Here is a 72089-nt window from a genome sequence, read left to right on the forward strand (position 1 = left end):
CACCCTTCTCTCTCTTGCTCCACTCCAGCCATGTGATGTGTGTGCTTCCCGTTCCCCTTCCGCCATGATCGTAAGTTTCCTGAGGCATCCCCAGGAGCCAAGCAGATGCCATATAGCTTGAAAAACCATGAGCCAATTAAACCCTTTTCTTTAGAAATTACCATCTCAGGTATTTCTTTATAGCAGTGCAAGAATGGACAAATACAACCACAGAAGGAGCAGGTTTGGGTTAGGGTTTATCAACTATAACTTCTTTTTCTATTTCAGTTGAAATCTCTTCAACATTTGAAACTGATGGCCATTTCCTTCTTAAATTGTCTCTTTTGTTGTCTATGTCTATCATACTGCACTGTTTTTCTTATTTAATCTATCACTTATCCAGCTCCTTCTGCTAAATCTGCCTCCATGAATCTTCTTCCTGTCTTTACCAGTTAGAAGTGTTCTGACTTATATTTTCCTAGTAGCTAAGTGGTCCTGAGGCCTCATCCATATATAATGTTTCACTATCATGATTTTCCTGAAAACTATATATTTCTATCTCCAACCCATTGTACCTTGGACACCTATTCCCAGAAGTCCCACAGACACCTCAAACAAGATGTTTTCCTAACCAAACTCACCATGTAAATAGCTTCTCTTATTTTGTCTCTCTTCACAAAAGACATGGTTGCCCTTCATGTTGCCTCACTAAAAGCCTGAAACCATCCTACATTCCCCCTTCTCAATTACTTTGCCCCCACATTCAAATAGTTAGAAATCCTACAGATTCCACTTTCTTGATACATGTAAAATCTGTCTTTTGTTTTCTTTCTGCTATTTCTGCCTTGCTAGACTTCTCAATAATCTTGTCTACAGTATTGCCTACTTCCATATCTCCACACTGTTGTCAGAATGACACTTTAAAGACACAGATCTGAGCATGACATTTTTTTTACCCAAAACTGTTGATTGATTCTTGCACAGCTTTTGAAACCAAGTTCAAACTCAAGGCTCTTCATGATGTGTTATTTCTGAGCACAAGCATCTCAACTCAACTCTTACCTGGCGTTAAAGGGATTAATATCTGGCCTTTGTATTTCAACTCTTTCTTCCCCCTATAGAATTTTTCTTTTTGTGAGTTTGCTGAAAACTAAATGATGGTTTCCTACCTCTAACTTGAATATAAAGGATTTATATTTTTAATTTAATTAACATAATGTCACAACACAAATGCTACAGGCAGCACCTGAAGATGAAGTCTAGGCTCTCTTGCCTATCACAGTGGCCCTGAGCAGTGTCTCTCCTTTGCCCTTGATGGTGCTACCTCTAAAATGGAGCTAAGAAAGGGATAGCAAATTCTGGTGCTCTTGTAAACAAGGTGAAATGTGACTCTCTAACCCCTGATCTAAATAATTCCTATTAATTTTTAGATTAATATTAATTCTATTAATTCTTCGGCCAGTTTCATATCATTTGTAGAACTAGGAGACTACCATTCAATAAAGCCATTAGTCAATCTACACTTAAGGTATAATTCCAACCATTGCTATCAAGAAAGAGATGGTGAAGTTAGCTACTGGCAGCAGAGAAAGTTCAATATTGGCTTACACCATTTAAAACATAGATCACTGTTATAGTCAAGTGTGAAAAATAATAGTAAATTAAAATTATCGTTATTAACTAAATATCCTGTAATGTTGGAGAACATACAATAAAACATCTTTCTTCTATCCAGTGGTGAGACTTTCCCTCCAATATTTTGAATGTTAAATTTCCCTTTTTATAAGAGTGACTGATTAAGCCAAAGTTTCATCCTTGCCTTCAAAGGACGAAGACCAAGATTTTGTGTCTAGTAATATCTGTGGACTAAAGATGTAGAAAAGTCTTACAGATAACCATGTGCACACACACATGAGGTAATTGGGAGTGGCACTTTAAGCATTGTTTATAAGGGCTAAAATTGGGTGAACTTTAACTTTCCTTTTGCTCCTGATAATTTATTTCTCATGAACCTAAATTTCATTTTATCTCCCAACTCAGTAATAAATGCCTAGAGGCAAACCTATCCAACTGAATACTGTTTTTTTCCATGGGCAGAGGGTCAGAATATGGCACTATTTTTAACGGATATTGAAAGGATGAATGGCAATGCCTGTGACAGAGGGAATTACCATGGCCTTTTGCAGATGCCAAATGTCACTGTGTCCTTTAGGCTCTCTCTAACATCTGTGGGAGAAAGTGAGCATGTCATTTGAGGGAGCAGAGCCAGATCGAGGCTCCTGCTCTGTCAAATGGCACGCCCAGTGGACCGCCTTGTCTCATCGTCTCAGGAGGCAATACAGGAGCTTCCAAGTATTATCTGACCTTCATGTACAGTGGAAAATAGATAACAATGATGGGAACAATAAACTATTCAGAGTTAAGAAACTACTCAAAGAGGCAATGAAGTAGTTAAGAGAGCATGGACTCTGTAGTCAAATAGGCCACGGGTTCATGCCAGCCTTTCTATTCATTATCTGTGTGTCCTTCAACAAGCTACTCTCTCTCAATTAGAGTCTACATTTATAAAAGAAGGTGTTCATTTGTTCAACAATATTTACCAAGTATCTACTGTTTGTCAGAAATGATACTAGGTTCTGAACATTCAATGATGAATAAAACAGAGATCAGAGGCATAATCTATATCCCCATAACATAGATATCATACATATCACAGTCCTGGAGAGCACCGACTGCCTATTGTGTACAGAATGGTTTTACATACAACATAAAATTCCTCTAATGCAGGAATGTTTTTGTTTGTTTTGTTTTGTTTTGTTTTGTTTTGTTTTGTTTTGAGATGGAGTCTCACTCTGTCACCCAGGCTGTAGTGCAGTGGTGTGATCTTGGCTCACTGGAACCTCCGCCTCCTGGGTTCAAGCGATTTTCAGCTAATTTTTGTATATTTAGTAGAGACATAGTTTCACCATATTGGCCAGGCTGGTCTTCAACTCCTGACCTCAAGTGATCCACCTGCCTCGGCCTCTGAATATAGTGTTTCTCATCTTGACACTCTCAGCTCTTTGCCTGGAACTTGTTTGTTGATTTCTGTGCCTTTCTGGCATTGTTGTGCTCCACTCACCCGCCAGATTTCTACTATGTTCATGATAAGTTACTCACTTCTCCTCTGATTATATCCTGTTCCTCCCTTCTGGGAATTTTGCTTACATAATGGTGTGGATTGAATTACGTTCCCCTCAAAATATGTTCAAATCCTAACTCCCAGTACCTGTGAATGTGACCTTACATAGGAATAGAGTCTTCGTAGATATAATCAAATTACAATGAGGTCAGGCTGGAATAGGGTGGGCCCCAATCCAGTGACTGATGTTTTTATAAGATGAGTGAAATTTGGACTCAGACACACAGGGGAATGCCATGTGACAGCAGAGGAAAAGATGAGGGTGATGCATCTGTAACTCAAGGATCACCCAGGATTGCCAGAAACCACCAGAAGCTAGGATATGTCTGCCTTAGATCCAGAGTGCACGGTTCTGCCAGTCCCTTGGTTTTAGATATCTAGCCTCCTCACTGTGAAAGAATAAGTTACTATTGTTTAAGCAACAGACCTATATTTTCCTAGTTGCTAAGTGGTCCTGAGACCTCATCCATATATAATGTTTCACTATCATGATTTTTCTGGAAACTATATATCTCCAACCTATTGTACCTTGGACACCTATTCCCAGAATTCCCACAGACACCTCAAACGAAATGCTTTCCTAAGCAAACTCACCATGTAAATAGTTTGAGGTACATCTCTTACACCAGCCTTAGGAAACTAAAGCAGATGATTGCTCTCATTTGAACTGCACTGATCTCTTATCTCTACCTGATGGAAGCCCACCTCTTCTTCAAAGCCCAGCTCAAATACCACCCCAGCAGCTCACTTCAGAGTTACCTACCCATTAGGTTTCCATGTATTTTTATATGTTTATGCCTAAAAATAATAGAAGAGAAACTAACATTTATGTACCACTTTCAAAATTATCTAATGTTGTCTTCCCAACCTGGAAATGCAGATATTATCCTCATTCTAAAAGTGAAGAAAGTGATGGTCAGAGGAGGTAGTAACTCACTTAAGGACCCACAGCCATTTTATGTCCACAGAGAAATCACAAACAGGAGGAGGGTACCTATGCTCTATGAATGCATGTTTGGTGTTCTTCTTACTATCTTTGTCGGTCTTTCTTATCAAGAAAACCTAAACTCCTGGAGATCCTTCTCAGCTGATGGTGGACTCAGGGTAAGCAGTCAAAATACTTTTTCACTATATGGATTTTAACTGGAAGAGAAAGATTTTCTTTTATGTCCCTACTTCATTTCAAGTCCAGAAAGCATCACCAGCATAGATTACAAAAGAGGATAGAGAATCTGTATCTGGGCGGTAATCTGCCTCCCCAGAAAGCCCCATCACCTCTTAAAGATCATGAGGTAAGTAATGAGGAAGGCTGGCTTCCACATTTCAGAGGGAAAAGGATCCCAGAGCTCTAGAATTATTCATAACCTCTCCTGTTTCCACTCCCTATTATAGAACAGATGGAAAAGGATTAGGGCCCACAACAACTTTGTTTGTTGGCATAAATCACCAAAGACACCTGCTATTAGCAATCTCATGGATGAATCAGTGCCTTTTGCCCAGTCAGAAGCATCGCAGATTGAAGTTAATCTCTCTCCCTTTTGCTCTCATTTTTTAAAGTGTCATAGCTTTATCCATAGAATTGCTGGGGTTTTAGCAAAATGTCCTCAGTTTGAGTCTGCTTTTTGAATCATCAGATGCTCTTAGCTCACCTATTTGTCTGAGGGGCCCCTAAACAAAATCAAATGGCAACACCCTGCAAGAACAATACATTTGTTTCCTCTTTCAGGCCAGTTCAATCTGTATCTTTTGCTTTGTGCCTCATACATATCTTTACAAACTGCTGAAAGCTTGGTTTGGAGCTGTTCCCAGCACATGCTGATATTAATCTATGCATTTGTGGTGTGCTCTTCTTGGGCCCTGCTGAAGGAGTATTAACATGAACAGTGTCTGGATGCCTGCCTGGGAAGAAATAAACTTCACTCAAGATCCACCACGTCAAACCTTGGTTTATCATGCTACACCTTAATAATGATGCTCAGAAGGCAAGTTCTTGCTTTCTCCTGATAGAAACCACCAACTGTCTCCCTGTCAGGTAGGACTATGAAACAGGCAGTCTATTTTGGATGATGGCCTTGGTCAGAGCCTTCCTGTCAAGGACCATGTTTGACATGTGATTTTGCTTTGCCACCTCCTACTTAACCTCCAAAGCTCTATTCACTTCCATCATCCTCCAGAAAGCCTCTCTTCACCCTTGGTTAGCACCCAGGGCTGTAAACACCCATGCTCATGCTTACCTCTGTCAATTCCACTGATCTGTAATTACCCATTGCCTTCTCTGTCTCCATTGTAAGATTATTATCACAAATGATATTGCTGGACTCTCAAGTCCCCTGGAATCCCTTTTACCTGAAGGATTGGTGTACCTATTCCTCAATTGCTTGGGGTGTTTCAGCTCAGAACTTTCACTTGCAACTTTCTCCAGAGGATTCCTCTTGATCTTTTGAAAATGCTTCTCCTTGGAGTTTCTGGGGTTGTAATACACCATGACTCCCTCCACTACCACTGACCTTGCCTCAAGTCAGGGCAGATTCTTTGGTGCATCTTATGTTCCAGAAAGCCCCAGAAAATCAGACTTATTTAGACCTTATCTGAGACTACATTCTTATATATCTCCTTCCTCTTTATTTTGTTTCCTCATTCGTTTACCAGCTTCTCCTGAGGGTACTCCTTCAGTTAGTTACATGTGCATGAATCCCCATATCAGGCTCTGCTTCAAGGAAACTAAACCTAAGATAACTTTATAATCTCATGTAATTTTTATAACCCAAGAGACAGGTATTATTATTCCAGCTAAATAAACTGAAGTTTAGGGAGAATAAATAACTGCACAAAGCTATGTAGCAAACACTTGCCTGCCACGCATCAGGTGTTCAGTAAATAGATGTTCAATGAAATAATAATCCCAAACTGCATTGAACATACCCAGTGATCTTGATTCCTGAGACTGGGTATTGGTTCATAATAGAATGAAACAATCTGAGGAAGGTCATGATTTGGAAGCTAGATGGGTCCCTAGGGATAAATGTAAAAAGAGGAAATCCAGATTGGTTTATAGAGAGAAACATCAATAAATGGGTGAAATGTAGTATCAGTGGGGTCAGGAACAGGAAATGAACTTAGAACTTTAGAAGAGGGTAATAGAAATATGACCATAAGATCCACAGTTCTAGAACGGCATTTGAAACCTCCTCATGGCCTCAGCAGGACCTGGAAATGTCCCAACGACAGAGAAGCTTCCTAAGAAACTAAGATAGGGTATTGGGCTCAGATGAATAAAGCAGATACTGTGCTTCTTTAAATGACAGGAACAAAACTTAGTTATCACTGTAGCAATAGTGCTTAGTAGAGCGCCTGACATAGTTGGTGACACTAAATATTTATGCAATAAGCAATTGAATTAATAAAAGTTACACTATAAGGCTGAAGTATATTTGGGGCTTAAGGTAAGAATCTAGTTATGAAAGCTCAGTGACTCTACTACCCAGGACCATCAGTCAAGTTGACTTATTTCAGAGCTTCCTGGTACCTGTGCTAAGTCCTAAAGTTATCCCTGCATAGGAAGTGAATCCAGATCATTTCACTTGTTTGATTCTGCTGAAGAAAGTAAAATAATTTGTGCTCAGGAGACTGGGCTTGGAAGCTAAGTGAGGCATTTCCATGGACAAATCAGTTTCCTTCTCCAGGACTTACCATGGTTCATCTGTTAAGCTAAGCACATGAACCAGATGAACTTTCATAAGATTGTTACTTCTCTATGATGGGTGATGAGTCACTTTTTCGTCCTTTGGAAATGGGAAGTAGAATAAGCACTCCTCAATTACTTGAAGATCCCAATGAACTGCTTCTCACACATGATTCATCTTGTGTGCAGCTTTGCTCTGTTGGTGTGGACTGGTCCTACCCATGTGCTTGAGTACTCAGCTCCTATCAGCTCCACCGAGAAGCTTTCTGTATTCTATGGCACCCTAATCTTACTTTGACTCAAAGTTGGATTCATTGTCCCCTCTTCTGAACCTCTGAATTCATACCAACTCCCTACATTTTTCTCTATCATAGCATTTATTTTCGTACATTAAAATTTTCTCTCTAGTTCTCTCTCTCTCTGTCTGCATGCATGTATCTGTCTCTCCAGCTAGATTTTGAAATTCTTAAAGAGTGATAAGCGATTTTTCCCCAAATTGATGCACCTTAAGTCTGGCATATAGTAGATTTTCACTGTCCATCAGATGAGTAAATGACATAAAGTTGCAAAAAGTTGCAGATACATGGTAATAAGACAGACCCATAAAACTTTTTAAATTTATTCTCACTGTTGATCAGGTCTTGATTCTAGAGATATCAATGCCTTGGAATTAAAAGGAAAGCTTAGTAAAGGTTCAGAGATGGGACAGAAGTGTTAAAGCTAGAAGAGATAACCACTAATTTGAAAGCCTAGAAGTGATTCAGCTTATATAATAAAACACAATTGTCTTATGGTAATTATTTCAGCATTTCAATTCAGTTCAATACAACTTTATTGGGGAGATTCCCATGATCTGGAAACACTACCTCCTGAAGACAATTGAATTGCACAGGCCATAAGGGGAGAAGTGAAGAGAGGTGAGAGTAGAAAGGTAGTTAAGGGTCAGATTTGTGGTGTCCTTGGCCAACCTAGTCAAAGCAACTGAAAATTTACTGGAAAATTATAAAAGGAATTATTTACCACAAAGTATGCAACCACAATTAGTCCTCAAGTATTGCTGGCATTATGAAGAAATATCCTGAGCCTGGGAAAAACAGATACAAGAGATTTAGTCAAGTTGCTTAAAATCTTATGTGAACTAGGAGTGAAGTTGACCAACTCTTTGTGACCACAAAGGTCAAAGCCAATGTCTTGAAGCTAATAAGCGAAGAGTTTTTATTGCTGACACATACATGCTGTTTTCTCTGTTCTGGGCAGAACTCTAAGCGCTGTACATGCAGGAGATCTTTCATTTTCCCAACATTCTTGTTGAGAATCATCCATTTTGCACAGAGAGATTAAGGAACTTGCCTAAGGTCACAACAGCTACTGATTAGCAGGACCATGACTAAACCCAGAAAGTTAGGTCAAAGAGACTGCGCAACACTAACTTTGAAATACTGCAGTTAGCTTTTAGAAAGAACTTACTGAACTTGAAAGTTACAATATAATGGCTCTAATTTTTCCAAATGTAGGACCTCTTACTGCTCTTTTACAAAGTTTTGAAGATGTAATTAACTGTCTTTCTTAGATGACTTGGATGCAAGTATGGCTTAGAGATGGAAAGATTCAGTTGGAAAACACACTTTTTTTTCACTTTTATGTCTGTGCTTTTGTAGAGATCAAGGGCCAGAAGTTTTACAACATAGAGTTCTTCTTTGAGGGAAACCTTTGTATTTCATATAAAAGTTTATTAACTTCTCAAGGTTTATTAAACAACAAACAATAAAATAAGTGCTATGACAGAGAAAAATGTAGGGAGTTGATATGAGTTCAGAGATTCAGAGGAGGGATAACTAAACCAACTTTGAGTTAAAGTAAGATTAGGGTGCCATAGAATACAGAAAGCTTCTCAGTAGAGCTGATATGAGCTGACTACTCAAGTACATGAGTAGGACCAGCCCACACCAATAGAGTAAAACTGCAGACAAGATGAATCACATGTGATTAAACATTGAGAAATACAAGTAACAGGAGGTATGTCCTCTGGAGATAAAGTGGGTGAATGGTCTGGGCATCAGGTAATTTTCTAATGAGTGTTTCTCACCTTTCAAAGGTGAGAGGAAAATGTGCACATCTCAACTGGGAACTGAGAATGGCCAAGTTTGAATGCCTTCTAAAATTTACATACAAAAATTAGCAGAAGTAAAGTGACTTATGTAAGACCTCTGTGCTAATACATAGCAAACTAGGACATAAACTTTTAAAAATGTAAAATAATATGGTGTTTCAATTGTCTTAACATGAAAGTAACACTAACAACTTAATAATATTAGGTTGTATTTTTTTCCCAGTAGTTTTCTAGTGTATGTTCATTTCTATAGCAGCTCAACACACACTTGTTGTCTGTCTTCAATGGATGAGACCTCTTCCAGGTACTGGGGGCCAGTAGGGAGCAAACAGATAAGGTCTCCACTCCCCTGGAGCTCCAACACTAGACATGGCAGGGTGGGAGTGTCTCAAACAAGAAGAAATCAATGAGTCTATTCAATTATGAATAAATGAATACATTATGAGAAGAAGTAAGTCTAAGTGAGGGCAAAGTAATAAGAATGGCAGCAAATACTTCAGTTTGGGCATTCATGGGAGGGTGTTTGAGAGAGTGACATTTATACTGAGTTCTAATTGGTAAGGCATTGGTCGAACAAGGGAAAGCACACTCAAAGGCAGAACTAAGCTTGGCCTAAGAGAGGATCTTGATGAACTGGCATGAGAAGAGTGGTGTGATATTTGATCTGAGAGGTAGGCAGAGGTCATAGAATGTGTGCTTTGTTAATCAGAAGAAGGAATCTGGTGGGAAGCTACTAGAGGGGTGTGTGTCTGTTATGTTTGTCTTTTGTGCACACGTGTGAATGTGCTTTTATAAGCTCGGAGCTACAGTTTTGATTTTTTCTATTTTTTCGTATGTACAAAATGTATAAGAAATAATTTAATAACAATATATATGCCATTGCCCTTTAAGAAGAGAAATATTAAAAATAACCTATTTTATTTTCCTCATGATTCCATTACTATATTCTCTTCATCACTTTTTTGCTCCCATCATCTTTCCAAGACATAACCTCTAACATGAATTTGATGACTTTCATTACTCTTCCTGTCTTCATATTTTTAGAGCACATGTAAGCATCCTTGAATAATTACAATATTGTTTGGCAAATTTGTAACATTTACATATATAACATCATATTGAATGTTTTCTGCAACTTTTTTCTTCAATATTATATTTGTGAGATGTATCCATATTGATTTTGTTGTATGTAATGCAACAATTTTGTTTTCCATTCTATTGCAAATCAGTATTTTGATTTTTTTTTCAAAATGTTTACTATCACAAAACACTGCCACAATGAACATTCTGGTATGCCTTATTGTTTGAGAGGTAGTCTGAGGCAGTGATTCCCAATCTTTTTCAATATGCATAAAATATGCATAAACATAATAATTCAGATGAGACTGCTTAAGGCGAGAGACAGACCATGGGCTGAGGGGAGGAGTGCCTCAGCCCGCCAGTAATCCATTAAGATACACGGCATTAACATTCTTCCTCTGCCTGATCTATCAATTTCTGAGAAGGTTATGAAAAAAGTCTCCATTTATGAGTGTGGAATTATCAAATCAATTTTGTCAGTTTTTGCTTTGCATATTTTGTCCTTGTGATATTAGATTCATTGACATTTAGAATTTTTATATCTTTCTGGTGAATTACTCCACTTTATCACTAGGCTGTGATCCACTTTGTCATTGGAGGTTTTGTTAAGCAGGGAAGGCTATCATCTGAGTTATGCTTTAAAATGATTATCCTAATTGTCATATGGAGAATGGAGTGTAGGGACAAAAGAACAGAGAAGATGGTAATCAATTAGGAGGTTCCTGAAGCCAACTAGGAGAGAGAGGATGTCACCCAGGATGAGGATGGTTGTCCTAAACATGAGGAAGAAAAACACATGTTTGTGGTATGTTTTGAGTTGATGGGATTTTCTGATTAAACAGACGTGAGTGTAAAATAAAAGGAGGCATATTCAGGATAATACTTTGATATTTGGTTTGAGCAATTGACTGAAAGTTATGACAGTGTCCTCGTCTTCTGACACGTTAAGGTGTGGCACAGTATAATTTCCAAAAATGGCTGAAGTCATATGTCCATATTCTATCAGAACCCAGCCAGTCCCACAAGTAGAGTCTATGGTTCCCTCCCTTGAAGGAAGGGAGTCAGATCTCTGTGACTTCCTTAGCTAAGAGTAGGGAATGGTGTTCTATATGACTTCTGATGTTAGATCTTGCAGGTGGATACAGTTTCTCCCTGGTTCTCTCTTGGGATGATTCCCCTTGGAACCCAGGCGCCACGCTGTGAAGAGACCTAGACAACATGGAGATACTCATTTGGAGAAGAATGGAGATCCGTGGCCCTCAGCCCCAGGTGAGCTTCAGAGCCAGCACCAACTTACCAACCAAGTGATTGAGCCACCTTGGAAACTGACCATTCAGCCTCTATTTCAGCTGTCCACCTAAGGCTACATGAGGGAAGCACAAGCCTTTCCTGCTAACTTCTTCCCAAATTGCAGATTTGTTTTTTTAAAAAGAGGTGAAAAGATTTGGGGATAGTTATTGTTTTCTTAAGTCACCAACTCTTGGTTTTTTTTAATGCATCAATAGATAACTGGAACAAATACATGGAAGAATATCTTGCAGAAGAGGGTAGGACGTCGAAAGACAGCTCTCTTTTGGTTGTGTTGAGATTCATATTGACACTTTTTTAAATATTTTGAATGAACAATTAGACACAAATGTCAGACATTCATTGGAGGGATCAGAACTACAAATGACAATTTTGGAATCATTGATATATAGATAATATTTAAACCTACAGGGCTAGGTAAGTTTATTAAAAGAGATCGTGTTTATAAGGAGGAAAATAATGTCATTGATTCTAACATATAATTATTGCTTCATTGGGTCATTGATTTCTCTACTTATTCAACAAATATTCTAGGACATCCTAAATATATTATTAACTGTAAAGTGTGTTAAGCATGAATCTGCCTATATAGAGTTTATATTTATCAGGGTTACTTTGGACTTTGGTTTTATTTAAAATTAATTTTATATAATACATTTGGTACCTATAGACTTTCTTGAGTAATCATTCTAGTTTCCATACCATTTTTTTATTTTCTTTAATTTTATTATGACTAACAAGTTAGGCACAACAAACTACTTTTTAAAAAATTATTATTATACTTTAAGTTCTAGGGTACATGTGCACAATGTGCAGGTCTGATACATAGGTATGCATGTGCCATGCTGGTGTGCTGCACCCATCAACTCATCATTTACATTAGGTATTTCTCCTAATGCTATCCCTCCCCCAGACTCCCACCCCCGATAGGCCTCCGTGTGTGATGTTCCCCACCCTGTTTCCAAGTGATCTCCTTATTCAATTCCCACCTATAAGTGAGAACATGAGGTGTTTGGTTTTCTGTCCTTGTGATAATTTGCTGAGAATGATGATTTCCAGGTTCATCTATGTCCCTGCAAAGGACAGGAACTTATCCTTTTTTACAGTTGCATAGTATTCCATGGTGTATATGTGCCACATTTTATTAATCCAGTCTATCCTTGATGGACATTTGGGCTGGTTCCAAGTCTTTGCTATTGTGAATAGTACCACAGTAAACATACATGTGCATGTGTATTTATAGTAGCATGATTTATAATCCTTTGGGTATATACCCAGTAATGGGATTGCTGGGTCAAATGGTAATTCTAGTTCTAGATCCCTGAGGAATTGCCACACTGTCTTCCACAATGGTTGAACTAATTTAAACTCCCACCAACAGTGTAAAAGCATTTCTACTTCTCCACATCCTCTCCAGCATCTGTTGTTTCCTGACTTTTAATGATTGCCATTCTAACTGGCATGAGATGGTATCTCATTGTGGTTTTGATTTGCATTTCTCTGATGACCAGTGACAATGAGCATTTTTTCATGTGTCTGTTGGCTGCATAGATGTCTTCTTTTGAGAAGTGTCTGTTCATGTCCTTTGCCCACTTTTTCATGGGGTTGTTTGTTTTCTTTTCTTGTAAATTTGTTTGAGTTATTTGTAGATTCTGGATATTAGCCCTTTGTCAGATGGGTAGATTGCAAAAATTTTCTCCCATTCTGTAGGTTGCCTGTTCACTCTGATGGTAGTTTCTTTTGCTGTGCAAAAGCTCTTTAGTTTAATTAGATCCCATTTGTCTATTTTGGCTTTTGTTGCCATTGCTTTTGGTGTTTTAATCATGAAGTCCTTGCCCATGCCTATGTCCTGAATGGTATTGCCTAGGTTTTCTTCTAGGGCTTTTATGGTTTTAGGTCTGACATTTAAGTCTTTAATCCATCTTGAATTAATTTTTATATAAGGTGTAAGGAAGGGATCCAGTTTCAGCTTTCTACCTATGGCTAGCCAGTTTTCCCAGCACCATTTATTAAATAGGGAATCATTTCCCCATTTCTTGTTTTTGTCAGGTTTGTCAAAGATCAGATGGTTGTAGATGTGTGCTGTTATTTCTGAGGCCTCTGTTCTGCTCCGTTGGTCTATATACCTGAACAAACATTTTTATATAGAGAGGTCTTCATTTTATTTTTACACAAAGTGGTCTATATATCTTATACAAATCATGAGTTTCTCCACTAAATTCAGGATTAAGATTTTCTGGATGAATCTACTCACCTGAGGAATAAATTTTGCTTTTGAGTGATATGATATCAACCTGGTAGATGTTTATCTCGCAGTTTCATAGAGCTTAGGGCATCCTTGTCATTGCTAGAGGAGGGAGAATATGAGGAAGTTGGGGAACCAGAAACTTCCAAAGAGCATCTCCACTTCTAACTGTTTTATGCATTTATATTTCTCATGAGTGTTCTATTTAAAAACATAAAAATCATGGACTTTATTCAAACGTCCCCTTTCAATTAATAGTTGTGAACTCAAGTCCTATTTGAAAGGAATAAATTGAATAACATAGATAAAATTCCTCAGTAAGCTTGATTACTCCTATCTGATCTACTATCATTATTCTTTCTGACCTGGATGCAGCTTTTGGTTGTATGCCATGCACAGATATTTTATAACATAATTCAGTTTATCTTCAGATTTGGAAGACCCAACATTACTTTGAAGGATAAATGTTGGAAATGATAGGTGAAAATAGCCCCTGCTATACTTAAAGCCCTAGAAATTATTAGATAAGCAAACCCTAATTTGTCTTGTTTTAGCATTTGCCCTAATAGATAAATACACTAAATTTCATAATTTGACAATTATTTAATAAAATTTAACAGCAATTCTTTGGGTCTTTTAAAATGAAATTTACTTAGTGCTTATCATACAAAATTCTTCATGTGTAGTCTCTCAGTAGCTACCCCAAATTCACCTGTAAAATAGATATCAACCCTATTTTGCAAATGCAAAACCTGACTTTTGGTGAACATTAGAGCCATTACTAAACAAATGTAGGTACTGGCCAGGTGTGGGGGCTCACACCTGTAATCCCAGCACTTTGGGAGGCCTAGGCAGGCAGATGGATTGCTTGAACCCAGGAGTTCAGGGGAAATCCCACTTCTACAAAAATACAAAAATTAGCCAGACATGGTGGCAGGTGCCTGTAGTCCCAGCTACTTGGGAGGCTAAGGCAGGAGGATTGCTTGAGCCCTGGAGATGGAGGTTGCAGTGAGCCAAGATAGCATTACTGCACTCCAACCTGGGCAACAGAGTGAGACCCTGTCTCAAAAAAAAAAAAAAAAAAAAAAAAAAGGAGGTCCTTCTGGTTCCAGAGCCAAGACTCTCATCCACACAACCTCTCAGTCTATTGCTCTGCAGGAAACCTTGGAGTCTCAGCACCCTCATTCTGTTGGAAAGAAAACTGAGGCATTCACAGATGAAGAGATTTGTCTATATCTGGTAAACAGTTGACCCAGGATTCAAACTTAGTTGCATCTGGCTCCAAATCCAGGGCTTTTCCTACTCTCCTATCTCACCCCAGCCATTTTGTTTAAGCCTGGTCACTGTAAGGAGTTGTGTATTTTCTTTCCCAACAGTACTGCTGGCCTATAAAATAGGAGCTTCTACCCTTTTGCAAATACTGAGTTGATATTTTCTGCTCTTCTCTTTACCTCTGATGAATTTTCCTCCAAAAGAGAAATTAGAGATTTTAAAAACAGTCACTTTATGACTTCTCTTGGCTCTCTTTTATGGGATCTGGTTGCCTGCAGACAAGACACTCTCCTCCATAAGCTAAGCTGACCAGTGTAGACTACATTGTAGACCAATGTAGACATCAGTTTCATCAGAAAAACCCTGTAGTGTTACTACTGTGCCTGTGACTGGGCTGGTGAGTTTAATTCAGCAGAAAAGCAGAAGAAAGGTTTATTTTGAACCCAGTTCCAAAATACTCTAGTCTTACTTAGTAACAAGGCTATTTTTTCCTATATTATTTCTGTTTCTGTGTTTTAGATAATTCAATATGCAAAGAGAGAAAAGTAGCTCCAGTTGTAAAGTAAGGATCTGGGTGGCCATCACCTGCTCAGCATCCTTAGAAATGCATGTCTCTCAATATTTTGTAAAACCCATAGGAAACTCATTTTCAAGATGCTACCTCTCCCTTTTTATGTGTGTTGCAGCTTCTAAACCCTTTCTATATAGAAATTCTGGAGCTGCAACTGAAAGAAAGGGTTAATTATTTAGACTGCTCTAGAAGCTTCAATATAGATGATCATTTGGTTCCTGTAAAAACTCCAATAGTCATAGATTACTTTAACAAATTACATAAGTATCAGCTAGGATCAAGAGTTTCTTGACTTGTGGAACTAATTTTCATCTACAAAGCCACTGGTCAGTTCTGGAATTGACATAACCACCTGGATCTTAAATTAAGAAACCATGGTAACAAAGCTGCATATGCTAGAAAAAATTGTCAGGGATCTAAACAGGCACTGTGTCAATGCCACCACCACTCATTTTAATATCCGTGAAATGGTTGATGTCCTTCAAGCCCAACACAGTTCTTTCTAAGTTTCCTGAGCCTGAATGCATGTGCATGACCACTCCACTGCAAACATCCATCTGTCAAAGAGAAGATGAGGAGTAAGTGAAATTAGACCGTGGCTCTCTGGTTTCCCCTCAAAACTGCCAATGAATGAGAGCATCAGCTGCACCAGATTGGGCTCGCCAGGCCTCCCATCCTTTACTGAACACGCTCCACCCAAGCTGTGAGGCACATCCTGTGAATAGGGATGACTCAGCCTCAACAGGTGTCTGATGGCTTTGCCAACCAACCGCCTGTTTCAATGGATGGAAGCAGCAGCACATTCTTGGCGGCATGCAAAGACTGTGATGAATAGGATGCTGTGTCTCTTCACAGAGGGCAGGGATTGGGTTGGGGGCAGGTGTGAATGGCAGACCCAAGTGCATAAATGCATATTCTCAGTCCCAGTATGATGTCCTGCCAACTGGCACATCAGCAGCCTTTTGGTTTCTGAAACATCCATAGGTAGTTCTCTTCCATGGAACCTCTGAGTCAACATCATCTCTCAGTGAAACTATAGAAATACCTTACAAATTTTCTAAATTTTAACTTTTGAAGATACTTACATACCTATTACTGTATAAACAACTTTTTATGCTACAGAAGTGTTGATGTTATGATGTGTATCATATAGAGAAATAAACTAAAGTGCATACAAAGTGAATTTTCATAGGCACATAGTTTACCCAAGAAGGAACAGGGCAAAATCCAGCTCCCTTAATTCTCAGCCCTGTGTTTTTTCTAACACTCCTTATTGCTAAAATATACATGATTTACACTTAATTCTGAGAAACTCCTGGGAGAAAGTTAAATTGTATTGTTCTGAAATAGATGGGATTGGAGGGCCGTGAGTTCATTCATATATTTTTTCTAATATTCATCTACTTATTCAGTTATTGGTTGTAATTAAATAAAAAGGGATAAGGATAGTCTTGTACCCGTGCAAATAGATTATCATCCTGGGCTATTTATTATCCAAGGGCATCTCTTAGCCAGTACTGTGGAAATCACTTGATTCCATGGTGCCAAGATGATAACTATTAATATGATTATGTGAATTTTCCTCATCTTCAATTAATGGTGACTTCAACAAGACCTGAGTATTTTCCTTGTTCTTGCATATAAACCCTGTTAGATGATCCACAACTGCCTTGGTGACTTCACAGTCCCAGAATCCTTATATCTTTCTGCTCTACCATCCTCTACTCCCATCTTCCAACTTATGTTTTAAGCTGTTCAACTTTATTTTCAAGTTTATCATTCAATTCTATTAAAAATATTTACATTATATCTTACCTAAAGGAGAAAGGAGACAGAAAAAAAAATACTTCCTTTCCTTATAGATATTTCTTGGGAGTTACTTGTAGCAAATCTTACAATCTATTGGGTAGCACTTACCCAAATGACCAGATCTATCTTTTCAGGGAAGACTTAGAAATGAGGTCTATAATTTGGAAACCATAAGCCCAGCTAATGCTGGGGAGTTTTATAACTGAGGGAGGCTTGGACATTGGATTTTGGTGGACAACCAGCAGTGACCATCTCATACAGCATGAAAGCTCAGCATTTGTGAAATAAAATGGAAACTATAAGTCTGGGAAACATAGGCAGAAATAGCTAATGAACGGCATTTCAAAAAACAAGAATAGTAAAGCTAATTTTTACTGAGTGCTTTCAAAGTAAATGCTCTGTTGGTTTTCAACCTGACTGTGTTAGTTTATTTTCATACTGCCATAATGAACTGCCCAAGACTGGGTAATTTATAAAGGAAAGAGGTTTAATTGAGTCACGGTTCAGCATGACTGGGGAGGCCTCAGGAAACTTAGAATCATGGCAGAAGGTGAAGGGGAAGCAAGGCACTTACTTCTTCACAAGGCGACAGGAAGGAAAAGTGCTGAGTGAAGCAGGAAGCACCCGTTATAAAACTATAAGAACTCCTGAGAACTCGCTCACTATTATGAGAACAGCATGGTGGAAACTGCTCCATCAATGAATTGCTGCCACCTGGTCTCTCCCTTGACATGTGAGGATTATAGGGATTACAATTCAAGATGAGATTTGGATGGGGATACAAAGCCTAACCATATCACTAACTCTCATGCATAAAGGCCCTGTGAGATAGCTACTGTTTCCATAGCAATTTTACAGGTAAGGAAACTAAGATACAAGCAAGTTGAGTCAATTGCCTAAGGTTTCACAGCTAGAAAATTACAGTTAGAATTCATGTCAATGTCATTTGATCCCCAAACTTCTATTAACTATTGCCTCGCAGTTGTTCCCACATGATCACATTTTAGCCTCTCATTGAAGAGACTTCATATGATTTGTGTTTTATGGATAAAAACACTAGTGATGAAGAAACATGTTTGTGCTCACACAGACAAGTGGCCCAAAGGAAGTTTTGAACCAACTTTTTCCCACTATGCCAAAGTATATATAGATTTATGTATTAACAACCCTAAAATCAATTTATAAAAGAACAGCAATAATTAAGGAGGAGAGAGAGAAAATGGCTGCACAGGGTCCTTTATTTGACCATTTCTCAATGCAATGATGGTTTTCATCACCTTCATTATATTTGAACAGAGCTCAATGGGTAAATCAATATGTTGCTGACATGCCTGGAGTAGATCAATTGTTTTTGATTTGATTGATTATTCAATTACGGAGCCATGAGTTTGATTGACCTTGTGAAACTGGGTAAAAAAAAAAAAATTCCTTGGGACCACCTAAGCATTCTGGCAGTATTTAAAGTGTGTTTCTCAATGATGCATGAGGAGAAACACAAAAAACATGTCTGAGGTAGGATTAGGGAGGATTATGGGCAATTTGGAAAGATAAGAGCTTATAGAGGAGTTACAACACAACACCAACTTGGCTGTAGCATTTAAATTGTTTTCAAATTTCAACTAACACTAGTTGGCTGTGACAGTATTTTCTGCTTTTAAACGATGTCATGGATATAAAAATATGAGAAACACCGGTTGATAACGCTGATAAAATTTGGCTTTGCTATTTGGTGGCTGTAGACTCAAAGCTCTTGCCGTGATACCATAGTGCCTCTCAGTAAATCAAATCATGCACATATTCACTATTGCTTCCCACAACAAGACTAAAAGAAAACTTGATTCTGAGTGAAACTGGAGCATTTTACAAAGTGATCATCTTTTTGAAAGATAGTGAATAAAAATTACTACACCTCGCTGAGTACCAGTGGTGTGTATTGCATTTGAGATAATATTGTCTCTTTTGATTGTCTGAACAACCATATAGTGTAAGTGTTATAATCCCCCATTTTTTTCAGATAAGCACCTGGGGCTTTAGAGGCATTGCCTAATCTCACAAAACTTTTCACAAGTTAACACTTTTTCTCAAGGTCTCTCCAGGATAAGGACAAACAGTCTCTTTTTTGATATTCTGGGACTGACAATTCAAAAAGGAAATTAAGTAGCACTGAACCAGAGACAGTAATACAAACTGCAGAATAAGGGGATATAAGTACAAAAAAAACCACTATACCTTCAAGATGTTTATTTTTGGAGTCATTGTAACTTTTATAATCTTTAAAAATTACATATGTGATGGTTTGGTACATGGGTGTGGCAATGGGCTAGAGCCTGTCATAGAAAACAAATGTTTCTCTGACAAATATTTCCAGATAGGATGTTTGCAACAAAAGTTACGTATTTATAATGTACTGATTGCAAATTAGTCTATTCACTTTTTTAACTCACTAACAAAAATCCGGCTAGTAATACAAGCTAGCTTCCTCTGTCTTTATTGGCATGTGTTTGTGCATTTCAATTCAATTCAGTAGGCTCTGTCAAACACCTATTATGTGCTAGGTCCTGCCTTTTGTAGATGGGATTTGATCTCTTACTTCATGGGGCTTGCAGGAGTAATATTACCCGTTGTTGTTGTTGTTTATAATATTGATGTTGAAAATGTTACTTTTATTTTTTTCATAGTCAACTAATCCATATTAATCACAGACAATAATACAAAATAAAGTTAAGCCCAATGAAAACACACATACAGAATCCCATCATCTAAGATCTTCATTATCAGCTTGTCGATAAATAAGAGCAACCACATACATTTATCAAGTGCTTATTAATGCCTAAATCAGTTTTCCAACCTCAGCACCAGTGATATTTTTGACCAGACAATTCTTTGGTGGGGTAGCTGTTCTGTGTACGGTAGGACATGTAAGAGGATTCCTGATTTCTACCCACTAAATGCCAATAGCATCACCACCTCTCACCTCCAGCTGTAACAACCAAAAAATATCTCTAGACATGCCAAGTGTCCCCTGGGGACTAAAATCACCCTAGCTGAGAGCCACACTGGGCCAAAATGTAACAAATGCGGCATTTCATTATAACAGCATCAGGAGATAACTATTATTGTTACCTTATTTAACAGCCAAGGAAACTGCTGATCAGAAACACTAAATAACCTGGGCTGATCTCTTCAGCATTTAAAGGGAAGAACGAAGATTTAAACATAGCTGTGACTGTCCACAAGTCTCACTCTCTCTCTTCCCCATCCCCATTTCTCTCTTCACCTCCCTCTCCCTGACCCTCGCTCTCTTTTAGAAGAATGAAATAATAATAAAACATATTATCATGAAACCTGTCTTTCTTGCTGTTTAACAAAATATAATGTGTGTCTTTCCCTGTAGGTATATATAGATCTAAATCACTATTTTATATTATTTTATTTTAGTTTTTTGAGACAGGGTCTCGCTTTGTCGCCCAGGCTGGAGTGCAGTGGCACCATCTTGGCTCACTGCAACCTGTGCCTCCTGGGCTCAAGCGATTCTCCTGCTTCAGCTTCCCAAGAAGCTGGGTTACAAGCTTGCACCATCACACATGGCTCAGTTTTGTATTTTTAGTAGAGTGGGAGTTTCACCATGTTGGCCAGGCTGGTCTCAAAACTCCTGAGCTCAAGTGATCCACCCGCCGTGGCTTCCCAAAGTGCTGGGATTATAGGCGTAAGCCACCGCGCCCAGCCTTAAACCATTATTTTAAATGATGATCCAACATTCACATATAAGGATGTCCATTATTAATTTAGCTAATTCTTCATTGTTGAACATTTGTCATTTCTTGTTTTCAGTATTACAAGCAACACTCCAAAAAGCATCCTTCTACCTTTATCTGTGCATACTGAATTTTTAAAAATGTTCCATTAATTGGAATTTCAGCAAGAAATTTAATCCAAAGGTGACATTTCTGAGAGAGAATTGTGGTAATACTAATGCTTATGCCAGAACAGATAACAGCCATAAACTGGATTATCCCAGGAAACTCTTATGTATTTTTATCCAAGTTTCAGTCACTTTTCCAAAATTAGCACACATTAGCATAATAATTTTTTGTTATTTAGATTTGTTTTCTTTTTCCAAGAAGATCACAAAGTTTTCTATAAATTCATCAGATCTTCCCAAGAAACAGAACAATTTCTGCTCAAATAAAGAGTGTGAGAATCTAAACTATAATTTTCAGACTCCAGGCACACAGTTATCTCATAATCGAATACTGCTTCCTATCAGAAGTATCCAGTGTTTCTGTCTGAGACTGGCTGATTTTACATAATCTATTTACCTTTCACAGTTTCCTCAATTTGTTGGAACACAGAACTACATTTCTACTTTTCATAATCATTTATTCTATTCAATAATGATTGAATATTCCATGCCAGGCAGCATGCCAGACACTGAAGGTACAAATATGTTCAACATTCATCAGCTCTTAGCAGTATGTATATAATATAGAGACTTTTGAAACATAAAACATTGTTTTCCAGTTCTTATACCAGTCTGTTTACCCAGGACCTCAGTTCTCTGAGCTTTTGTGCCTCCATTGCTCTTCTTCATGGAATGTCCTATCTGTCTATGCTATACCTACTATTGTCTATCTGAAGGACAACATCTCTTTATTCAAAATCTAGGGTTAAGTATTGTCTTTTTGGTGAAGACTTCAGTGTCCCCTAAGCACTACATTTCTGTGCTCTAACTTGGGCAATATCTCCATTAAGGCACTTTTCATTGCTTTTGCAATTATTTACTTACTTGTCTTCCTTGAGAAGCAGACACAGTAATCTTTATCTTTGTGTCTTAAAAGCCTAGGTGTTTAGCACATGATAGGTACTAAATAAACTCTCACTGAATAAATGAAGGGAGGAAAAGAAGGGCAATGTGTAAGTATTCTTGGTCTTGCTCTTACAATGTGCGAAGTTTCCCCAGGGGCCAGGGAAGAGATTGTAATTCATCCAGAAGTTATAGGGCCCATACTATTAATAAGAGAACTCGCCTGATGGTAGCAGCTTCCCTGTTTTTCTCCTGGAGAGTTACTAAATCCTAATGCCCCAGGGGGAATACAGAGGAATGCAATTCTATCCAAAGACATAAACTGGAAAATTAAAAGTGAGCATGAAAGCCGAAAACAATCTCCCTGCTGGTCATCAAACAAGTTCTAGACAGTTCTAGGCTTCCAAACGGGTCTATTTGAATAATTCCTGAGAAGCCAAGTAATCTTGTGTGGTTAATAGAAAAAGAGCAAGCAGAAACCAGGTAAGCAAATGCTGATCAAAAAGCCTCACCTTCACACTGCTGTGCTCATCGCCTTCCTTGTTGATTTTACCTACAAGAATGAAAGAATCTCAAGAGTCAGGACCATGCAATTGATTTCTTTTTATAACCTCAGTGTTTTTCCCAGTGCCTGATATAGAGTAGGTCCCTATTTCATGGTTGTTGAGTTGCAGGGCAGCCTCCATTTCCCCACAGGAATTTTTCATAGACACACAGGAACTGAAGCAAAATCTACCTTGGGTACTCTAGATGCTTTCAAGAGAGAAAGGCCTGGCCGGGCGCGGTGGCTCACGCCTGTAATCTCAGCACTTTGGGAGGCTCAGACGGGCGGATCACGAGGTCAGGAGATCGAGACCATCCTACTAACACGGTGAAACCCCGTCTCTACTAAAAATACAAAAAATTAGCCGGCCTGGTGGCGGGCACCTGTAGTCCCAGCTACTTGGGAGGCTGAGGTGGGAGAATGGCGTGAACCCGGGAGGGGAGCTTGCAGTGAGTCTAGATCGCGCCACTGCACTCCAGCCTGGGTGACAGAGCGAGACTCCGTCTCAAAAAAAAAAAAAAAAAAAAAAAAAAGGCCCTACCTGCAGTCATCTTAGACTTTTGAAAAATGACCTAGTTCCAGCAGTGGACTGGAACGACCTCATATTGACTTGTTAAGAGCCACTTGTTACATTAATTTCAAGGAATTTTGTGAGCTGCTTCCAAAAACCTGGCAGTTTGAAATTGGCATGGAGAGGGCATTTACACCACAGAAACTGGCAAACACTACAGATCAGAGTCTTCCCCTCCCCTTCCCAGAAAGCCATATTCCCATCACACCACTTTCTAGTTCTAAGTCTTGGGATCTAGCTTTTGTTTTTAAATAACCCTCTACTGGATTCAGACCCTTAGTAGCTTCAGCTAAAAACAATCTTTACTTATACAGGTAATGACTAACAGTACAGGGAAAGAGAAAAGAAATACATTTATGTCTAAAATTAGGTTTAATATAGTGCCTCTTAATGACATTTTTCAAATTAAAAGTTACAGGTATAGAACGTATACTTTGAACTAAGAATTGATTCTTAGGATAAGTTTTTTTAGTAGTCTGAGCTCCGATGCCCACATCTGCAGTTGAGGCTGAATAACTAATTACCACAAGTGGTAAACAAAATAATGTACAAAAGATTAATAACAACAATTTCTTGACATGTACCACATAAGCACTTTGAACAGATGTTGTTTCAGCCCTCAACTCCTTAACTGAAGTTCATAGAGATAGCTTTATTTTGAATTCAGAGGTCTTAGATTTTCAGAAAGATAATGTATTAGTCTGTTCTCATGCTGCTATAAGGACATACCTAAGACTGGGTAATTTATAAAGGAAAGAGGTTTAATTGACTCACAGTTCCACTGTGCTGGAGAGGACTCAGGAAACTTACAATCATGGTGGAAGGGGAAGCAAACACGTCTTTCTTCACATGTTGGCAGCAAGAAGCGCACAGCAAAACGGGGAACAGCCCCTTATAAAACCACCAGCTATCATGAGACCTTATTCACTATCATGAGAACAGCAGCATAGGGGCAACCACCCCCATGATTCAATTACCTCCCACTAGGTCACTCTCATGACACGTGGGGATTATGGGAACTAAAAATCAAGATGAGATTTGGATGGGGATATAGCCAAACCATATCAGGTAATATAATTTACATATCATATGTAGATGAGGTGTGTGTGTGTGTGCGTGTGTGTGTATGTGTGTGTGTGTTAACTATCTAAGAAGGGTCTTGAGTAGCTCTCTGTAACCAAACATATTAACTCCTCTGCAGTGAAATGCATGAAGATACACCTCAAACAAGGCTAAGAGTCAAAATAGTCTCAAGTGAATTCAGGTCAGACTTAGTCATCAAACGAATCTGCATGGAATTGCAAAAAGATTTAACAGTTTTTAGAGCCACTTATAATTTGAATTGTGATTGGGGATTTCTGTCTGTATTGTCAATATTGTTAATTGGATATGTCCAGTGGGATTGTTTTATAACCAATATTTTCTGGTAAATTCTAACTTCAGAGCCCAACATATTCTCCCTTAAATCATCAACATGTTTTAGATACTTTAGTTTTATCTCCCATCCTGGCTTTCACATCTTGAAGTGATATAAATATTCTTTGTGGGATTCAGGAAACAAAAACAGTCACTCAGTAGAAATCATCTTTATCTCCTAAAGAGCCGCTGCTGTAAAACACATCACCAGCCTTTGCCATAGGGTATTTGGAAAAGCTATCACCAGCCTAAACTCTCTCATGAGAAATTCCTCTTCCCTTTCAGATATTTTCTCTTCAAGGAACAGGTCTTTACCATTATGGGTTCCCCACATCCTCCAAAAATGTATAAAAGTATGGGTCTGAATTTATATTTCATTTGCTCCACAAGTTGAGATAACTTTTTTGCTACATGTTTTGATGACAGAATGTTTCAATGCTAGTCATGAACTTAAATAAACAATCCTTTCACTAAAGAGACAGCAACCCAAATTTCTACAGTCTAACTCTGTGAAGCATGACATTCTATTTTATGGTTTCCTAACAGGATAATGGCTTGGCCATTTCTAGAGTGGACATGATTATATTTGCTGATTGGGTTTGTTAAAAATGCACTCAAATTTGACCTCTGCTAACATGAACATAAAGTACATTGCAGACATTAATGATTCCAGATAGTCTACCCATTAGGACATTAAGAAACAGATCTGATTAAAAAGACATGTAATCTGTACCTTACAGGCAAACTCATTCATACTTCTTTGGATTAACCAAATGTTAAGGACTACAGACATTAAGCTCTTCTGGGAAGACAGCTTTCTCTTCTATTTCTCTATAGTAATAACTAGAACAGTAAGGGCAAAATGAAAGCTGAGTATCTAACCAGTATTTCTACATGGACTATTTTTGCTCTCTATTGATGTGCCAGGCACTTAGCTAGGCACTTTACACATTCCTCTTTTTAATTGGTTTGATGACTCTTATATCTATTATTAGTTTTTACATAAATGAGGAAACTTTGAGGCTTAGCTCTTTTAAAAAGGAAATCCCTAAAAGTTAGTGTTTATTGACATGGATTAGTAAGAGCAAAAGGGAATAGCACTTGATTAGCACTTGCTATGTTCCAGACATTTAATAGAGATGGTTTCAATTGATGTTCAAAGCAGTTCAGAAAAAAAGATATACTTATTTGACAGGCAAGTAACCTGAGTTTAGAGAGATTAAGTCAACCAAGATCACAAATGTAATAAATGGCAAAGATCAGATTCAAACCCTTGAGTCTGACTCCAGAGCCCAGTGCTTTCTATTATGTAAATCTGTCTGCCAGTCAGGTACCAAGCCAGGTACAGTGGGCAATTAATAATCTCTACCTTCCAGTAGCTTATGATCTATGTTGGGAAACAATTTGTGTACATGTGACTAACATTGGAGGGAAGACGGGGTCACTTACAGAATGTTCAAAATGTGTATTTGAGACTTCTGGAGAGAGATGTTTCTCCCCATTTATTTCCATTTTCAGGGAGACCAGGTGAAATAATGCTTCTGGCTCTCTCTACCTTCTTACATCTGATTGGTGAGCTTGGAAGGAAAAACTGGGCAAGTGTAGCCCAGGCCAGTAGTCTTTTTCTCTTCAGGATGCTACCTGCCCATGGAGAGCCTTATCATGCACCTCCATCCTGTGGTTTTTACCCACCATTGCCTATGAGTAGGCTGGTCTGGGTAAATTTAATCCTAAAGCGCAGAGTTTGTATGTTCACTTGCTCACAAATAACAGGCCCATTCTCCAAAGGTGATATTTTAGACTTATATCTGCTTAACTCTCTTGTCTTAATGTCCTTAATTTGACATTAGAAGCACTAATTATTGGGTTCCCTTGATTCCAACAGAGACCATAAAAGTCACAGAAGCCACAAAAAAATAAGTTCAACATTGAATAAAGTAATTGGAAAAAGCTTCATGGAAATTGAGAACTCCGAATTGAACCTTGATAAATGAAGTGATATAGAGAAACACATGGTCTTTGCATTCCACAACATAGCAAAGCATAGCCCCTCATCAGAAAAAAAAAGAACACGGCTCTGTGGTGGTATTGGTACAGTCATGCTTTTAAATGTTGGCTCGGATATGGCAATTCTGTTATGCGTGTCAGAAATGTGTCTCCCTTTCCTAATCTGTAAAATTAAATAATTCAGTCTTTCAAAAGAAACGCTGCATATGCAGCATATTTTATATGCATATATGGCATATTTTATATGCATATACCGCATATTTTATATTTAAAATAATGCACATAAACATAAAAATGTATTTTTTATAGACACAAATAAACTTCCTAGATGAACAGTACCTCATGAACTATTCTCCTTTTCCAACATAGCCTCCTTTTTATCATAACATTTTTATTTTAGGAGAGTTTAACAATTACAAAACAATTTGCCGACATTGCTGAGTGTTCCCTGATACCCCTCACCTAGTTTCCCCCACTATAAATATTTTACCTCACCATGACACACTTGTTCAAACTAAGAAATTGACATTGGTACATCGCTCTGAACTAAACTCCACGCTTTATATGAATTTTTTCTTTAACGTCATCTCTCTGTCCAAGGATCCAATCCAGGGTGCCATATTACATTTAGTTGTCATGTTTCTCCATTCTCCTGTAGTCTGTAGAGGTTTCTCAGTCTCTCCTTGGTTTTCATGACCTTGTTAGTCTTCCTTCTTTTGAAGAGTCAGTACATCATATCACAAGTGGAGAGCTTGGAGTTAGACTAAGACATTCATTATGATTCTGTCAAGTATGATTCATGTGACCAAAAAAAAAAAAAAAAAGTGACTTAACTCATCTTGGCCTTCACCTCCTCAGCTGTGAAATAGGAACAATAATATTAAGTTGGTGCAAAAGTAATTACGGTTTCTTGCCATTACTTTCGATGCCAAAAGCCTCAATTATTTTTACACCAACCTAATACCTACCATACAGAGTTGTTATAAGGATGCAAAACACTGAAATACTCTAGAGAAACTAAACTAATGGAATATATGTAAAGAGAGAGAGAAGAGAGATTTACTATAAGGAACAGGCTCATGCACATATGGAGTCTGGCAAGTCCCAAAATGTGTAAGGTAAGTCAGCAAGCTGGAGACCCAGGGGAGCTTATCAGAATCAAGTCCCAGGAAGAGCCAATGTTAAGTTCAAGTCTGAAGGCAAGAAAAAAAAAAGCCAATTGTCCCAGTTCAAAGACAGTCAGGCAGGGAGATTCCGCTATTACTTGGGGATGGGTCAGTCTCTTTGTTCTATTCGGGACTTCAACTGATTGGACAAGGCCCACCCACATTGGAGAGGAATATCGGTTTCACTTAGCAGTTTGATTTAAATGTTAGTTTTATCCAAAACACCCTCACAGAAATGCCCAGAATAATGTTTGATCAAATATCTATGCACGTTGTGGCCCAGTCAAGTTGACATGTAAAATTAACCATCACACTAAGCAAAAAGCCCCATGTCCACAGGGCATTCCGGAAACAGTAGCTATTATAATTATTATGTTTAGATGACTGTCAAAAGGCACTCAGGGGTTTTCTGTCCATGAATCCATCTCCAGTCACAGGAAGAAGACTTTGGACACTGTTGAACAGGCTGCCATTTTCAAAAAAGAGCAGAAATCATCATTATAGGGGGAAAAATAAGGAAAGAACAACCCCTAAGTAAGCAAAATGTAAAAGATACCAAGAGTTAAGAGCCAGGGCTTGCGTCCTATCTGATGTCTCAGAGGGTGAGGAGGCAATGAACAGGGCTGCAGCTGACCTTTTCTACCCGCTGGCTGGGTGGTCCACGCACATTTCTGCTCCCTGAGTTTGTCTTCCTCATCTCTAAACCTCCCCTCCTCCAGCTGGGCGCAATTTGAGCATTGTTGCTCACCTTCACGTAGCACCTATCGTGTCATACTCTATTTATTCTCCACAGTTTGGTCACTTCTGTCAGTATCCTTGGTCTCTACTCTAGCACAAGGCATTGTCCTCTCTGATTTGAACCACATTAACCCACCCACATCTGTCTGACTACTTCCACTCTTGCCCCTTCTGATCTTTTCTTTATGCTGCTAACAAAGTAATCCTCTCAAACTCTAAATATCATTTCCCAAGCCCTTACCACCGTTATGGTTTCCCACTGATCTTGACATAAAGAGCAACATTCTTGGCAGGGCTTCGAAGCTTTCTTCAGGCTTCTCTTTCTCTGCTGTTCTTATTCCTCCCTGAATCTCAGTCACACTGGCCTCCTTTCGTCTCTTTCTGACTCCAGAATCTTTATCCAGTCTGTTCCCTCTGCCTGGAATATCTTTCCTGACCCATAATCTCTTGGACAACTGATTTTCACTCATTCTTCATGTCTTAGGCCAAATGTCACTTCCTAAGAAAGCCTTTCTTGATCCTTAAGACTAGGTGAGGGCCTTGTTTCCATCATAGATTTACCACAGCTTGTCATTTCAGAGGTGTACGTATTTGCATGAATATTTTAAAATGTCTTCGTCATTTGTCTGTGGAGCCATGAGCAAAAGGGGTCCACACTTTATTATGGTATCTCTATCATCTGGCACCGTGCCAGTCACATAGTAAATGCCAAATGAATATATATTGAATGAATAAATGAATGAAAAAGTGAATGAACTAATCTCTTCCCTCCCCCTTGGATACTGGGGACCATGCCTTCATTATTATGTGCCTAGCACTTAGTGAAGTATCTGAAACTTAATGGGATGTTTCTATAAATGTGTATTAAAAGAAGGTACTTCCTAAGCAGTTGTACTGAGTGACCTTCAAGTTTCACCCAAACAATACGTTTCTGTGACACTGAGTCTCTGGCTCCCACTTCTCTTGATAACAGGGAATTGTCTATGTTATGTCATGACTCTGTAGCATCTATTTATGATTAAACCAAAACACAAAACTCTGGACAAAGCCTTTCCATTTTCAGTAGAGTTGAAAACACTTGCTGCATCTAAACTCTGTCCACCACCCTCCCCATCATTTGTCATTCCTGCTAATCAAGGACATATTTCTACTGACTTCATTGGGGCCTCTGGTGCTCTCTGAGCTACTAAGATAAGAGAGAGTCCGTGCTTGGATAGTTTGGAAAAAATGAGGACAGAGGGATTGTGAAATGTTAATTGAAATAAAGCATGTGCGAAGGGAGGTAGGGTCACACGTGGAAGGAAGAGTCACTAGACAGATTTTTGTCCTGGGGTATTTTATAGGTGGTGTGCTCATAGGCTGTAATCGTCAGGGTGTAATCTTCTTTCCAGAAAGAACCCAGTCAGTACCGACATGGAGAAGTCAGCTGTTAGTCTTCTGATTTAATTCCCTTTCAATGCACCATGCTGGGGGAGAGCTTTCTCTAGAAATAAAACTGTCCCGTGGAAGAAGACGGAGAGAGAATTCAGAAATCCTGAGGACAAAGAGAATACTCCCTCATCCAGCTGCTGATCTGAAAAACAGGGCAGCCTTTAAAAAATTGTTTTCACTTGGAAACTATATCAACTCTGCCTAGTGTCTCTGCATAATTAAAACCTGCTGTTTGCATGGCTTTTCAAAGATTTTAAAGAGACTCTCACATATATTTTCTTCAGCAAATTCCCATAATACCATGATGCTGACATTACTACTCTCACTTAATCCAACTATTGTAAGAAATAGGATAAGGGACTTGGCCAAACTTGGGTTGCTACTAAGTGGAGGAGATGGGAGTAGAACTCAGATATGCTGCTGTAAACCCCAATATTTTATTTTTTTTATTTTTCCCCTGTCACTCCACCTTCACTGCTTGCCCATGATGTGATCATGTGACTGAATCAGATGTGCTCAGGAAACCCAATGCTTCCTTCTAAGACCTCTAATTATGTTCTTGGAATGAATGAGAGTAATGTTCCTACATGAGTTGAGATCTGAGGACTGAGTGGGTGTCAAGGTTCACTTCTGAGAGCAATGCTGATCACATTCCCCTCCTTCATCCTTCCTGCCACTCTCTTCATTTCAGCCTCCTGAATGTGGCATCGGGAAGTCTGAAAACATCTCCTAATTAGTCTTCCAGCCTCTGGTTTTGCCTCCCTGATCTCTGCCAACCCAGCTATGCCCTATTGAGGCCAGAGTGACATTTCTGAAATGCAAATTTGGATGGCGTCATTTCTCATCTTAAAATTCTTTGTTGGTTTCTCATTACCTCCAGGATAAAGTGCAAACTCCTCAGCAGGGCAATTACGGTGTTCATAACTGGACAAGTCCCTACATTTTTCCTTCATTTACTGCACTGACACTTACTGATGACCTGTGGATCTGGTGGATAGCAGTGAGAAAATGGACATGACGGGGTCCTGTCCTCAAAGCCCTCCCAGTCTGGAAAAGGGTTTCATATATCCTGGATTTTCTATTCTTGCCACCGTGCAGTCTCTGTTGTCTCCTAGAATATCTTTTCTTTTCTGCAGAACCCCCACGCAGCCCTAAAACTGCCAAACACCAGCCATCCCAATTTTCTGCATCCTGAATCCATCCTATAAGGTAAACGTAAGTTGTTATTTTCTTGACTCTGACAACCCTTTTACAACTCTCAAGAGGTTAGTTTGTTCCACTTACTTTACCTTAATTAGAGCATACCTCACCTGGAATAACAATTATTTGTGCAAATGTTGTGTCTCTAAAGCCACCTTGAGCACCTTGATGGTGGACATGCCACCTTCATCTATTCCCAGTGCCTAGTACAGAGCAAGGCACCAGCTGCAAAATACTTAGCTCCTTAAGAACACAGCCTCGCTTTTTGCATCATGAATCAGGCATTGTTCTGGCTGCACTGGCTGCAAATCCGCCCCTCCCAACCTCCAAATTTTCTCTTCAGTCTTCTCTTGCAGTCTGACTCTTGGGGTTATGTTCCAGAACAATCTGTGGCCATCTGTCCTTCCTCATTCTTTGGAGGCAGTCTTTCCATGGAAGGGTGACTTTGCTCTGTGGAGTATAGCTGGCACCCAGCCAGCCTACCACCAGGCCCACAGTTATTACTCAAGAACAGCTGTTGCTTCTGGAAGATGACAAGAACTTCTTGTTAAAAACTACTGGGAGTACACAACTACTACCCTTCATAATACAGATGCATTCCTTAATTTTTAAAGCTCCTGTCAATTAGTAAAATGTAATTGTTTTTTATAAATTTTAACTAATATCTTCCACAGTACACTGAAGACGTCTTAGAACAGGAGTTATGTTTCCTGCATATTTATATTTTTAGCCTCTGGCAGACACTTTGTCTGTAGTTATTGCTCAATAAAAATGTTGTAAGAATGCATGAATAATAACAATGTAGCATTTATTTACTGAGAGTATATTATATGCAGAGTAGTAAGTCAAATGCTTTGCATCTATATGTTCTCATTTAATCTGTAAAATAACCCTGTGAAGCAGTTATTATATTCACTTTACAGATGAGAAACCTAAGGCTCAGAAAGCTTGAGTAAATTTGCCATGTTCACACATCTGGAAAAGAGATACAGTTGAGTTCCAAAATGGATCTGTGACGCTGCAAATTTCCATGCTTTTATGCTCTATGTTGTGCTTAAGAGGCCGGGAGCTCCATGCATGAAAAATGGCCCAGACTCAGTTTCCCTGTTCTGAAGTCTACCACCAACTAATTCAGGTAGGGGTCAAACTGACCTGGTTTGTACAAGACTGGCGAGTTTTCTGGAATGGGGGGCTTTCAGTGCTAAAACAAGGAAAGTCCAAGGCATACATGGATAAGCTGGTCACCCCAAATTTAGGGCTAATAAGATAGCACTAAAATGCTCAAGATAAAATTCATTTGATCACTTGCTTTATACCAAAGAAAGTGTAGTGTATAGTTTGTGTGTGTGTGTGTGTGTGTGTGTGTGTGTGTGTGTACAAGCACATTATCATATTGTTAGGCGGAAATGGGACATATTTTCGTGTGTCATTTATTTAAACTCCAAAAGAGCAGCTGGCCTAGACCAGAGCAGAAGCAGCTTCGTTTCTAAGCTGAAATTTAGGTATTCATCCTTGTGTGTTGTAGGATGGGAAAATCACAAGCAAAGATACAGGCATGTTCTTTAACTCACTGCACAGATACATCCAGAATCTCATGCTCCCCAAACTAGGCATGTCCTCCACAATCTACACCCCCAGTACAGGCCCTGCCAGAGGTATAAATATTCATGTAGTCACACATTCATGACTTATACATATTAAATCATTACACATAATCATAAATATGCATATCCAAGCTTTGTTGGATTCATACATTATTTGCACCCTTTCACAGTGGCACACAAAGACATCAAAAGGACCATACACACCCATGTATACACACTTTTAACAGATACTACGTGCATGATGTGATTTATCATTCATGGTCACACAAAACAACACATGCAAAGCAAAATATGTCACCACAGAGACATCCATTGATACATATGTGCATACACACTTTCAGAATACTCAACTGCACATGCTCATCTGCACGGAGCAGACCTTTCCCCACTGTGTTATCCTTACTTCCAGAAGCATTTATGTGAACACTAACATACCCTCCCAAATCCGTATATTTAGTCACACTCAGAGGTGTAAGATCTACACAGATTCAGATTCACACATTTACCTCTGTACATTTGTGTATTACCCCTTCTCTTTTTACTGACTTACATCTATACACACTTGTATCAATGTGCGCACGCACACATACACACACAAACACAAAGAATATACCCTAGGCAAGCTCTTGGATTATTGACAAGGCGGGGTATAAAGTAATAAATAAATAAATATAGCAGTAACAAATAAATAAATACATGCAGACACTGAGGTACACATGTATTTAAACTCTATCTTGGATATATCCATGTATATTGACATACATGCATTGTCTACTTAGGTTCTTTCAATTGGATATGTATTCACCAGATGCACAGACACAAAGAATTCTGGGTCAATCATTTGTTTATATTCCTCACACTGCCCCAAATACCAGAGAGAGCTGGTGGGCCTGTTGCTTTCTCTTTATGTCATCTTCAAGGAAAAGAGGATGTTTATGCCTAGACCACTTGCAAATGATGCTTTGTAAGGCACCACTGCCAGTGAGGTCCCCAGAATTAGCAAGGTTCAGGGGGAAACTGGCCAGGGAGGAATGTTTTTCTACTTAGCCAAAAAGATTCGGCTCCTTTGAACACAGACTTTCTGCTCAGATGTCCTAATGCATTCCACATTTGGCCATTAAATCCTAATTGGAGGCCTGCTGGGGAAGGATGGGAGCCCAGCCTGCCAGCATTTCCTGGGTCACATCCCTGCAAGACCCAGCCTGGCCCCCTGCCCTTGTATGACCTGCCCTTTTGAACTCTTAATCCTACCCCTGGTCACAAAGAATTAGGAGCTCAGTTTACTCCTGAAACCCCAGGAATGTCTCCTTTGGTCTTCCTCTTCTCATCTGTTACCTCTACTCCCCACCCACCTTTCACCCATCCGCACACACACGTACACACTTTGTTTTCCTTTCCTCCTCCTTGGTAAGAGGCAAGATGCTTTGTGGAAGCTTAATGGAAAAACTCCAAAAAACCCGAGCCTTTTATGATAAAACAATTGTCCTTGGTAAATGTCAGGCCTTGTATTTGATGATATTTATGACCTTTTTCTCTATTAGTCTGCCATTTTCCTGAGAAATCATGACCCTGGCTGTGTCAGCCTAGCCACACTAGTTTTATAAATAGTAAATGTATGTGCATGAGAAGGAACTCTCCCTCCACAGCCAAAATGACTATCACATCAGATTCAGAGTATATCCCACTAGGTATCAATGAGCAATTAGAGAGATGAGATGAAGATAAAATAACCTTGAAATGATCACTTTAGAAATCCTGGATGATTCTGGAATTAGAGCTAGTCTTAGCTCTGCCACTTGCTGGGTACGCTACTTTGTACAGGTTGTGGTGCATCTTGGATCTGCAGTATTTTTATCTAGAAAAGAAGAAGAATAATAATACCTTTCTTCTAGAAGTGTTGCTGTAAGAATCAAACAAATGAGCTCTGAAGAAAGTCTTTTGAACAATTGAAACATTAATCAAATATCACTAGATTTAAATGATAAAGGGACCCCCTCTTCATTGATAGGAACTTCAAAGTGAACTAAGACATGGGAATAATGATTGCCCTGAAATCTGCTAAAAACTATTTATCATGGCCAATGGCTACAAAATACAGTAAGATAAATTTGAGTTCTAGCTAATAAATAATTTCCTAAGGTTCAGAACTGTAAGAGGATGAAGAGGGGTTCCTTGGAGACAGTGCTTCCCCTATCCTTTGGGCAATTGCCTGCTGCCCTCTGAGAATATCAGTCTCTGGCTTCCTTCTGCTGCTGCAAGAAGTCAATCCTACTTTCTCACAGATGAACTCTGCTGTGGAAAAAAAGACTTCTTCAGTTACTGAGCCAACCCGGAGAAGTTCAGGACATAAGTCAGTAGCTACCAATGTCCCTGCCCAGGAGGGCTTTGAATTAAAGCACAAGGCTAGACCTGGATCCTGAAGCTGCCATCATCACTGCTGAGCATGACTTGTCTTAAAGAAAATAAAGATCCATGCACATGTATGTTTATTGCAGCACTGTTCACAATAGCAAAGACTTGGAACCAACTCAAATGCCCATCAATGATAGACTTGATAAAGAAAATGTGGCACATATACAGCACAGAATACTATGCAGCCATTAAAAAAGATGAGTTCATGTCCTTTGCAGGGACATGGATGAAGCTGGAAACCATCATTCTCAGCAAACTAACACAGGAACAGAAAACCAAACACTGCACGTTCTCACTCATAAGTGGGAGTTGAATAATGAGAATATGTGGACACAGGGATGGGAACATCATACACCAGGGCCTGTTGGGGGATGGAGGGTTATGGGAGGGATAGCATTAAGAGAAATACCTAATGTAGATGATGGGTTGATGGGTGTAGCAAACCACCATGTATACCTATGTAACAAACCTGCACATTCTGGACGCGTATCCCAGAACTTAAAGTATAATAATAATAATAACAAAGAAATACAGTAGTTAAGAACATGGGTGCTTGCATCAGTCATGATTTCCAATTCTTGTTGTATCTCTTACTAGTGTTATGGCACTGAGCAACTTAATTCAGTTTTCCAAGTCTCAGTGTTCCCATCTTTAATATGGGACTAAAGATAAGGCCTACCTTATAAGATCACTGTGGAATTGAATGAAGTAATTCATTTAATGTACCTGACCCAGTCTCTATCATGGAGAAAGCTTTCAGTAAGGCCAGCTTTGGTTGTTATAATGATGACAGTGCTGATGATGAAGTAAATGATGGTGCTCTAAAACAGAATTTTTCTTGATTCACAGTAAACCCAAAAACCAATTGAGTCCCAGAAGAACTCAATTCATGCCTGATCCTACAGTCAGTACACTTCAACTCATTGCTGGCTCTTTTGTGCAAGACTGTCTCTGGTTACGCTACCTCTCCTTAGTTCTGCTTTACTGAGTCCCAAGATCTTGCTAATCCTTATTCACCAGAAGAATGGATCCTGATCCTCTACATTCATCTCACTAGAAAAGGTCCTCATTCTTTTGAGTAGAATTAGGGCTCTAATTCTACAAAGACTCTAATTCAACAAGGGCCCTTCCATTTTCAAATATTCCTAGCTTGAGAGTTATTAACAAATCAGCACTACATGATTTTAAATCCATGTACTTCTTCAAGATTTACAACTGAAATTGTCAGACTCTTCAAATACCCTCAGGAAAAAGCTAGAAACACAATACAATGTAAAGTAGAGATGGGAGAAGCTGGAGGCTCCAAGCACTGTATCCTGGGTATAGGGTGACAAGGAAATTATAAAATACCCTTATTCTTTTCAAGTTTTTATTCTAGAAAAATGAGACACACTAAACATAAAAATGCACAAGTAAATAAATGTGCAAACAGTAATAAGCGTAATGAAGAAAAAGTGGAGGATGCTGTAAGAAAATGATCAATTGGGAAGGAATATCTTATGATGGTACCTCAGAAGAAGCGACTTTTAAGATTAGCTCTAAAGGATGAATAGCCGATGTCCAGGTATAGAGTAGAGGAAGGACCACCACAGATAGAGGGAAAAACATGGACAAAGATTGCAAAACATGAAAAAAGCTGGCCAATTGCAGTAAATGAAAAAAACTACTGCCTGCTAAGTGGTGCTATGAGAGTTTGGTCAAGGGACAAATGCCGCAGAGCCTTGTGCACCAGATTACAGAGTAGCTAAAGGAAGGACCTTTAGCAGAAGAGTGGCAGGATCAGATTTGTACAGGACTACATCCTCTTAAGTCACAGCGCAGGATTTAAACAGGCAACAACTGGTTGCAGTCTTGTAGTGCTACTACTGCTAATGCTTTGTTAAGTTAATGAAGAAGGAGAGGAAAGCTGACCGATGATGGTTGAGGTATGCTGCTTTTGGACTTGTTAGAAAACTATCCAGCAGTCACATATGTGGCTATAGCCACATCACTAGAATCTACAAGGCAAGACTCTTGTTTTGCATAGTGTCACATTCTCAGAGCCTAAAAATAATATGTGGCACATTGTCACCACTCAATGTTTTTGAACTAAATTAATCAGACCTAAAATCAATTTGAGTAATCACCACCAGTGGGTTGCCTCTTCAGCTCCTGAATTCAGTAGGACACCCTTCTAAAACACAGGTCTTCAGACCATCTTACTCCATGACAAAGTGTTCTTAGGTCCTGGCAAGCATCCTTCTCAGACATTCCTGGCTGCTCATTTTTGGGAAATCAGGCCACAGGCTAACACTTTTCTCAAAACTTAACAAAACAAAAAAATATAGTCAGACATTTGAACTGCTTGCTTTCTAGACCAGCAGATAGGAGAAGTTTAGGTAATAAGATGTCACATATTGGCTTCTCTCAGTGTTCTCAAAATATTTTATATCAAGTGAAATTATATTAAGAATGTAAAATTAATCTTCATCTTCATACCTATGTGAACACTTTTAATGATAATATGATAAAAATGAAAGTATTTCTAGCTGAATAACTTGCAAGAGAACAAGAAATCAATTTTACTTATTAATAACATAAAATATATTTTGTGCTGATTTTTAATTTTTCTCTGCATTCCAAATAATTTTAAGTATACCCTTTATCCTATCTTTTAAAATGTGAAATGATTGTTCTAGTAGATGCTAGTTTGTTTAATGTGTTTAGGTGTCAAAATAAAATCCATTTCCAAAATTGTTTAGTTAGTATATTCTTAATCTCCAGAATCCTAAAATCTTGGACCCATAGAAACAAGAGGAAATGCCAGAAAGATAAAAAAAACTTCCAGGGGTTCATGTGTTCCAAGCTGTGAATGGAAGATCTCACACTTGCACAGGTGGAGTTTGTACTCCTGTCATTATTTTCAGGATAAATGTTTAAAATTTTCAACTTCATTTTGCAGTGGAATATAATTCCTATTATTGCATAGTCAATAAATGAAAGAGATAGGATTCCGAGACAGATCTTTCTGGGTCCAAATCACATCTTCTCAGTCACTACAGGCTACTTATAGACTAAAATATAATTATTGAATTAGTGAATCAGTGAATGAATGAATGGATTATTTAAGTGGTAAGTGAAAGGGCCTTAACAAGACATATCTGACTTTAAATCCTGGCTTTGCCAGTTACCATTTTTAGCAGACTGTATTTTATTTTTTCCTAAGTGTTCGCTTCACCATTTCCTTTAAGGGGATTAGACAGTTTTGTCGTTGCCAATGGGAGAAGAGCTGATTCGATGTTCTAGCGCAACTTCAGAGCCATCGCATGGCTGCATAGTGATCTCTCCTGTGAAGATAATATGTCCTGGATAGTGCATTCTCTTTCAGTCTATTTTCTTCAATATGAATATGTATAAAACAGGGCCAAGTCTGACCCACAAAAAAGTAAACATTTGTTGTTCTAAGATTCTAAAATAGTTTTGGTTGTTTATTTCTGCCTCACAAAATTTTTTTTTTAAATCTCAGTGATGCAATATTTATTTGATCTTAGCCACTCAGCCACTTCAAGCCTGAATTTCCTCATCTGTAAATGAGGATAATATGTATCTACTTTATAAGGTAAACATGTGGATTTGATGAGAAAACAAAGTAACTACACAGTGCCAGACACATAACATGTGCTATAAAAAGTAAGTCTCAAGTGTCTTCACTTATTTGAAATGAAGAAGCTCTTCTCAAGCTCATACTGTCAAAGTGCTGCTTTATTGATTTCTTTTTTTTCTTAACTATCCATTCCAATTCAAGCCAACACCATTTATTAAGCATATATTATGGGCAACATTCTTTGGCAGGTGTTGCACCTACAAAGCGTTATTTTCTCATTCATGCTTTCCAGTTGAGAAGCAACAGCAGCAGAAGAACAACATAAAAATTACAGGACAGGTACATAGGTTTCGGGCCTGAAGCAAATATGTGCCACCAAAGAGAATGTGGATTCCTACAAGTGTTTTAATTAAGGGTTTTTAATATGTTCTGAGAGTTCACATAATCAAACCCAGTTAGTGGGCCAGGGAAACCAATCCAGATATTCAGACTATGGGACAGGATTGTTTTAGACTGGTATAAGTGCTGAAATGTGGAGAAAAGTTACCCAACATCACAGAAGTAGAAAGCGGGCAATCAAAGGGAAACATTAAAAATAGTGTTAAGAATATTTCTCAGCAGTAAAATTAAGAGTGGTGTTTCTCAAAGTGTGGTCCTCTGGACGTCTGTGTCAGAAACACCTAAGGAGGCTTATTACCAGGCAAATTTCTCGGCTTTGCCAAGACTTATCTTACTAGAATCTCTGATTGGCAGAGTTAAAGAAGCCACATCTGTATCTCTCCCCAGATTCATTTCAGGATCTTACTTTTGTCGTTGTTGCTGTTTGTTTTTTACTGCTCCATGAGAAGCAGGGCAAACTCATAGGCAGTGTGCCCAGAGTTGGCCTGGAATCTTACATTTTTTTAATACCACTGTTATATTACTTTATTTCTGATGTTTTTCTACCACACATAATTTTTACAAAATAAAATGTACAAATCCTGGATATTGAGTTTGTCATGATTTTAACTCATTTGACCCAACTGAACCTACCTGGTCATTATCACCAGAAATAAAATATGGAACAATTCTATCATCTGAGAATGTTCCCTAGTGCCCTTTGCTAAACTCTTACTTTTGCTCAGAGATAGCTTGTTATTATTGGTTATATTTTCCTGTCCTCGGGCTTTATATAAATGTAATTATACAAAATATGTGTGTGTGAGTGTTTATGTATGTGTATATGTTTGTGTGTGGTTTGCTTAGCTCATCATATTTTTGAAATTCAGCCACACTGTTATAGGTTTAAGAAGTTTGTTCTTGCAAACATTATTCCAAATTATGAATATATTAGAATTTTATTTGATTCCTCTGTTCATAGAGGTACAGGTTGTTTTAAGTTTTAGGCCATTATGCATATGGATGTTATGAACATTCTTATATTAATTTTTTATGGATATCTGTTTTTATTTCTCATATAAATATCTAGAAGTATAGGATTGCTGAGTCATATGGTAAGTATAGATTTAAATTTATATGACATCAACAAACATCTTTGTGTTCCTATCACAGTGTTTAAGGGTGTAATTGCTCTGTATCCTTTTGAGCAGTTGGCATTTTGTCTCTTTTATTTCTGTCATACTAGTGAGCATGGAGTGGCTTAACCTGGTGGTTTTAACTTGTATTTCTCTAAAGAGTAATGAACTTAATTAACCTGTTAGTTAACAATGCACTGCTAGATGTTTGTGTATCTTCTTTTGTAAAATGTTGATTGGAATCATTTCCCTCCATTTTTTTCATGCTCCCCACATTTGGAGAAGCAAAGCTGTGGAGGAAATATTCTGACCTCAGAATCCACAGACTTGGTTCTTACTGGCTCTGCCACAAATCAGTGTGTGAATTTGGGGTTAAGTTTGTCTGTTTGCTTTCTCATCTACAAAATGAAGGTATTAACCCAGATCGTTCATTCACTTATTTTCTCTTCTGTGAAAGAAAAACCAAAGAGGGACATAAGGAAGTGAACAGTGAGATCTGAAAAAATACATGTCTGACCTGCAGCATTTGCATAAAATTCTGCATTGCCATATAAAGCTTAAGTAATTAAAGGCTATTGTTTTGGTAATTATAGAAGCAAATATGTTGAGAATATTCTTATGCTAAAGGCTTTCCTCACCTCTCACCCTTACTCTTCCTGCATCACAATTCAAGTAGTCAATGCTCCCCAACTTCAAAAACTAGGGAAGTAGAGCTGGAGGGAGTGAGCCAGAATGCAGCAGTGAAGGTCCCTAAATTCCTTTCTCCTTTCTGGCCACCTCTGTGAAAGAGAAAAAAGAGTAAGATTGCTTTACAAAAGCAGAGCCGTGAGGATGTGTGCTTTGCTTGTCAGTTGAGGCTCCAGGATGATAAGAAGAAGGCAGCTGCAGGGAAATAGCTGTGTGTGTGTGTGTGTGTGTGTGTGTGTGTGTGTGTGTGTGTGTGTGTAGCACTCTTGATAGCATCCCAGAAATTTTCCATACCCCAGCATGAGGTGGATCAGTTAATTCACCATGTGTACCTAAGACCCAAAGAGGACTTGTAGGCAAGACAACGACAGCACAGGGCTCAGTAAATGTCTTACAAGATCAGCCTCCCCAGGACTCGGCAGGGTCTCTGTTATTCTAAAATCCACCCTGAGAAATATGTGCTGTGATGCTCTTAATTCACTTGGTTTTGCTTTCCTACTCACAACCAGGATAGTTGGAACGATGTAAAAATTAAGTTAATGTATTTAAAAAGTGATATGTTTGATTCGTATAAGATTTTGTGGACTAAAATTTATACTTCTATACAAAGAATTTCTGAAGAGGTGTCCTAAAGCAACATATCTTGCCCAGGCAAGATCCCGTGCAACGAATGCAGCAGGTAATCTAAGAAGGGTGCCTGAGTCAGAACAACCAGAAACTGTTCCCTTACAACACTTATCCATGCTGTCACCATTTTTTTTTAACAAAGAACAATTGGAGGCTAATCCAAGAACCCACTGTAGACTTTTTTTTTCTATAAAACTGCTTGTTTTTTTCTATAAAACTATATATTGAAGACTTACCTTGTCATGGCATATACTCTTAACAAATCCTTTTGCTGTCATCAAAAATGACTAAATTATTGAACATCCTCATGTATGTACACTATTATACATCAGCACACGTTGTCCCATTCCTATGCTGGTAGTAGACATCATAAATCAAACCTGGTACTCTTTCCCAAGAACCTAGAAGTTGCTCAGAATCCTGCACCATTCAGATCTACAGGCAGCCATTGCTAATCGATCTGAGTCATCATAAAAACTGAAACTTCCTTTGGTCCCTTTTACAGACACTTGGCCTAGGTGGCTGAAATCTGGCTATTGGTGAAGAATATCCAACCCAAAATGAACAAAGTATGGTAAAATTTCATAATGAAGTCTATTTCTTATTTATAAATTAGGCATGAGATTTACTATTTCTCCCATATCCAACTTTATCTCTCTAGTTTGACAAGTAGTGCTTCTCTCTACACATCATATATTTTCAAGCAAGGGATAACAAATTCTCTTACTTTATATACTCTTTCACAACTCTTTGACTTCTTATATACTGTTCCCTCTCATTGTGTCTTTTTTTTTTTTTTTTTTTTTTTGAGAAGGAGTCTCGCTCTGTCGCCCAGGCTGGAGTGCACTGGCGCAATATCGGCTCACGGCAAGCTCCACCTCCCAGGTTCATGCCATTCTCCTGCCTCAGCCTCCCAAGTAGCTGGGACTGCAGGTGCCCGCCACCACCCCCGGCTAATTTTTTGTATTTTTAGTAAAGACGGGGTTTCACCGTGTTAGCCAGGATGGTCTCGATCTCCTGACCTCGTGATCCGCCCGCTTCGGCCTCCCAAAGTGCTGGGATTACAGGTGTGAGCCACGGTGCCCGGCCCCATTGTGTGTTTTTTTATGGCACCTTTCCCTCCCACCACCACCACCACCACCACTACTAGGGAGGATCTTCATATGAGACTATAAACTTCAAGATCAAGCTAGTTAAATATGAGCATTTTGCAGGTAGTTCCTGTTGTCACTCAGCTTTACAATCATTGTTCCTACTTCTCTCTACTTCTGAGGCTAGCAGCCTGTAAACTACATCTGTCGGACACCAAATGCCAGCTGTCTTTGTGTTAGCTTATGCCGTGGCAGGGGCCACTGATGGGAGCCTGGAAAGTGAAAGGGAGGAAAAAGCATGTTAATTACATCTTTTGGTGGCACCTTTGGTAGTGGCAGCAGCTGTGCTGGTGGCACATGTGTAGTTGTGGGCTCCTACTCAGGCAGCTAGTCCAACAGCACCAATGTTGTGGTGCAACGATTGTGGGCTCCGAGTAACATCATTCATTATTTTCTTTTTTTTGCAGCTTTTGGGGCAGTCTTATTGTTTTCTGCAGTTACTAACCTGTGACCTTCCCATCTTTGTCCCACCATTCCTTCTCACATCTTTGTAAACAGTTATCTGTTTCAAATTACTTATTTTTAAATACTCAGAGAAGCTCCTGTTTTCCTAATGCATAGCATAAAAAGCAAACAGGAAGATTTTCTTTTATGAGTTGCCTGCAAGGGGTCCTAAGAAGTTGAAATTGTTGTTATGAATCATATCCTGATAGCAAATCCCATCAGGCTCCCACTATTGGGCATTACCATTATTTAAAGCCTAAGCACTTGATCATGCTCTAGAACAAGGGTCAGCAAACAATTCTGTAAAATGAGCCAGACAGTAAGCATTGTAGACTTCATGGATCATGTAGTCTGTGTTGCAAGTACTCAGCTATGCTATTATATCATGAACATAGCCATAGACAATACATAAACAAGTGGGTATGGCTGTTTTCCAATAAAACTTTACTTATAAAAACAGGCAGTAAGCTAGATTTAGCCCCTTAGTTGTAGTTGTAGTTTCTCTGCTCTAGAAAGTTGGAAATGGAAGAAGAGAGGTTGAAATTAATAGTCAATAAGAGAAACAATAATTCATTTCAATCATTCATTGTTATTTATTTATTCAGTTTCCAATTCACTCATTCATCTACCAGTTATTTATTGATGCTGCTCTAGGCAATAGGGATAAAATGGTGAGTAAAATATACACATTACAATGAAGAAATATTTAATTTTATAGATTAAAGCATAAGAAAATCTAATTTCCAATAACTCTGTAAATATCTCTCAAACTCTAAATGCCAAGACTTTTCCTATTAACTTTGCCTCAGCCCTTCTCATGGGCCACCTGCCTTTGTGTAATCCTGTCATGACTCTAACTCCTACTTAAGTTCATGCAATGAAAGGACATTCATTAGACAGATGAGCATTCGCTTTCCAATCCAAGTGCAAGGCTTTAATCAGTCCTGAGAAACACTTAAAACACAAAGAGCCTCTAAATTGCATTATCCCCTGGAAAGATGTGTCCGCTCCTACATGCACAAAACAATTCCATTGTTCTTATCATAGAAGAAACACAAAAGATACCACCAGAATGCTTTCATGTGTCCCCTACATAATGCCTATAATTAAATGCACTATGTACATGATTGAATAAAATTTCATTTACTTTTCAGCTTCTCTCAAATAACACTAGGATTTAGAAGATCAAAGCAACAGGCCATTTTAAGTTTTGAGATTTTGTTTCACAAGCACTAGCATTAATCTATCAAGAACAGAAATATCTTTTATTATTCTCAAAAATAACAGTGGTAACTAAAGTCTCCCCAAATTCATATTTAATCTAATATTTAATTCAAAATTCTTTACACAACTAGTTTCCTCTCATCACAATATGTAGTGTTTTATATAATTTGCATTGTTTTTATCTTTTTACAATGTTTTTACATATTATTTTAATCAATTTCAAAGTTGAAAAACATTATAAGATTAGCGCAAAGAATTGCTGGATCCCCATTTACCCAGAGATGCCATTCAAGTTTTATCATTTTCCTAATAACTTTCTTTATGGTAAAAAGTTCCAATCCAGTATCACACATTGCTCCAAGTTGTCCTATCTCTCTGATTTCCTTTAACTTGAACCAGCCACTCAGCCATTCCTAGACTTTTCTTATGTTGATATTTTTGAAGATCATAGACAAGTTATTTTGCAGTGTCTCTCCATTTGGGTTTGTCCAATGTTTGACCATGATTAGATCCAGGTTATGTGTTTTTGGCCAAAACTTCACACCAGTAATGCTGTGTTCCCATTGCCTCTTTTCTGGTGGCACATGATGCCCATTTGCCTCATTAATATATTAATTTTGATCACTTGGTGTCAGCCAGTTTTTCTACATTAAAATTACTTTTCTCACCTTTGTAGTTAACAGATATTTTGTGAGAAGTTTCTTTGACAAGGTGCAAAATCCTGTTCCAAATTCCATTTTCATTTCCTAGTTTTAGCATCCATTGGTGTTTCTTACCCGAATGAATTCTTTCTATGACAGTTGTCAAAAGATTGGGCGACCCCATCATTTCATCTACATCTATATTATTGGTATCTAAAACCTTATCATCTCTCTATTTATTTATTGAAGACACATGGATTCCTATTTTATTCAGTGGGCTATAATCCTCTACTATCATCATTTGTATTGATGTGCAAATTGTCCCAGATTTGGCCAGTATGAGCCTCTTCTAAGAGGTTTGGAAACCTATCCAAAATGACACAGCTTGTAAGTGCTGGGGCCAGGAATAAAACCTACAGTCCTCATTCCACTGATTTCTAGAATATATATTTAGGCTTTTTAGAATAATAAGATAAACATTTTATGCCTCTATGAATATTCAGAATTAAGTATTCCACACTATCTCCTCTTTAATTTATAGAATAGAAAGGATTTTGCTATGTGAGCAAAAACTGTTGCTTCAAATCACATTCTATTTGTTATGAATTGAGTGTTCGTGGTCCCCTCCAAATGTATATGTTGAAGTCATAATCCCCAGTGTATTTGAAGGTGAGGCCTTTGGGAAGTAATTAGGTGTAGATGAAGTCATGGGGATGGAACCCTCATGATGAGATCATTGTCCTTAGAATCGGAGGAGGAGGTCAGAGCTTTCCCTTTGCACCGTGTGAGGACACAGTGAGAAGGCAGTCATCTGCAAGCCAGAAAGAGAGGCCCTCCCCAGGAGGAGAATTTGCTGGCACCTTGATCTTGGTCTTCCAACCTGCAAAACTGTGAGAAATAAATGTCTGTAGCTTAAGCCACCCTGTCTGTGGTGTTTCATTGCAGTAGCCCTAGCTGACTAAGACACTATTTTAACAAAATTAATACTGACATGATAAAAACAGATTTAAAATAACTAGATTAAGATAATGGAAACAAACCACTATTGGCTCTATAAAAATCATCAAGAAATGCCATGCACACATTTTTAAATCAATGGCAGTAGCTCTTGATGTAGCTCTTTGAAGTTTACAAAATGTTTTCTGGCACATGGTCTTGCTTTAGAAGGGTAGAATTGATAGCATTTGTACATTTTTCTTACAGCTTAGGAATGCTAGGTTTTTATTATTAAAAGTCCCCTTCTCCAGCCAGTTAAGTATATGCTGGGAAGGAAGAATCGCAGGATAATGGCTGGAAAAAGCATGAAGACAGCATATGGGTAACTTTCTCAGTGTCATTCTTTTCTGCTACCATTTACTGATCGTAATTCAACCTGTACTTACTAAAAGTTGCATTGCTTTTTGGGGCAAGTGCATCAGCGTGAGCCATCCCATAGAAAGCTGGGATATGCTGGACCTCATTACAGGAGATGACAAGAGGGTTCTGTGTGTGTTTGCTGCAGCCTCTAGCTTCCAGCTCTCTAGGTTGGCAGGGTCTATATGTCCCACATATCTGTAACGTTCAGCTCTTGTTACCGGTCAAAGTTCTCAGATTTCTTCTTCAGTGACAGCAAGGGCAATTGAGGACTTTGGTCAATGGTGACCATTCTGAAGTCTTACTAAAAGGCAGAAAGGGAAAGAGCACAATATGGAACCAGAGAAGCCTGGGTTTCAACCCTGACTCTGTGCCTTCCTAGTCCTGATGTCATAGGTGAGCGATTTTATTAATCTGAGACTTATTTTTATCATTATCATTTGAAAATGTGGACAATGCCGGAAGTAGTTTTGATTACATTATATACTGAATGTGATATGATTCACACATACCTAATGCTAGATAGCCTAGATAGAGTTTCCTCCAGAACTTCAATGTGTGGAATATTTGGGAAAGGCAAGGTGTGCATTGCGGTGCATTGAAACATCTAGGATTAAAATCATAATAAACAATAAAATGGCTTAAGAATCCACAGCAGAAAGAGCTGATTGACTAGGATGACAGGCAATTATGTGGGGTCATGTGGCCGAGTAGGATTTGGATAGATGGTGAATAAGAAGGGAGAAAAGCAGTGGAACATTCTAGATGGTTTCATATTCATTTAAATGGCAATTAAACAATCATTTGACTGTCTATTAAGTGCCAAAAATTATGTAGACACTTTATTTTTAGGGGGTATGCAGAAACAAGTATAAAAGCTTTTTTAAAAAAATATTTTATCCTTTATTTTGGGTTCTGGAGTATAGATACTAATTTGTTATACAGGTAAACTCATGACTCAGGAGTTTGGGATACAGTTCTTTTGTCACCCAGGTACTAAGCATAGTACCCAACAGTTGCTGTTGTTGTGGTGTTGGTGGTTGTGGTTTTTCTGAACCTCTCCTTCCTTCCACCCCCTCCTTCAAGGAGTCCCCAGTGTCTGTTGTTCCCTTCTTTCTTATACTTTAAATATGATATTAAATAAGACAAGCTCTGTGTTAGTTTCCAGAACTGCTGTAACAAAGTGCCACAACTGGGTAGGTACAAACAACAATTTATTCTCTTATCATTCCAGAGGCTAAAAGTCTGAAGTTAAGATGTCAGCAGGGCCACGTTCTCTCTGAAAGCTCTGGGGGAGAACCCCTCCATGCTTCCTCCAAGTTTCTGGTGGTTTCTGACAGTCCTTGGTATTCCTGGATTTGCAACTGCATCGCTTCAATCTCTGCCTCTATTGTACGTGGCCTTCTTCTCTGGGTGTCTGTCTCTGTGTCTCTCCTCTTATTAGAAAGATGTCAGTCATGTTGGATTAAGGGCCCATCCTATTCCAGCATGACCTCATCTTAATTTACATCTCAATTACATCTGCAGAAACCCTATTTCCAAATAAGCCCAGACTCACAGGTACCAGGGCTAGAATTTCCACTTAATTCACTTGGGGGGAAATAGGACTCAACCACAATAATCTTCCTCTTCCTTAGGAGTTAATACTTGGAGACACAGTCATGGAGAAAGAAAAGATAATTGCAATATTATGTGAAATATACTGTGTTAGATATTTGTTCAGGGTGGCATAAGATGATATAAGAAGTATAAGGAAACATTTACTTAGACATATAAGATGTATATAGATATAAGAAGAATATAGATATATAGAAGTATAAGATATAAGAACTATTTACTTAGCATTGAGGGCATTGTTAGGCAGGCTTTCCATGCTGATGTGTCAGCTGAATACTGAACATGAGATAGAATTAGTCAGGTGAAGAAATGAAGAAAGGTCATCACAAGGAAAAGGAGTAACACACATATGTTAGAATACTTTGTGTATGAAGAAAATTGCAAGCAAAATGTTAACATCCATGGAGCAGTGGGAGTCAGAGGAAAGGGAGAAGATAAAGCTGAGGATCTGATGGAGTCAGAACACAGAGGGCTCTGTCTTATCAAGTTGGGAAGTATAGCTCAGTCTTCCACCACATCTCTACTGAGCACCTACTCGAATACTGTACCTGGTACCCGTGAATCTGGTCTTATTTGGAAATAGGGTTTCTGCAGATGTAAGTAAGATATAAATTAAGATGAGGTCATGCTGGGATAGGATGGGCCCTTAATCCAATATGATTGACATCTTTCTAATAAGAGGAGAGACACAGAGACAGACACTCAGAGAAGAAGGCCATGTATAATAGAGGCAGAGATTGAAGTGATGAAATTGCAAATCCAGGAATACCAAGGACTGTCAGAAACCACCAGAAACTCTGAAGAGGCATGGAGGGGTTGTCTCCCGGAGGCTTCTGAGAGAACATGGCCCTTATAACATCTTAACTTCAGACTTCTAGCCTCTGGAATGATAAAAGAATAAATTGGTGTTTATACCACAAACGTTACAATGGGAAAATGCATAAATTCATAGTACTATGTACAGAAAAATAGAAGTAAAGAATTATATATGAACAAACTGTAATGTTTTCGGAGTCATGGATTCTGAAATCCCTGCCGATAAATGCAAGCATTTCAAGGTTGTTTGGAAAATTCAAAGTGGAGGTTAGGATTCTTGTATACTCACTGACACAGAAGCGGAGCAGGGAAAAAAGAAAAAAAAGGATTTGCAGCGACATGAATCATCTGCCAATCATAGGTGTGAACATTTAAATTACCAGTTTTTCAAGTTACCAATTTTTATTAGCAATAAGTATACTCTTACAAATTAGACAGATATGACCGCCTCTGCCCTCAATGATTTTAACCAGTGGATTCCAAAAGTGTTTCAGGTACTATGATACCTACCCCATATAGAAGACATAAGCATATGCAACTTTTATCACACAGCACAATTTCTTCTTCCACCTCAGTTCTCCGTCTTCATCGGGACAAGGAGACATTCCAGAGAGGGTGCAATTAACAGCATTTTACGTCAGTCTTTCCCCTAAACAAAACATACTGTCCCTTTGCTATCAACGTGTTTCCCCTAAACAAAACGTACTGTCCCTTTACTATCGACAGCTGGCTTTCTGCAGCGTGTCAATTGCAAACAGAGGAGGGCCCTAAGGACTAACAGGCCCATAAGCAGTTACTGAGCAAACAAGGCTATTTGAGGTGCATTACTTTCTCCTGAGCTTGGTGTCAGGAAATGGCAATTCTGCCTTCCTAGACAAACTCTTTTACCCTGGGAGGGCTTGAGCAAGGGGCTGTGAAGGGCCTGCAGCAAGGGGAGGACTTATGAGCACGTGAAGTGCTGAAGCCCACGTCCCCAAACACTACTTAGAAAGGGCCTTATTTTTGGCCTCATGCCCTTCTCCAGTTTTATTTTCACTGAATAGTGTCCTGAACTCTATGACCTTTCCCATTAACACTTGTGGCTAAAATTACATGGCAGAGTCCTGGTGAAGAATGAGCTCAAGCCCTTTCTAAAACCCACGGAGCCATCCTAGATGAGCATCCCTTACCAAGAAGGGAAAGAGATAGAAATTCCCTTGAATAGAACGTGCACCTGAAAGAGAAAGAAAAGAGATGAACATGTTCATCTAGATGTACACCTAGATCTGCTAGATGATATGGATTTAAGGATGAATAACCTCAAGGAGCTTAAACTCCAGTGGGAAGTTCGAGATTTACATAATGAATTCCACTGCAAAGCATTCTATGGCAAAGTGATTTAGCAGAGTGACTGAAGACAGTGAAAATAACAATAGCTAGTGTTTATATGACTCAGTTTTTATTAACCAGTCTTTCTTACAGGCATTATCTTAGTTGATCCTCACAGCATTTCTATGCTTTGTAAGATGGTACAGTTCAGTATTTTCCCATTTGGAAGTTAAAAAAACTGAGGCCTAGAGAGACAAAGTGTCTTGGCCAAATTGAAAGTGTCTAGAAGTGATGTAGGTCTCCTGCACATTTCAAATCACTATGCTCTCATCCCAAGTGAAATGGTATTCCAGAATAGGAAAGGAAGAGTTGGATTCTGCCTGGTCATAAGTAGTGGTAATTTGGTTGTGGTTATAAGTAGATCCTGATGGTCTAGATTATAAAATCTATAACATTTTACAATTTGTCTCTATTCATCTGCCCACGGTATGAGAGGAATATTAAGTAACACAAGACAAGTTTTCCAAATGGTTAGGAAGGTATCTACCTTTTCCTTGATCCACATAAATGTTTATTTAGAATTCTATCTAGTCACTTCTTTTTCTCAGATGCTTTTCCGTTCTCTACACTCATTGCCTACACAATTCAAGATAAGTCTTCTGTGACAGGACACTGGGAATCTCCTTTTATCCAATCAGGAAATTGAACCAAAGGGAAGCAAAACCCTTATTTGGGCAGATCCCAGAATGTTGAAGTAAACAGGAAAATACATAATTAGAAGAGGTCTCCTTTCAAGATGCTCTTACCCGTAGACAAGTGCTATGACTAATAACTTCCTAAAAATACTTCCAAATTCTCATACAGACAGAGCCAGAAACATTTTGTGTTATTGTTTATGACGATATAAATGTTCACCTGTTCAGCCCATTAAAGAGCAAGTCCATAATCTGTAAGATAGGCTAAGAAATCCTATCAGCTCCTCAGTAGGAAGGTGTCTGATTCATCAGATAAACCTACATCTTTACGCTGAATATATATGACATAATAAGGGATCCATTAATTATTTGTTGAAAAAAATGAATATCAAGGAATAAATACTTTATTTGTTGCTATTTAAATTGCCTAGAACTATGAGATATGAAACATACAGTACATGGAAATGCCATGTGGAATGCTTCTAATATCTGACTTGCATTAGGAAAATCAGTATGATATAGACTACAGAGGGCTGAACTGGTGCAGAAGGCTGAAGTTCAAGCCTGGCTCAACCACCAACCTTGAAAAAGCATCTTAATTTGTCTAGACCTCAGTTTTCCTTTATGACATTTCTCCTAATAGTACAGAAAGGTTGGATAACAAATTTATGACATCCCTTTAGCTTCAAACATTTGTTAACCTATTTCATGGTTTGTAATAGAACACTGACAGTCTGACCTCCTTTGATAACAATTTCCAACTGTTTGCCCTTTCAAAGAATTACTGATTATCCCAGGTGAACCTTTTTTTATGTTTGGACCCATAGTGCTTCCTTATAATCATGTCTATAAACAACCACAACTTCTACTTATCCTAAGGAAGGATACTGGTGTTGGCTTCCTGCTTAAAACATGCCTCGGCATCACATCTTTCTTCATATCCTAAGATAGTATCACTATTGAATTTCTAAGTCTTATTTAAAGAGAGGAATTCTGGAAATGACTTGTCCTGGGAGAAGTGAGAGCAGCCCAATAATTAATAGGCCATGAGCAATGTGACTTCCAGCACTTGTTCTACAAGGCAGCTTAGCTTGTTCAAAGTGAGTTCTTTTCCCTGTGATTTATGGGCTGGCTCCTTTCTACATTTGAAAACAGTCACCTGATCTTTGGAAGGCGGAAGGGCAGCTAAAGCAATAACTTTGCCGACTCAAAGGCCATTTGGTTGTAGGCTATTGCCAAAAAAAAAAAAAAATGTCATTGAATGTCAAGGAATAAATATTTTAATTGTTTGGTGCTATTTAAACTGCCTAGAAACATGAGCTATGAGGCAAAGAGCAAGTGGAAATGTCATTTGTGATGCTTCTAATTCCTGACCTTCATTAGAAAATACTACAGATTTCAGAGGACTGAATTAGTACTAGAAGGTGCAGGTTCAAGCCTGTCTCAATCTCTGACCTTGAAAAAACATTTTAATTTGTCTGAGCCTCAGTTTTGAATGCCAGCCTGGAGGTATAGCAGGAATGGAACCATTTTCTGGAGTATTCCTAACATGTGGCAGTCATTTTTTCACAGTTCACCTCATTTAATCCCCTGTGCAAGCCATCATGAAAGTATTAATGTCCCCATATTTACTCATAAGAAAATTAGGACTGGAAGTGACGCCATAACTTCTTTAGGTTATTACTAGTGAAGATAAAGATGAGCTTCAGACTCTAGTCTTTCTAACTCATCACTCTTTCTATAGTAGTATGCAATCTCTTAAATTAAAACCGAATCCAGCAGCACATCAAAAAGCTTATCCACCACAATTAAGTCAGCTTCATTCCGCAAGGCTGGGTCATCATACACAAATCAATAAATGTAATCTATCTCATAAACAGAACCAATGACAAAAACCACATGATTATCTCAATAGATGCAGGAAAGGCCTTTGATAAAATTCAACACCCCTTTATGCTAAAAACTCTCAATAAACTAGGTATTGATGGAACGTATCTCAAAATAATAAGAGCTATTTATGACAAACCCACAGCCAGTATCATACTGAATGCGTAAAAGCTGGAAGCATTTCCTTTGAAAACCGACACAAGACAAAGATGCCTTTTCAACATAGTATTGGAAGTTCTGGCCAAGGCAATCAGGCAAGAGAAATAAATAAAGGGTATTCAAATAGAAAGAGAGGAAGTCAAATTGTCTCTGTTTGCAGATGACATGATTGTATATTTAGAAAACCCCCTCATGCCTGTAATCCCAGCACTTTGGGAGGCCGAGGCGGGCAGATCACGAGGTCAGGAGATTGCCTGATCACGAGGTCAGGAGATTGTAGCCATCCTGGCTAACACAGTAAAACCCTGTCTTTACTAAAAATACAAAAAAGAAATTAGCCAGGCGTGGCGGCGGGCGCCTGTAGTCCCAGCTACTGGGGAGGCTGAGGCAGGAGAATGGCGTGAACCTGGGAGGCGGAGCTTGCAGTGAGCCAAGATCGCGCCACTGCACTCCAGCCTGGGTGACAGAGCAAGACTCTTGTCTCAAAAAAACAAAACAAAACAAAACAAAACAACAACAAAAAAACGATCATCTCAGCCCAAAATCTCCTTAAGCTGGTAAGCAAATTCAGCAAAGTCTCAGGATACAAAATCAATGTGCAAAAATCACAAGCATTCCTATACACCAATAGACAAACAGAGAGCCAAATCATGAGTGAACTCTCATTCACAATTGCTACAAAGAGAATAAAATACCTAGGAGTCCAACTTACAAGGGATGCAAAGGACCTCTTCAAGGAAAACTACAAACCACTGCTCAAGGAAATAAGAGAGGACACAAACAAATGGAAAAACATTCCATACTCGTGGATAGGAAGAGTCAATATCGTGAGAATGACCATACTGCCCAAAGTAATTTAGAGATTCAATGCTATCCCCATCAAGCTACCATTAACTTTCTTCACAGAATTAGAAAAATCTACTTTAAAATTCATATGAAACCAAAAAAGAGCCCGTATAGCCAAGACAATGGACACATGGACACGGAGTGGGGAACATCACACAACAGGGAGGATGGGGGGCTAGGGCAGGGATAGCATTAGGAGAAATACCTAATGTAGATGATGGGTTGATGGGTGCAGCAAACCACCATGGCACGTGTGTACCTATGTAACAAACCTGCACGTTCTGCACATGTATCCCAGAACTTAAAGTATAATTTAAAAAATATAAAACAATAAAAATTAAAAAAAGAAATTACCATAGGCTGGGTGTGGTGGCTTATGCCTGTAATCCCAGCACTTTGGGAGGCCATGGCAGATGGGATCATTTGAGCCCAGGAGTTTGAGACCAGCATGGGCCACATGGTGAAACCCCACTAAAAAAAAAAAAAAAAAGTTTGTTTAAACAAATAAAAAGCTTCCAATCTCTGAATAAAGTGAGAATCAGAAATAAAAAGTAAAAAATTACGTTTATGAACTTGAAGTATTTTTTTCCAAGAGGAAGATATCAGGGGAAGGCAGAGGGGGAAAGATATTAAATTTAAAAAATTAATGCCAAATCTTTTTACAATTAAACCAGAAAACATATTTTCAATATAGTATAGTTTTCCACATTACAAAAGTAATAGATGTTTATTATGAAAAACATAGGAGGAAAAAAACCCACATAAGAGATTCCTAATATTTTGTTATTTATTTTTGACTCTTAGAATAAGTGTATCTTTTAGCCCTTCACATTTATCTTTTCATGACAAAATCTCATTTATTTGGATTGTACTGACTCAAAATTGCTGATAAACTAGAAACAAGCTAGACTACATCTGACATATAAGATAAATTGAATAAATATTTGTTGAATTAACGAATGCATAAATGACATAATCTGTGAACAATGGAGGATTTACAAGCCTTTAGGTAAGATTCAACATATAGAATGAATGCCCGGTGTTCAAGGTTCATCCCAAGCCACCGAATAGACAAAGATGAGATTAAGGATAGGTTCCTTACTTCAAGGAACTTTCATTTTAAAAACTCTACTAGGAAACAATATAAAATGAGCTATAAAAATTGATTAGAATAAATCATAGTGGGATAAAAAAGAAAAAAGTAAGTAAACGCTAAGGAATGCTTGCACTTCTCCATCCCAGTAAATATCAAGACTTAAGCATTTAGATAGGAGTTTAATGAATCTGTTACAATTAACCCTTCTCAGTCTATTACAATGGAAACATCATGTTCATCTGTTTAAAGGAAGTCTTCCCAGAATGAAAATATAGTCTTCTTGTTTTTCTTATTCACTAGAATGTAAGCTTCTTGAAGGCAAGGAAATATACACTGTTTACAATTGTTTCTTTGGTGACTAACAGTGTATAATACTTCTTAAAAATAAGTGTAGCTTAAATGTATGCATGAATGAATGAATTGGATTATCAATTTCAAAGAGTCACAATGATTAAACAAAATAAGATTATGTGCATATAGGCTGCTGTTAAAGTCATCCAGTAGATATTGGTTAAAAAAGAAGTTTTGAAATATGAAATGTGGTAAATGTGGAATGGGATAGTGGAAAGAAATGGAAACCAAGGACAAAGTCTTCCAAAAAAGTTAACATGGAATTGTTAGTTTTTATTTAATTATAATAACCTCATGTCCCAGTGACTCATGGGAAGAATCACAGAGTACAATAAATTGTACTGGAAAAAAGAAGGCAATCATAAAGTGCTTTTCAGCATGAAGACAAATGCTATATTTCATTAGCTGGTCTACAACCATTCACTTAATGCCAAACATAACAAAGTACAGTCTGAAGGATATAATATCTTCTTTCTGGGAAAGAAAAAAAAAGGTATATTGGTCTCTACTTTGTCTTCTGTTCTCTGTATGCATGCATGAGTAATGAGTAAACTCAGACACACACACACAATCATTTATTCATTGTTATTAACTCAGTATGATTGACATTAGAATTAAGGAAAGAACACGTGTGTGTGTGTGTGTGTGTGTGTGTGTGTGTGTGTGTGTGTATGCACATGCGCACTACTCAACATAAATCTGTCCATTCAGTAACCATATTCCAGGATTGTTCTGGGGATCACTGCAATCCCCTTCTCATCTCATTGGCTTCTGGAAGGGCTCCACATTTTGGACTTTCTGAGTTAAGTTTAGACAAATGAGTATACTGTTTTCTTTTGGCCTAAAAGATTGAAAGCATAACCCAATTAAGATCAGTGATAAGAAGTGAATTGTTTCTGAGAATCCTAGGTGTGAACCTGGAAGTTACAGGAACACATTTTATACAAATGAGGAGCCATCTGCAAAACGTGTATGACATTCAATAAAAGGAAAATGGAGGTGAGAATTGGAGAGAAAAAAACTTGGAATTTGATTTTGATTATACTGTAAGAAGGTTTAAACCAGCTACACTTGGAGTACCATTCAGCCATTAAAAAAGAATGAGATCCTGTTATTTGTAGCAACATGCATGGAACTGCAGGAAATTATGTTAAGTGAAATAAGAAAAGCAGTAAGACTAACTTTTCATGTCCTTATTTATTTCTGGGAGCGAAAAATTAAACCATTTGAACTCATGTAGATGGAGAGAAGAATGATGGCTATCAGAGGCTGAGAAGAGTAGTTGGGGGTTACAGTGGGGATGGTTAATGGGTATAAAAATATAGTTAGATAGAATGAATAAGATCTAGTAGCTGATAGCACAGAAGTGTGACCACAGGCAACAATAATTTTTCATACATTTTAAGATAACAAGAGTATCATTGGATTTTTCATAACACAAAGAAATAATAAATGCTTGAGGTAATGGATACATAATTTAACCTGATGTGATTATTACACATTATATGCCTGTATCAAAATATCTCATATATCACATAAATATATGTACCCATAAAATTATAAATTAAAAATTGAAAAAATATACCAGCTATACATGAAGCCATTTATATGTCTGGGCTTTTCAGTTAAATACATTACACTAGTCTCACTTTATTTATGGGGGATATGTTCCAAGATCCCCAGTGAATGCCTGAAAGTACAGATAGTTCTGAAAGATATATATATCTTTACATATATATATGATAGATATCTTTATAAGATATATATCCATCTTGTGTGTATATATATATATATATACACACACACACACACACAATTTTTTCCTATATGCATATGATAAAGTTTAATTTATATATTAGGCACAGTAAGAGATTAACAACAATAACTAATAATAAAATAGAACAATTATAAAAATATGCTGTAATAAAAGTTACATGAATGTGGTCTTTTTCTGTCTCTCAAAATATCTTATTGTACTGTACTCTCCCTTCTTCTTGTGATCGGCCAATCTGATCAGATAACCCAGAGAGCTACTAAGTGACTGATGTGGGGGTAGCATATACAGCGTGGATAGGCTAAGAAAATAGATGATTCATGTTACTAATAGGAAAGAGCAGGACAGGGCAAGATTTCATCATGGTTCTCAGAACAGCATGCAGTTTAAAACTTATAAATTTTTTTTCTAGACTTTTTCTGGCACCACAGTTGACTGTGGATAACTGAAACTGGAAAGTAAAACCATGAATAAGATGGACTATTGCATTTTTTAAGGCAATTTGAATCACTTCTTAATCTCTTATAGCCAAAATGATACAAATAAGACTATAATGTAGTCTTTATCTTAAAGAGCTTACAGATTAGAAGGGAAATCCAATTTGTAACAGATAACTGCCACTCATTGGGATGCTGTGTTAGAGAAATCTACACAGTTCATTTTTGTAAGGCAAGACACACATACACACATATATACATACACACACACACACACACACACACACACACACAGAGATTTAGGGAGAGGCATAGACGATAGACAAAGGAAGGAAGATGCTTGATCTGTCTTTTAAAAACTGGGCAAGATTATTGAGTCAGATAAGAGAATAGAGATAATTTCAGACAAAGGGTCTCATATGCACAAAGGCACAGAGATGTGAAGGGGCCATAAATCCTTCAGTAGGTCTGGATGGTGAACTGGCTTTAAGGAGGGGATGTGAATGAGGTCGAAGAAATAGTTGGTGCCAGATCTTAAATGCCTTGAGTATAAGGAGGAGCCACTGAAGACTTTTGAGCAGCAGAGTGTCCTGAGCACCTATGTCCTTCATAAAGTCCACTTTGGGGAGGATGAATTCGGAGCCAAGAGTGTGAAGGGGGAAGAATTAGGACATCTTTGCATCAACATAAGGAAGAAGCAATGTGAGATTACAGTAAACTTACAGTAGTGAAAGTAGAAGGAAACTCTAAATAGATATATTAAAGCCCATGTCCATTTTATGAAGTTTAACTATCTTTTCTAATATCAATAACCTATTTTGTACTTGCTTAATACTCTTAGGATGCAGTGATGTGCGTGACTAAGATTACAGATGCTGGAGTCAGCCTAGGTTTGTATGAAGCACTGCCACTTAACTAAGTGAGGGCTCTTTGTCAATCACTTTAACTCTCTCTACTTCATTTTCTTCATCTGCATAAAGGGGATGATCTTACTATTCATCTTAGGGTGTTGCTGTGATAATTAAATAAATATAAGTGAAAGATTTAGAATAATGCCTGACATGTGTAACGTATTCAACAAAGATGAGTCGTCATTATTTTACTTTGCATTTACTATTATATCCAGTCTTTACAATGGGTGGGTATCATTAGCCACCACCACTCTGATATTTACAGATGGAAAAATTGAGGTTCAAGCAGTCATATGATTAGCCACATGTACATGTGGCAACTAGTAGCAGAGTTAGGAAGCAATCAAAATAATTTGGTTGCCTTGAAAGCCAGTATTTTAGCCTTTGATGTATGATCTTCCCTCTGTCTAAATTTCCTTGTGACTCTTGAAGAATTAGCTGCTCTTCACTTCACTTAAAGAATTGTATCATTCACAAAGCCACTTACTGGCAGTCCATATTTTTCCTATTTTTTTTACATGACTGTTGACCATCTAGAATGGGGTGCTTGATAGCTACGCCTCTGAGTGAGATTTTCAGTTTACCTGAGAGTAGGGGATTACAAAGGAGTTTCACATAGAGGTGTTAGAAGTAGCCCAGGTGCTGGGGATTTATCAGATTAAGGGCAGTAGTCTGGTGGAGTTACTGATTTTATTATCATTTTGTTGTTGATGATGATGATCATTCTGTTATCAAGTAATTGTTAGCAATTGCTCCTTTCAGGCATGGTGGCTCACGCCTGTAATCCCAGCACTTTGGGAGGCCAAGGAGGGCAGATCATGAGGTCAAGAATTGGAGACCAGCCTCGCCAACATGGTGAAACCCCATCTGTACTAAAAATACACAAAATAGCCGCCGGGTATGGTGGCGCATGCCTGTAATCCCAGCTACTCGGTAGGCTGAGGCAGGAGAATAGCTTGAACCTGGGAGGCAGAGGTTGCAGTGAGCTGAGATTATGCCACTGCATTCCAGCCCGGGTGACAGAGCAAGACACCATCTTGAAAAAAAAAATAATAATAATAATAATTGCTCCTTTCTTTAATCAACTGGAGTATAGAGTGAAAAATGCAGTGGTGGGAGCCTGGATTAGGAAGGTAGTTAAGGCCAAACCATGAGACCAAAATCAGACTAGTGAGTTTGTACTTTAGCATCTGTGCTCTGGTATGTCACCTGAAGCCCAAGGCACTGTCTGAGGACAGCAGGTCTGAAAAGATAATGAAGGTGATGGCTCTCAGTTACCTGTAGGACACATGTATCCCCATCAGAGTTTCAGTTCTTTCATATCAGACCACATGTTGTTAAGGTTTCTATCTTCCCACAGCTCCTGTCATGGAATTTTGGCCAGAGTAGGTATCTAATAAATATTTGTTGAAAAAAAGGATAAAGAATAAGGAAAAATAATGATTACAGAGTTTCTATTTGGAGTGATGGGAAAGTTGTGGAAACAGATACTGGTCACGGTTGTACACCAATGTGAATGTCATTGAGTCGTACACTTAAAATGGTTAAAATAGCAAATTGTTTGTTACATATAAAGATATTTTATCGCAATAAAAATAAAAATATTAAGCAAACAACAAGAAAGTGAGTGAGTGAATGAATGAATGCAAGAATAAGTAGGATAAGGAGGCAGATGACACACACACACAAATGAACAAATGACTGGATTTCCCACATGTTTTCAAGGATTAAATAATTTCCATAGAATGCAAGTGCAAGCCTTAGTCTCACACAGCACTGGATTCTGGCATGCTAAAAGGGAAAGAATGAACTACATTGTTTTATTTAGAAGAACAGCTGTTGATCATGAGCTGTAAATTTTTTCCTAATGTAATGGCCATTGAGAGGAAGCCCTAATACATCACAGAATTTAGCAGTGCCAAAACGGCCGTATCCCTCTAAGGGCCTCATGCGGCTGGCCTGCCCAACAATGCCACTTAAGTGTTCAGAGAAATGCCCAATCCACCCAAACTGGACCCTGTGGTGGGCTGAACTATGTGAACTCACGAGAAATATGCTTCAGTAATCTTCTGTCTTAACAAAAAGGCTTTCTCCAATAAAGACACCAAAAGATAATGCCATAAGCTAAACAGATTAAAATAAATTACAACTTGTTCACATAATTTTTAAAATGATAAGGAAGTCTAGATCCATGCTGCTTTCTCACTTCACCCTTGCATGATTAGGCAGGGGTAATAAGCTGTTGGTAAGAAGGTCTGGTATTTTTTATTTGTTATAAATACTCAGGTCACCAGCAACAGCTGAGGGGTGGTCAGATTTCCATGAAAGAAAGCTGAGAGGAAAGAGTTAATGTGTCTCCTTGACATCAGATGAATCTTGTACCCTGAGTGGGACTCTAATCTGCAACCATCTTCCTTAGATACTTTCCCTTAATTATGAAGCCTGTGACAGGCAGCATGATACAGTGGAAAGAATGTGGAATTTGGAGTTGTTCTGAGTTCAGCTGAAGAGTAGGGCCATTTTGTGCTTTCACCTGTCAAGTCACTTAGATTTTCCAACCCTCAGTTTTTCTCTTGTAATGTGATTGGATAAAGCAATCCCTATCTTTTAGAGAAAAAATACAATAAACACTATTTAGTGCATGGTAGACACAATTAATATTCTGTGAGGCTAATTGAAACAACAGTGGTCTAGGAGTTAGAAAACAGGTTTAATGATGATTCTTTCATTGACTCTCCAATGACATGGAAAAATTCACTTCATCTGTTTAGGTGTTGGCTCTTTGTTTATATGAATGGAAGGGGCCAGATGAGTTTTAGAATTCTCCTTAGCTCTGACATTAAACAAACAAACATACAAACAAAGTCTACCTTTAGACAAAGATTCAGGTGGCCTTTCAGTTTCCTGGTTTTGGTAGTTGACCAAGGTGTTATCACACCAATAAGAATAGAGATCTTAATACTTTTACACGGAGATCAAAATCTCCTCAACATATGCCAAAAGCCTGTTCCAAGGAGAATTAATTTCATTTATTAGTCTGTCTCTAAATTCAATCCTCAAGCAATTTGAGATTGAATAGAATAATATCCTGGATGCCACTTGTAGTATTCTTCAATTAGAATGGTGTCTCTTGCCATCAGGGCCTCTAGAATGGGGACCATAATGGGAGATAAGTCATGAGAATCCACAGAATCTGAACAGGTGGAGAAAATAGTAAGGCAATCACCCTGTCAGCCACACAACCCCACAAATATCTGAAAGTCATCTTGATTCCATCTCGTTTACTCTAATCCACTTAGTTTATCACTCCACCAATCCGGTTGAATCTAACTTCTAAATGTCATTAGAATCCATCCAGTTCTCTCCAATACCTGCTATATAAATCTAAATCTAATTCATTTCTCACTTAGACAACTTCATCAGGTTGTAACTGGACCTGTAGCCTCTGTTTTGTATTCTTTTCAAGTCACATTTCAGCCAGTTGTACTTCACAGCCTTCTGTGGTTCCTACTTATCCATAGAATATAATCCAAACTCCTTTAACTGAAGATGCCTATGCAGTGCTGCACTTCCAGGCCTTTTGTTTTTGTTTTTGTTTTTGTTTTTTGAGACAGAGTCTCGCTCTGTCGCCCAGGCTGGAGTGCAATGACGCGATCTTGGCTTACTGCAACCTCTGCCTCCCAGATTCAAGCAATTCTCATGCCTCAGCCCCCTGAGTAGCTGAGATTACTGGTGTGCACCACCACGCCCAGCTATTTTTATGTATTTTTAGTAGAGACTGGGTTTCACTATGTTGGTCAGGCTGGTCTCAAACTCCTGACTTCAAAGGACCCACTTGCCTCGGCCTTCCAAAGTGCTGGGATTACAGGCGTGAGCCACCTTGTGGGGGGACCCAGGCCTCTCTTTACCATAGTACTGCATCTCCAACCACTCACTCCTTCCCTTGTTTAGCTCCAGCCATCCCAAACTTCTTGCCAATCTTCACATCTGCTACAATCTGACTTAATTTCTGGTCTTCACATAGCCGCTATTCCCTGCCTAGAATACTTTTTCTCCCTCTCTGTTTCTCCTCTCCAACCCCCAACTTTCTGCCACAATAATTCCCACTGATTTTTCTAATCTCATTTTAAACTTCATGACTTCTAGACACTTACTATTTTCCCTCAACCCATCCTCCTATTCACTTCCAAACTAGATTACTATATATTCTCCTATTACTGCTGTAGCTCACATGTCTTTTTAAATTTTATTTTTATTGTCTGTTTATTTGCCTGTTGCAATCTACTAAATTGTAAAAGCAGATATTCTGATGGTTTTGTTCATCAAGGGGTCTCCAGGACAGAGTTCAATGCATAAATGAAGTATATATGCATATTTACATGAATAAATGAATAATAAACAGGACTAAATCTTGTACCTAGTGCTTACTATGTCTTTGACTTTAGACAAATCACTGAGAATCCTGGAAACACTATCTTCAACAGAAAAATTAAAACTAGTTCTCTGACTTCTTTGTTGTTTAATCGAGAGGATTCTGTGAGATCAGGTCTTGGAAATACAAAAATAGTCAGATGTGACATGGACAAGCTAGATTGATTATTGTTATTGACTATGTCCTTCCTCCTGGGAGGCAGGCCATCCTCAATACTGGGAGAAATTGAAGGAGAGGGCCTCTAAATTCTTTGTAGTATAGTTTAGGGAAATGGTTAGCTGGTTGATTGTTTAAAAAAAAATTTCTCTGAATTCGACTTTAATTTGTCAGTCCTATTAGACTGTACCTTCCAAGAAGGGCCATTTGTTTTTGAAAACAAGTTGTACTCTGTGTTCTGTTGTTACTTAACTCACCAGCACCATCTGCTCTGCTGTTATGCCCAATTTGAATCAGAAGGAAAAGGTTTCTTTCTAGTTGGACATTCAAAGGAAAATAACAGGCTCTAAGAAAAGGGAAGAAAATGGAGAATATCTGTAGCCCATCAATTGGGTGATTTTTGTCCCATGTTGCATTTTGTCAAGTCTGCATAAGGATGAGAGTTGGCCTGGAGCCAAGGGTGAGTCAAGCTTGTGTACTGTGGGCTCCGTGCTGCCTGTATGGGCATGCCATTCTAGGAAAAACATGCTGGGCAGATGACGACTTTGTTGGGCTGTTAGAAGAATCCTCTGGATTGCAAAGAAAGGGCAACATGCTTTATATCATCATTGTTAGGGCTAAGTGGAGAGGTGACAAATTCAGTATATCTGTCTCTGGGTATTTATGCATTGATCAGAAAATCACTTCTATGATCATGTATATGTGTGTGTATGTGTGAGACAGAGAGAGAGAGAGAGAGAATAGAAATTGTGAATTTGTCTTGGGTATAATGAAGTTTGTGTATCTGTGTAGTGGATAGTGCAGAACAGAGGGAATAGACAGTCAGTAGAAGAGAATATATGCATGAAGTTATAAACCAACAAGGCAGAGTGCCTTCCAAATATTCTTCAGCCACAGTCAGATTCTGGTTGAAGCACCATTCTCCACTTTCCAAAAAAGGATTTATTTCTTGGAAACTAAAAATGCAATAAAAGCCGACCCTCAATTTCCTATAATAACAACAAGTTTCAAGTTTGGCATTCATATCACTAGGGACAAATCATGTCAAGCAGCCAAAGGAGTCACCACCAGCCCCCACTGAGGCTTGTCCTCAATTCAGCAAAAGATGTTCTTCTAAAGTGACTTGTTCGCTTAGCTCCCAGCTTCCATTTTGCTCATCCACTGAGCTGCCTGCATGGTCCTACCAGTGCCTTCTCTTCTCCCTCTCTTTCTGCTGGGGCCAAGGAGAAGGTGATTTCTCCCAAAGATACTTCCAGCAAAGTTAGCTCTTCCGCCAGAGTAGTTTTTATGTTTAGTGGAGATATATCTTGGGTTGAAAATGAACCATCCCTTTTTTAGTATGTAGTAGGACGATCTGATTATGACTGCACTAATAATGATTGTGAAAATGGGAGAATGGGGTAGAGACATCTGAATGGGTGCAGCTCTCCTCTGACAAGGGCTTCTAATGACTCTTGGGGGTGATTTAAGCTTCTTCCATAAGAGAAGTGTTTTAATTTTCAATTTAGAAACTGCTTTTTTCCTCTAAAGAAACTCAAATTCATCAACATTTTTCAGTTTTTTAGTTATAAATATTACATAAAAATTATATTAACAACAGCACCGCTTCTTGACCACCTGTGTCCTAACTTGTGGTTGATACTTGATGGATGGAGATTATCTTCAATTCTCCCAGAACTCTCTAAGTTGCTTCCAGATCCTCCATGCACATGATTTTGATCTCACATTAGTGCTTTGCAGAGGGCAATTTCAGAGCAAGGAACAAAGGTAACTTTGGATTACCCTAGGGGATGGGGGTTTATTGTGAAAATACATGAGGACACATAAATGCACCAAAACTGTCCTATTTGTTGATGGAGCAGGTATCATGGGGAGAATAGGAAAACATTAGGGACATCATCATTTGTCTAGTAGCCCCAAATCAAATCTTTTGGTCTGCTGTTCTGATGACTCAATTGCTCCTCATTTCTGCCCCAGCCTCATGTTCAACCGTTTCTAAGAAAGAGCAACTAATTGAGCTCTTTGTCACCTCCCTACTGGGTAGAGTTTTTCCTTCCAGGTTTCCACACAGGACATTTGCTAGTCTTGGCTCTTAATTCAAACCCTATTTTCAAGTCATTCTGCAGTGGCAATGGTTATTCATTTCCTATAGAACAAATAATTTATTCCCTATAAAGCAAATCATGGCAACTTATAGTTGAGGAAATTCCTACAGATGCTTTGTTTGTTTACTTGTTTTCTGGAGAGGTTATTGAGAGTTTATCACAGCCTGTCAAAGCCCTTTTAGAAATAAAAGCTCATGAATTCAAATAATGCATCAAAGGCCACATAGCAAAGTAGTTGCATTACCTAGATTTAAATCTAATTCTGTGTCTTCCTTGCTTTGCTTTTCTCATTATGCTTTACTATCTCCACAGTTTTGCAATGGTCATTTATTGAAATATTTATAGGCCTCTGATTCTGATTCTTGACTTAGTAAAGACTGATAGCAGTCATTTCTCATCTTAAGCTAACATGACACAGAAATGCTAATAAAGAGAAACTAAAAAATACAGAACAAAATAATGGTGGATTGGAAAGTGTCTTAGTAAAAAAAAAAAGATATTACCTAGATCCAAGAGGTGACCTAACTGCCTGTTCATATAAGGAAGGTGAGACACTCAGAAAAACATTCAAAGGAATGTAGGAAAGGACTATTCTTATAAATCTGAGGGTTAATAATGAGTCAGGCTCATGGGAGAGGAGACAAAAGCTACTACACTAGAAAAACCCTTCTACCCTCCACTATCAGATCTGCTCTCAGTTTTTTTTCATAATTCAAAGTTAATAAAAAATTTTTAAAATATAAAATATGATGCCTATGTTCCTTAAATAATTCACTTAAATGTAATGTTAATGAAGTATATATATTGGTTAATAACTTGATTTAGGCCCAAGGTTTTCTCATCGAAGTTGGACCTATTAATTGAAGTGTTATAAGGCCGTTCTTATAGAAATATTATATATAATCTGTTATTTTTGTTTATTTAAAGTGAAAGTCAAACTTAGTCCCAGAAAATAAGTTAGATATGGATCTTTTATAATGGCTTCTCGGTCTTATGAAATAAGCTCACCTGATCCTAATTTAATTACACAATTCAGTTGCTTTTAAAAAACAAATTGTACTTATTGAGATTTTTCAAAGCATTCCACTTAGTTTTTTAGCATCATAGCATAAATAATTATCTTTTCATATTCATATTTATCCCTTTATATATTCCATTGAAATACATAATTATAAGTATAGCTGGCATAAACAAGTTTAGAAAAAGACAAAAGTGGCTCTTCATAAGTATATACTCTATTTAAGAAAGCAATGTGCAAATGCTGCTGTGATTGCTGAGATGCCAGTGGTATCTGTCAGTAATTTATAGAGAATGGAGAGCATCATTTAATTTGTCAAACCCCTTGTGTAGAAGTTTGATTAAAAAAAAAAAAACTTCCAACATATGGAAGTTCTAAAATATTTAAATTCTGTATTTCTATTCTAAGATATCTAAAATAGTTAAACTCTGTGTTTTTCACAGAATGAGATCAAGAAGATATATGTGGCCAGGCATGGTGGCACCACCTATAATCTTAGCACTTTGGGAGCAGAGGCAGAAGGATCACTTGAGGCCAGGAATTTGAGACCAGCCTAGACTACACAGCGAGATCTCCTCTGTACAAAAATGTTAAAAATAAGCCAGGTGTACTGGTATGTGCCTATAGTTCTAGGTACTTGGGAGGCTGAGGCCAAGAGTTCGAGGCTACAGTGAGCCATGTTCACATCACTGCACTCCAGCCTGGGTGACAGACCAAGACTCTCTCCCCCACAGCACGCCCCCCCCCCCCAAAAAAAAAGAAGAAGAAGAAGAAGGAATGATGTTGCCAGGCTGAGGAGTGCCAAGTAGAAATAATCCCACACACAACTTTCCCTTAAGTGAGCCATTAAATATTTTACAAAGTCAAGAATTTGGTGGCATAGAAAAGAAAGTCAATTTATCATCTTTATAAATCAATTACCAAATTATTGACGTGTTTTTAAATTATATGAATTTATATGACTCCATAGTAAAAACATCTGCCCTTTACTCCAGATATTTTCTGGGAGTCTTGGGGATAATACGATGAACATATCAGTTAATATTTTCTTGATTGTAAGTGGAAAAACCAAACCAAACCTGAAGGTAGATAAGGACATACACACACACAATTTTTGTAAAGGATACAAGTCTGTTTCAAGAAATCCAAATAAGACTTGAACTACCAGACCCCAAAGTGAAAGTCAAATTCTAAGATGTCCTCAAGATTCCTGCCCGCTTATACACACGCTGTGTTTAATTTCCTCTCATCAAGTGTGGGTCTGTCTTTTGAATATGATGGATAGCCATTCCATGATTATGTTACATTATGTAAGACTCTGTCATCGTACACTAGAAGATGTTGTCCAATTGTCTTCAAAGAAGTAACCTGTTATGTGTGAAAGGGCCATTGTAATCCAAGTGAGGCTGCTGGTGAAAGTAACACCTGACCAATAGCCAGCAAGAAAAATGGGACCACTGTTCTAGAACTATAAGGAACTGAATTCTGCCAGTAACCTGCATGATCTTGGAGGAGAACTCCATGTCTCAGATGAGATTGCATCTCTGGCTGACATGGTGATTTTAGCTGTGTTAGATCTAGAGCAGGAACCCAGATAACCTGTGCCCAGACTCCTGATACACAGAAATTTGAGTTAATAAATTTGCATTGTTTTAAGCCACTAAGTTTGTGGTGCTACATAATGCAACAATACAAAACACTCTTGGTAAGGGAATAACTCAGTTAACTTTGAATGACTTCATTGGTGGTTGTTTAGGAATCTTCCCTCTGGGTATCATATCAGTAACGACTAGTTCTAACAACACCTAATCTGTTTCTCTAGCTCAAAATGTTGAGAAAGATTCTAATCGATGTAGCTGGGGTCAGGTGATAATATATGGACCAATCAACTATGGCTAGCAGCAGAGAAAAACGTTTCTGTAGAAAAAGCATGAGTATTAGGTGAACCACCTCTAATGGTGTAGTGGGGGCAGCTTCCAGAGAAGAGGGAGATATAAATTAGGAAAATCCTCAAGAAATGTTTAGTACATGGAAACCTTGTATTTCAAAGGGTATTCTAAATATCAAAGGTACCTAAGAGTCTTAAAACTGGAAGGGGTCTTGGATTTGTCTCTGAAAAATCACTGATTTTAATGATTTCCCACTTTTGGATGCCAATGAATAGCTTTAGTTACCTTATTATTTTCTAAGCCTCTGATAACCAACCTTCATTTATTAAAAGCTGACATGCTACTTTTCTTTTTACTTTATTCAAAATGTGCACAATGATGTCAATATTTTCTAGAACAGTAACATCAATAGCATTATTTTTTATATATTCTAGGAAATGTTGCATAACTCATGGCTCATTCACCTTACTAACTACATAGATCACTTTAAGTCAAATAATACTAGGTTGAGAGCCACTAGCCTAGTGCAGTGCTTTCATTATATCGTTGTGAAAGTTGTAAAAATTTGACTTTTCTCTCAATCCAAAAATAAAATCCAGACCACCAAATTCTCCTCTCCTTTAATCAAAAATGAAACAGACAAATTTGAAATTTACTTTCTTGAACGTTAACAATAGAGGAAGAATCCTCACTTGTGGAGCACCAGCCAGATGTCAGACATTCAATTACACAGCATTAGCTGATGTTCTCCTTTAAATTCAGCTGTCAGTATCAGGAAATTAATGTAGTGGCCACTTGAGCGCAATTCTCACTTCACAATTCTAGCACTGAGGAAGATAGCCACACATGTTAATAAGGTAAAGATCATAGGTTCAAGCACCCATGTTTTAACTTAATACTCTGTCTATCTTACAAAGGTATCTCACTGGTCACAGAGAGAAGCAAGGAACATTTGGATGGTCCAATAAAAACTTACTGCTACCTCTTGGAAACAGATGCGGTATTGGTGGTATTGATAGCATCGGCTTCCCACATGAAGAACCAAACATGAAAACATGATTCCAATTGCTCATTAATGAAACAGGCATTTGGTTAGGTACATGTGCAAAATCAGGAGTCCTGATTTCTGAATGCATGCCAATCTAGTGTCCAGGATTTAATTACAATTTCCAAGATTTTAATAATAGAGACTCTGAAGGTTTGCTGGACTTCAAATATCCTTAAAACTTTTTTGATGAGTTAAGTGTAAATGAATATAAAACATATGTATAAAATTCTCTTGAAATACATGTGGGTTTAGAAATTAAGGGAAAAAGGACAGCAAACATTGGCCTTAAGACCTGCCAAAACCAAAGCATCTGAAAAAATAGCTCGAGACATTTGGAGAATCACAAAGTGTGGTAAGGTTTAGCCCTCCTTTAGAGAACAAATGAGACTGAAAATGACTTTCTAATGTTTTGGCATGGAAATTCTTTATAAAATTTTGAATATTTACAAATAATTTGATATTTTTACATGAACACTTACACACACACACAGACACACAGTTACTCATACAAGTATTTTGGCTTGGGCTAAGTTCAAGATTCAATGAATATCAACCTTAGCTGGCTCCTTTTGACATTAGCAAGACAAGCTAAAAAAATACACAACTACTCAAGCACATACCACGCACAGCACAATTTTTGATGTGAAAGGGAATATTCAATGCTAACAAATATTATTAAGTTACTGTTTTTATAAAACCTTTCAACGATTTCCCATTACCCTCCCATCCCATCGAAGACCCTAGTTTTCTATGCTTTTTCTGTGTCTTTCTTGAAACAAATTCTACTGCTTAGTTTTATTCTGTTTCCCTATCTACATTCATACTCCAGTGACACTATATTAATTCCCATTGCACTGCTTACAAACACCCATCCTTTCCACCTTTCTTGTTTCTACTTGTATTCTCTTATTGGTCCTCTCTGTCTAGAATGGCCATCCATTTCCTCCTACAAATGCCCTGGTCATTCAAAATCCAAACTCAACACCTCCACATAACCTCTTTCATTATCTGTTTAGGCTCACAAATTTCACCAGATTGAGCACCATTTAAAAATTCTTCCAAGTTTCTGCACTGCATACAATGACAATTAAAACCTACCATTATGAGGACTCCTGGAGAAATCTTGTCAATCATTTCTCCTCTCTTACTGGTTCCAACCAATTTAAGAAATAGACTTGAAAAACCACATGGAAATCAAATACTGTATTAATTTCATTACTGCTAAATCTGGACTCATGAAAATGGTATGGTTTGTTCTACTTTCCAGTCTTATTATTTTAACCCAAAGCTGAAATAAAGAAAAAGAGATCAGAAAGAGTGAGTTAAGATACTCATAATGCTAGGCACATACTGGGACAAATGCACAGGATAGAATCAAATCCTTCCTGCCAAATGTTGATACAATAGCCTCATCATCTCATTAATAAGGTCCAAAAATGAGAACATAGAAATAACGCCTGAGTATGCTTTCTCCAGCTTTCATAGAGTGGAGATCACCCTTTCTTGAAGAGCAAGAATCAACATCTAATTAATCTTTCCCCAAGCAATTCAAGGCCACTGAACTCGAGAGCTAGACTGCCTTTCCAGCTTTGCCCTGCCCTGCTCCTTTACGTATGCTCTGACCCAGCCATACATTTGAGTCCTTGAATATATCACATTATACATGCCTCTGCCCTTTAAAAATATTGTTCTCTCTGTTTTGGAAGATTCTTCTTGTCCAATTGCTACAAATATTCAAATACCTTAAATACTTGACTCAGAAATTCTCTTTTGTAAACTATTTATTGAGCCTTGTGGCAGAGCTGGCTCTTTTTTGCATCTGATCCTTTGATAGCTTGACTATAATGTTTTATAATATAGAACAAACTGGTTTGTAGTTTCCACTTACAATTTTTCTCCCCTAGAAGAGGGTGAACTTCTTGAAAACATAGACTATGTCTTATTTCATTCATCTCTATCACCTGGGTTTGATATACACTATCAATAATTAATATAATCAATAAATCACAAATAATTTTGATTTCAATATTAAGTAGATCTACTTGATATACTGTTTTCCCTGTTCAGGTCAGGGCTGCACTGAGAATTGAATGTGGCTGATGTGGCAGGTGAATAACTTTATGTAGATGAGGGCCTGGAGGTGAGGGATCTCAACAGGATAGGGAATGTGAAAGTCAATAGAGCATATAGTTCTTTCCTTCAGAAAGAAACATATAATCTAGTGTAGCCATTAACTTTCACATGCAGAATACATGATAGATAATCAAAAAACAATAGTGCTTATTCTGAACCTGGGTAAATTAATTCATGTAATCAAAGGTCTTCCATTCAGCAATTAATATGTTCTATCCACTAAATACTAAAAACTGTAAACAACCATCAAGGTTCTAGTGATGCCCTTCCGTGTTCCTGGCCTGCTGCAGTCTGGCTTCCTGCAGAAAGAGGCCAACATAATTTATTTGTTCTTTATTTTTGCATGTTACTTTCTGAAAACCCAGGTTTCTGACCCTCTGGGTTTGAAGAGAGGCTAAGAGGGTAGGAGAGATAGAAGGAGCAACAGAATTCTCACATGACTAATATTGGCATGAACTGTTGTGATACTCTCTGCACTTTGCTGGTGTTTACAGCTGACTCTCTTTCTGGGGTGTTAATGCATTATTGGAAACATCTCCTCTATTACTACTGTCCCCTGCCTGTATCTTCCTTGATGAAAATGATGCACTCAGCTTGGCTGGCCACATATTTTCCCATTGTACTCAGTTTTTGGGAGACTACCTCCACTTTTCTCTCTTTCACAATTAAAATGGAGTAGGACACAGTCATAGTGCTTAATAATCCTAGCACTGAAGTCTAACTTGGATTTTAATATAAACTCATCACTTTTGTGACCTTGCACATGTTACTAAATCTTTCTAGGACTAAAGTTATTCATCTATTAAAAATGGATGCATAGTATTCCGTGGGGTATATGTACCACATTTTCTTTATCCAATCTATTATTGATGGCCATTTTTGTTGATTCCACATCTTTGCTATTGTGAAGAGAGCTGCAATGAACATACAAGTGCATGTGTCTTTATGATAAACTGACTTATATTCCTTAGGGTATATACCTAGTAATGGGATTACTGGGTCGTCGAATGGTAGTTCTATTTTTAGGTCTTTGAGGAATCACTAAACTGTCTTCCAT

General features: G+C 38.1%; 1 long non-coding RNA gene across 1 annotated transcript, besides 6 other annotated features; it reads right to left on the bottom strand.

The window, feature by feature from the left end:
• Positions 1-10902: 10902 nt before the first annotated feature.
• On the bottom strand, positions 10903-24025 carry LINC00976 (long intergenic non-protein coding RNA 976). The gene is made up of 4 exons (NR_145483.1): positions 23967-24025; positions 22554-22594; positions 13595-13687; positions 10903-11241 (listed from the first exon to the last, which is right to left on the bottom strand). It is a non-coding gene; the product is annotated as a long intergenic non-protein coding RNA 976 (long non-coding RNA).
• Positions 33385-34230: an enhancer, noted in NCBI's record as "OCT4-NANOG hESC enhancer chr8:129987607-129988452 (GRCh37/hg19 assembly coordinates)". NCBI's record gives its function as "activates a minimal SCP1, AML or CMV promoter by ChIP-STARR-seq in naive and primed H9 embryonic stem cells {active_cell/tissue: H9 hESC(naive and primed)}" and the evidence as "EXISTENCE:reporter gene assay evidence [ECO:0000049][PMID:30033119]".
• Positions 33385-34359: a biological region, named in NCBI's record as "VISTA enhancer hs1877".
• Positions 33583-34359: an enhancer, noted in NCBI's record as "VISTA enhancer hs1877". NCBI's record gives its function as "enhancer in: hindbrain (rhombencephalon)[5/9] | midbrain (mesencephalon)[5/9] | forebrain[5/9] | limb[5/9] | branchial arch[5/9] | eye[6/9] | nose[5/9]" and the evidence as "EXISTENCE:transgenic organism evidence [ECO:0001131][PMID:17130149]".
• Positions 40979-41775: an enhancer, noted in NCBI's record as "OCT4-NANOG-H3K27ac hESC enhancer chr8:129995201-129995997 (GRCh37/hg19 assembly coordinates)". NCBI's record gives its function as "activates a minimal SCP1, AML or CMV promoter by ChIP-STARR-seq in naive H9 embryonic stem cells {active_cell/tissue: H9 hESC(naive)}" and the evidence as "EXISTENCE:reporter gene assay evidence [ECO:0000049][PMID:30033119]".
• Positions 40979-42244: a biological region, named in NCBI's record as "MED14-independent group 3 enhancer GRCh37_chr8:129995267-129996466".
• Positions 41045-42244: an enhancer, noted in NCBI's record as "MED14-independent group 3 enhancer chr8:129995267-129996466 (GRCh37/hg19 assembly coordinates)". NCBI's record gives its function as "activates an origin of replication core promoter dependent on BRD2, BRD4, P300/CBP and CDK7 cofactors, and independent of MED14, by STARR-seq in HCT116 cells {active_cell/tissue: HCT116}" and the evidence as "EXISTENCE:reporter gene assay evidence [ECO:0000049][PMID:35650434]".

The sequence above is a fragment of the Homo sapiens genome, chromosome 8 (genome assembly GCF_000001405.40).
Source record: "Homo sapiens chromosome 8, GRCh38.p14 Primary Assembly".
NCBI lineage: Eukaryota > Metazoa > Chordata > Mammalia > Primates > Hominidae > Homo > Homo sapiens.